This window comes from Mirounga angustirostris, unplaced genomic scaffold (genome assembly GCF_029215605.1).
Source record: "Mirounga angustirostris isolate CCGP_5_RB_7025 unplaced genomic scaffold, mMirAng1.0.hap1 SCAF_2, whole genome shotgun sequence".
Classification (NCBI taxonomy): domain Eukaryota; kingdom Metazoa; phylum Chordata; class Mammalia; order Carnivora; family Phocidae; genus Mirounga; species Mirounga angustirostris.
The window spans coordinates 100,020,709-100,092,797 of NW_026991710.1; the positions used below are offsets into that span (position 1 = coordinate 100,020,709).

At 38.6% G+C, this 72,089-nt stretch overlaps 1 protein-coding gene and 1 non-coding gene across 2 annotated transcripts; both read right to left on the reverse strand.

Annotated features, from left to right (window-relative positions):
* Positions 1-8,317: 8,317 nt before the first annotated feature.
* Positions 8,318-53,166, reverse strand: QRFPR (pyroglutamylated RFamide peptide receptor). Its single transcript, XM_045879393.1, has 6 exons — positions 52,827-53,166; positions 18,209-18,367; positions 15,059-15,120; positions 10,766-11,001; positions 9,479-9,576; positions 8,318-8,728 (listed from the first exon to the last, which is right to left on the reverse strand). Exons 1-6 carry the CDS (start codon positions 53,164-53,166, stop codon positions 8,388-8,390), a joined length of 1,236 nt encoding a protein of 411 aa, XP_045735349.1. The 3' UTR covers positions 8,318-8,387.
* Positions 41,517-41,647, reverse strand: LOC123849166 (small nucleolar RNA SNORA63). Its single transcript, XR_006791992.1, has one exon. It is a non-coding gene; the product is annotated as a small nucleolar RNA SNORA63 (small nucleolar RNA).
* Positions 53,167-72,089: the final 18,923 nt, after the last annotated feature.

The following is a 72,089-nucleotide window of genomic DNA, read 5'->3' on the forward strand; positions in this document are numbered from 1 at the left end:
TACCAAAAGTAAAATGTAAGTATAGTATGACTCTTATTTTCATTTAATTATGTGTTTACTTTTTGTTGTTATTATTTGTTTGTTTGTTTTAGAAAATCATGTTTCTGGAAAAACTTAGTTTTAATTGAGTAGGCATTTAAATTAAATCTACACAGTACAGTACACATTTCTGTTAACAATAAATTATAAATAAATTTAATATTTGCACATGGAGTAACCAGTGACTCAATGTTTAAACTAGCTTCCTGCCAACCTAGGAAATAGAAACTCTGTAGTTAGAGTTAATTTTATTAATTTTAACTTTATTTTATCTAACGCAAATAAATTAATATGGTATTCTTTAGCTGCTTCTCTCTGCCCTCCCCCAGTAAATAATACCTTCTTGGATGTGATTCAACCATATATTCCTATCCTATCCCTCTTGTGACACAGGCATGTACTGACGAAAGACCAGCTAAGGATGAGGATGTCATTTATAACCATGGAAACACACAAATTTAACCAGTTCTCGGGCAATCTTAAAGCTAACATTTCTCCTACAGAATGTTGAAAGCCTCAATGAGATTCCAGTCTCAGAGGACCTTATTCCCAGCAAGATAAGAACCTCAAAAGAGAAAAACACCCTCTTCCTTTTCCACCCAGAGAGGTGATAAGGAAGAGGTGGTGTCCAGAGGCTCAGCCACACCAAATTTTCAACGAAAGCAATGATACCAGATAACCCAAAATCTCATCTACTCACAGAAGTCCACCCTACCAATGTTTTCTGTGCCACACTGCATGCACACTTCCCACCCTCCTCCTGTAGCCACCCCTCTTATCTGTGTCTGATGATAGAGGGAGAGCCTTTCATATCTACTCAAAGAAAATCAGTTCTTTTCCTCCTGTTTTCTTCTGCTTTCTCATTATTTTTTTCCTGTTAAGTTTTGAAAATGGCTGATTAGTAAAGTTATGTGTATCTACTTGTTTTCAAGATGATCAGTTAGTTTTGTTCAAAGCCCATTCTATTTATTTGTTATTTGTAAACTCTATTTACAAATGCAAATTTGGCATATAGAAGTCACTCAACAAGGGACACCTGGGTGGCTCAGTGGGTTAAGCATCTGCCTTCGGCTCAGGTCATGATCCCACGGTCCTGGGTTCGAGTCCCACATCGGGCTCCTTGCTCAGTGGGGAGTCTGCTTCTCCCTCTGCCTGCCTCTGTCTCTCTCTCTCTCTGATAAATAAATAAAATCTTAAAAAAAAAAAGAAGTCACTCAACAAATATATATCAGACGGATAGATAAATGGATAGAATAAAAATGTGATGACTTCATCCTCATTGGAAAAAGGAATTCAGTTGACATTGTGATAAAATGGCCAAGGTTACCTGAGGGGAAAGGAGTAAACAAGGATAGAATGGTCTAAATCGGGGTGCTAGCAACTCTGTGCCTTGAGGGACATCCTCTTTTTCTGTAAACTCACGAAGAGGGCAGCACCTGGATGCAGCCCCTCTTCAGGCCTCCTGCATACTACTAGCCAAGATCTCTAACACTTTAAGAGGCAATAAGGACACACAGAGTAAATTAAGGAGACATCTGAAAAACACAGCTGCTATTAAAGGATGAAGGTAGAATAACCAATCTATGTAGTCATGTAAAACAAATGGAATGAGGAGATCAAGAATTTAAAATAAGCATAACAGGGGTGCCTGGGTGGCTCAGTCAGTTGAGCATCTAACTCTTGATTTCAGCTCAGGTCATGATCTTAGGGTCATGAGATTGAGCCCCGCATCAGGCTCTGTGTTCAGCACTCAGCACTGAGTCTGCCTGAGATTCTCTCTCTCTCTTTCTCCCTCTGCCCCTCCCCCTGCTCACACACTCTCTCTCTCTAAAAAAAAATAAATAAAAATAAAATAAATAAATAAAATCTTTAAAAAAATAAAATAAGCATAATAAATATCCTTCAAGAAATGTTAAAAAAAATTTTAATCTTGAGGATGCTGGTGATATGAAAAAGAAACGGACAGTTACAATGAAAAATCAAGTGGATATGCTCAGTATGAAAAATATAAAATTTGAAATAAAAATATCATAAGCCAGGATCAAAAGGCAGAGTAGATAGAGAAAAAGAACAAATTATTGAGCAAGAATATCAAATTAAGTAACGCTCCCAGAAGACATCAAGGAAGTTTAAAGAGATGAAAAAAATCATTAATGAAAAACTGAGTGAAATGAAGAGTGGAAGTAGAAGTGTCAAATCCATAGAATAGAAATTCTGGAAGAAAAAACAAAAATAAAGGGAGGGAAGGAAATATTTGAAGAAATAATAACTAGAGCTTTCCAAAAAAAAAGATGAGAAACCTCAGACTGAAAGTACTCAAAGAGTACCAAAGGAAAAAAAAAAATACACATCTAAATACATGGTGGTAAAATTTTATACAATCTAAGCCAAAGAGCAAATTTTAAAAGATGCCAAAGAGAAAGACGATATCTCAGACTGACATCAGAATTCTAAACAGCTACATTGAAATAAAACAAAACATCACAGATTTAGATGTAGTGAATGAAATGAACTGAGAACTTAGACTTTTATATCTACCTAACCACTATTTAAGTATGAACACATCACTAAAGATGTTCAGGCATTCATGTTCTGGATATTTTCTGTTTGTCCACCCGGAATCATCCACCCTACATCATTCCACTCCATACCTGGATCAAGGCGGCTCTCTTGCCTCTCAACTGTGTTTGGGGAACGGAGACCACTTGCGGATCAGAGGAAGCATGAGTCACGTTAGGGCGTTTGTGCTCATGGCACTTGCCATGAGGAGTAGCATGGGCTGGCTCACACCTCCACTGACAGTCACAACTTCAATAGGTGGCTCTCTACACACAGATCTTTCACTGTCTCTCAGTTTCTTCTTTTTCTCCTCCTGTTCTTCTTCTTCCTCCTGCTCATCCTCCTCCATCTTTTTGTCTGCCCTTCAGGCCTAGGGATGGGAACACTGCCTTGCTATCATTAGCAGTTGGTACTGCACCAATCCTTCTGTTTTTCTGTATCCTGCCCACTCCTTTGTAAGTTGTCCCTTTATTAATGTCCCTTCAAATTACTCAGTTTGAGTGTGCCATCTGTCTCTAGACAACACTCTGAATAATAAACATAACCTCAAGAGGTTTGCCATACAAACATACTTTAGGAAACACTTGTGAAGGAAATTTTTTGGGCTCCTCTTAAATACATGGGGAATAAAGATAAGTAAATTATCTATTTGTAATTTCAGCAATCTATTTTTAATTTCTTAGAGTTTTATTAACCCAAGTTTTTCCTTTTGTAGCATGCTTTATTGATAGTTTTATAAAAATAATATCTTCTTACACCTCTGTGAGAATAGTACTAATTAAATTCATTTCTAAATTTTCTTTTCCTATCTTGAATTATTTGATTATTCTAGAGTTAGTTTTCTATCTCTATCATAGTCCCATTCCTTCATTTTTCAGGATGTTCTAAAATGTCTAACAATCCTTTAAGGAGGCAGAAATGAGAACTGAGTGAGAGCTCCTTGAACATGGGCGGATGGTGGCAAGTGACTGGCTCTGATTAGGCTAATTGGGTATGGATTCATTACACCAGGTTTACACAGAAACCCTGTCGTTTCTGCCAGTAGTCACACTAACTGCTGTAGCTCTCCAATTTGATTCAAAAGGAAACCTGTGTGTTTGTGGGTGGGGGAGCAATTGTTAAGTACTGAGAAGTAAACACCTTTGTGATGGCCATTTTGTACATGGTGAATAATGGCATGGACTGGGGTGGCTAACTTTTCTGTAGACAAATCATCAAGGAATTCCTTCCGTTTTAACCCATCTTTTTCTCTCCCTCTCCCTCTCAGAACCCTCTAAAAGATCCCAAGTCTCTCTCGGATTCTGCTGAAGAGAGTACTTTCTTCTTCTCACTTTGGTCTTCTCTGGGGATTTTCTAACCTATAACTTCCCTGTTTTTCTTCATGATTGTGATGTTCATAATCAACATCTAAGTTATGTTTTCAAGAAATTTATTGAAAATTCTCATCCACAGTGACTACCCTTTGTTTTTCATCAATGTTGTGGGTTTGTACATTTCATTACTCTTTTGTTATCATTCTGGTAGGATTTCAGCAAGGAAAATAAATATGTTTACACAGTCCGCTATCTTAAATAAGAAATTCTTTAATTATTTTTGAACCCATTCAGGCTGGTGGAGTTTAGAGCAAAACTGTGCCACTTGAATGTCTACTCCCTACAAAGAGGAGCTATAATTACAGGTTTCCCAGATGATCTTTTTTATTCAAATCTCCTTTTTTAAAACTACCTTTGCCAGATCAAAGATTTCTTTTAAAAATGGTTTCGGGGCACCTGGGTGACTCAGTTGGTTAAGCGTCCAACTCTTGATTTCAGCTCAAGTCATGATGTCAGGGTCATGAGATTGAATCCCCCATGCTCAGCATGGAGCCTGCTTGAGATTCTCTCTGCCTCTCGCTCGGCCCCTCCCCATAGTCTGTGTGCATGCACTCTTTCTCTCTCAAAAAATAATAACAATAAAATAAAATAAAAATAAAAATGGTTTCTTCATATGTAGGTTTTCCTGAGTTAACACAGTTTCGTAAACATAGCAACAGCCCAGGCATCGGTCATGGTGACCAGAAACCAGTGGAGTTGGCACAATATTTCACTTACTTCTGTCTTCTCAGGATTCTAAATACACAAATTGGAGTATGTCCTTTTATCTCATATCTTTCTGATTTTTTTCTTTCATAGATGAATCATAATCTCAGTTCTAGAAAACAAAAATCTGAGTGAACAAAAGGACAAAGGGCCTGAGATTATAAGCCAGTAAGGCTGTGCATGTTTTGTTTTGTTTTTTAAGATTTTATTTATTCATTTGACAGAGAGAGACACAGCGAGAGGGAACACAAGCAGGGGGAGAGGGAGAAGCAGGCTTCTTGCCGAGCAGGGAGCCCGATGCGGGGCTCGATCCCAGGACTCCAGGATCATGACCTGAGCCAAAAAGGCAGACGCTTAATGACTGAGCCACTCAGGCACCCAAGGCTGTGCATGTTTTTAAAGTACATAGATGCACCTGATTTTATGACTTTCTTCCCCCTTTTCTCTCATTTGCCAACCAACCCTCTTTAGCCTCATCTGGTTCAGAGTAGAAAGGATTTTCTTGATCTTGAAATGGAAATAGGGTGTCTAGGTCTGACACATAGTAGGAACTCCAAAAATATTGTTGAATAAGTGACTATATAATGTCTAAAAATGTGTAGCCAATCTACACTTTTTCATGGGTGGGTCTCTTTCAAAATTTGAAGGACTCCTGCATTAAATTATATTGCCACCTTGGTCAAAATAAGTCGTCCATATATATGTGCATCCACTTCTGATATCTATTCTTTTGCAATTGTTTATATGTCTATCCGTAGGCCAACGCCACGCTCTTTTGATTACTGTAATTTATAATTGGTCTTCAAACAAGGTGCTATATGCCCTGCAACTCGGTTCTTCTTTTTAAAACATATTTGGACTTAGAAATTAGTCTTAGTCAAACTAGCATGCTTAATGCTAACGTCCTGACCCATAACAAACTATGATAAAAGAGGTGATTTTTTTTTTTTTTTTTGCTTTTGTTTTTGTTTTGGTTTTGGTAGAGTGGAAGAAAAGACACAGCTCTTTTTGACATAATGATCGATAATGAAATAAAAGGCTTAAAGGTCTGAGCAGGGATGCATATCTTTTCACTGATTTCATAGACATTTTACCCAAATGCTAATGAATGGTTTTAATGACTAGCTTTCTGTACCCCTCCACAACCTTACCTCTTGGATCCAAAGAGACCTTTTCAATTCTCACTTCAAGCACAAATTAAGGGGAAATCAGATGGAATAAAATGAGTGACAGCCCCAGGCAAAGGAAAAAAAGGGGGGGAGGAAGCAGATGCCTGGGTGGAGGACAAAGGCCCTAAGAGACTCAGGGGCCTGTGAAGTCAGAGGAAAGCAAAATAAAGACCATAACCACGGCTCCTTTTGCAAATCGAGGGTGAACTCTCTCTGGGCTCCATAAGCTATGTTACAACTTCGTCAGGACTCGGTGCCCAGACTGGACTCAGAGCTGCTTTGGCTAATTGTATCAGTTTCTCAATAATGGATTGGACCAGTTTTCTCTTCCAAACCTTCATAACAGAGTAAAAAGATTGCATGTTTAAAGGACCATTTAAAAGGCACTCTATTGGGACACCTGAGTGGCTCAGTCGTTAAGCGTCTGCCTTCGGCTCAGGTCATGATCCCGGGGTCCTGGGATCGAGCCCCGCATCGGGCTCCCTGCTTGGCGGGGAGCCTGCTTCTCCCTCTCCCACTCCCCCTGCTTGTGTTCCCTCTCTCGCTGTGTCTCTCTCTGTCAAGTAAATAAATAAAATATTTTTTAAAAAGTGCCCTATTTTTGTTTCTGAAATGGCATTAATGCAATGTGAGGGGGAAAAGTCTTTCATAGAATGGACATTTTAGAGTAATTATTTAAATTATAATTTAATATCTAAATGTTTTTAGATCAAGGTGTACAATGCTTAGGAATTTTAAAAATCTCTAATCTTAATAATTAAGTGGTAACAGTGTTGATTTATCCGTTCTTCATTAAGTTATATTTGGAGCATGTGTACACACCAAATTTAGGAAGAGTCAGATGGATATTTACTGATTAAATAAGGATAACCAAAATCAGAGAATCTGATTCATAAGTAATGGCTTAATGACTTGATGACAATTATTGTTTTGCCACAGGGTAGCTTGTCATAACAGGAGGATACACACACATAACCCATAATAAGTCCATTTCAACACAAACCAAATCATCAGGTTTCTTCTCTTGACTTTGTTAATTTTCTTGTGTCATATTGCCATTTTTTCTTAACGCCACACAATGTTTCATTTTTGTTTCTTTATCCATGCTTATCCTGACACACCTATAAAGTTAAATGTCTGTATTTTGAAAGATCCCCATGGCCAGAGTTCTCTGGTTCCCAAGCCTTGCAGCTTCACAAGTGAAATACCGTGAGAATTCGTGAGCTTCTCTTCCTTTCTGTCCTTCCTGGCAGAAAGAGGAAGTGCTGGAAACCGGGAGGCAGAAGAAACACCGGAGCCAAGAGGCTGTGAATGGACTTTGGGAACCTCAGATGTTAAAGGGGAAGTGACAGGGCCCTGGGACGTGGTCACTGGTTCCATGACATTTGAGGGTAAGAAGAGAAGACTGGAAAGAAGAGGGGGTAAGCTCAAGGGAGAGTTAGGTCAGGACTATGGGTGGGGGACCCTGTTGTTCTTCCTGGCCTCGCTCTCTTGGGGGTCAGCCTTGTGCACAGTAAAATCTTCTGGGCTTGGAGCTGATTCTCTCTCTCATCTGCTAACTACATCAGAAAGTCCTTTTATATAACAGTCAGTCTTTCATCCCACCAGTAAAATAAGGGGTTTATAAATAGAAATAGTTGAGATAGTTAGACTGGCCTACGTCTATTATAGTCAACCTATACATGAGGATCCCAGAAATAGCCTCCTTTTGATGAGAGGAACCAGCTACCAACCAGGCACAGGTGGAAAGTGGGACTGGGTTACGGGCCACTCTCGGGAAGGGCCGTAAGGAGCTCAAACCCGGCATCTGCTTCTAAATCTCATCCAGTTGTCATTTTGCGGCTTCTCCCTCTTCTTGGACTTTATGATTATTGGTCAGACCTCATTTGCAAGAGACTGTATCACCAAGCTCCAACAGTGCACTGAAAATTACATTACTGTATTCAACTATTAAATTATTCAAGAAAGAAGGTATAATTTTTAAGTTATTTTCTCACGGAATTTAGCAATACATAGAAAGTCACCTTACAGGGGTGCCTGAGTGACTCAGTTGGTAAAGCACCCGACTTTTGGTTTCGGCTCAGGTCATGACTCATGGGTCCTGAGATGGAGCTCCCATTGGGCTCCTCACTCAATGGGGAGTCTGCTTGAGATTCTCTCCCTCTGCCCCTCTCCCCCACCTCTCTCTCTAAAATAAATAAACAAGTCTAAAAAAAAAAAAGTCATATTACATTGACTGCATTGGGAGGAAGAACATTTATTTCTGTACAGGTTTTTTTCTTAAATCCACTTTTATGATCTAGAAGGATGATTTACTAATTTTTCAAAACTGTGTTTTCATGCATGTTATATTTTTATGAAAAAATGATTTGTTTCCTTCTTTTTATCATTCCAAGAATAAAAAATTATTTGACCTTTGTTCAAAATAATTTCTCTTCTGATTAAGCTATGAATGGTACTAATTATGAAGACCTTGTTATAATTAGTGCCCACTGACTAAAGCAGAATTCTCAGAAAGTTCAGAATTGAACAGGGCAAGATGTCATTTGAGATATTTTTTCTCCTCTGGTTGTTCACACAACTTGACTTCAATGTTGCCATCACTGAACGCTTCTCCTTTGGTCTCTTCCACAGGATTCTCTCTCCGGGAAAACATTGCTTTCTTCTGCATCATTGTAATTCCTGAATTTCCATGCCTTCGAGCTGGAGATAAGGTTTCTTTTACTATGCAATAACAAACTGCAGATAAAAAATTTTTTTTGAAGTTTTCATTCAGAAATGCATAAACAATGGGATTACAGATGGAATTGGAAAATCCAATTATTTGCACTATAGCAAAAATCATCTTGATTGTGACATCATCATATTCCTTTTCAAAATTGCCTGAAATAAAAAGTAATAGTGTAGAATGCATTATGTTCTAATGAGCAGAAAGTAAAATTTCTGTTTATCATCTGTCTTTACCGAACACTTTAACAAGTGGCTAGAGGTGTGAAAAAGTGTCAAGACAATTTTGGGAAGAGCCATGTGATTTCTGAAGAAAAATAAGCTCTGTGATGCGTCCTCATTCTTAGAGAGTCTTGGCTCGCAAGCACAACCTGGCACTCAGCACCTATTAGAGAGCTTACGGCATTGCCACTGGATTCCAAGCTTCATGTAAACTGGAAGCAGCAGTTACCGTTCAAATGTTTGCTTGTGTTATGGAAACACAATCACCTGAGAATTATGTTAAGTCTCGGATTATCAGAGGTGATACACTGACAATCTGCCTGAAACCCTAGGTGTTATTAAATACATGTGGTTCAAGTCAGTATTCTAAAATCTAAACAGAGAACACTCGGAGGATGTTACACTTCTCCCAGTGTTTGAATGGCTTAGGGAGAATGGGAAGCATGGCATGAAAGAAGACTCAAAAACGTTTCTGTATCTTCTGTAATTATTAAAGATTTGGTCAAAGTCATAAATAATTACCTACCATGTAACGATCTGGTGGTCTTGAAAACATGAAAGGATCCCATTCAGTGTTTGATATTTGATTCCCCAAGGGAATAGCAACAACTTTCAATGATTCATTGTCCATTCTAGCAGGAAATGAACTAGAACGTCTATCAAGGGAGAATGAAAAGCACTCACTGTATTCAGTCATCATGTGAACAATGTGGAAAGGTGCCCAGCACACAGCAAAGAGAGCCACCACCGTCACCATCATAATGACAGCTCGCTTCTTCTTCCTGGACCCATAAGGATACATGGTATGAGTTAACTTCTTGGCAAATTTGTCACATTGATATCAGAGTTATTAAATCAAGCTTGAGCCTAAAGCTCTCAACCATAATTTTTCAAATATTAAAAAAGCTCATGACAGGTTAACTGTGGACTGTTTCTCATCTTTTCCCATCGCTTTTACCCTCATCCCTATATTTCTGAGATTATAAACATCCTTATGATGTATGCTCAAGACGGGTCTAGCACTCTGCTAGGTGCTTGGCATGGATAACATCATTCATCTTCTCAGTAAGCCATTTGATGGATGCAGAAACTGAGGCACAGAGAAGGTTACGTCACTTGCAAAGTCAGATGACCAGTAAGCATTTAACTGTAAGAGCTAGTGTGGCAGCTTAACTTCAGTGCTTAAGCTCTTATTCACTTTATATTGAAGAGCACTCTTCTGAAGAAGTGGGAGAGCTAAATCAGCAATTAGTCCCAAGGTGCTCAATAGTCCAGGGCTCTGCACTGACAGGGAGGATTGCTTCATACAAACTGCGTCACTAGAGGTCGCTGCACACTTGAAGAAATAAGAAAATTTCATCAGACTACAAAACTCTTTATAAGGTTTTTGTTTTTGCTTTTGTTTGTAATAGCCATTCCATGTAGATTACAAAATAAACCATATGGACTACAAGTACCATATCAGTAAATTGTGTTTTAAAATTTGTATTAATGAATGTGATCAGAAAAGAAAGCCCTTATTATTATACTACTAATAATAATTTAAAGTAAATAGCATATACTCTGGTCACCAAAGGACTTTCATACATATCTCATGTATTTTAGCATCACTTTTGGGTAGGAGGAAGTGAGAATGGATATTTATTAAGCTCCCTGGTACACAGGAGGAAAGCCGGAGGCTTAGGAGTAAGGATGCTCATCCACACCATGTGGCTGGTGAGTGGCGTGGAAGACCACACCACAGCTCTTCCCACCATGTCATACTGACATGCAGATGAAAATGTACCTATTTTCTAAATTCCTACCATACCTAAAATCTCCAAACTTTAAAGTCAGCCCATGCCCTAACATGAATTAGAAATGGCACTTGGGCTAAATTTCCCAGGAATTCAGAAAGCTCTGGCAACAGCTCCTTCAAGCACGACTAATTAAAAGTATTTTAAACAGAGGTGAATATTTCATTAAACAGACCTGGTTATTTTTGACATTTCTTTTCCATGAATAGTTCGAAGCACTGAGCAATCGCCCACTGTTTTCTTTATCCAAAGTTCATAGCCGATTTTACCGTACAGGATAAGCATCAGCATAAGAGGCAGGAGGAAGAGGATGACAAGGATGAAGGTGGTATAGATTTTCTGGTGTGCAGGGCTGGCCCACTCTTCCAGACAGCAGACATGTTCTTTTTCATATAAGAAGTCATACTTAACCTTTAACATAAGAACAATTCAATTAGAAGAACCAGAGTCAGCATCAAAAGAACAGAAAGCAGCCAAGTACTATTCTAATGCTGCATTTTTCAGATCCTTACATATTTACTGTAGGTACATATTGCAAATGAGATACATTTTTATTGTTCTTTTGTTGTGCAGTGTCATTTTTCTACTTCATTCCTTATGTTCTTAATGGTTTTATACTTTCTTTTCTATTTTAAATGGAATTGAGGTCAATAGCTGGTTTATTTATTTATTTTTAAAAGATTTTATTTATTTATTTGACAGAGAGAGAGATAGCGAGAGAGGGAACACAAGCAGGGGGAGTGGAAGAGGGAGAAGCAGGCTTCCCGCGGAGCAGGGAGCCCGATGCGGGGCTCGATCCCAGGACCCCGGGATCATGACCTGAGCTGAAGGCAGATGCTTAACGACTGAGCCACCCAGGCGCCCGCTGGTTTATTTTTTTAATCTTTTAGCACTTTTTACCTGATACTCATAATTTTTGAATTCTGTGAAAGAAAGCTATACTCTTTGACCAGAGTATGTATGTATACCATCCAGATGAAGAACCTTGCTTTCCAGATGAAGAATACACTACAATAACCAAAGTATGTATGAAAAAAGTATTTTGTATTTGTATGCCAGCTAGTTTAATGTTACATTATTTTGCTTCCTCAATTGTTGAAGAGACAAATTTTGGCAAGGCATCAGATGTCTCTCAATTGATAGTACTGAAAACTTGTCTTTTGTTACTGCTATTTCAGACTGGAATGATCAGGTTGCTTGCAAAGATTTTAGAAAGGTAACTGAGAGCTTTAAGATTCTGAGATGAATAAGAAATTGGGATTCAAACTACTGTCAATCTACAAATATTCAGACTCAGCTATAAGCCTCTGAGGTAGATATTTTACGGAAAGGCAATGTCTCTTTATTAATACTATTTCTGAGAGACTCAAGAGTTCAAAATATTATTAATAACAATATTAATAATAATAGCGAATGCTAATAAGGGACAAACTAAGCAAAGCATATTCAAGAGTCATTTATCTGGATAATAAGAACAAAAGAGAATTTAGCAAAACTACTGCCATTTTATTCTCTTAAGAGCTTTCCAGATGAAGAATACCTAGGTCTTAGACGTATTTCTGCCTTCATTCCTGCAAATTTTATCACCAGTCTTTAGTCAGTTGAATTGGGGAAAAAGCTTCCTCGTATACTCATCAAAGGTAAAAAAATTCAAGCTCTGATTGAGGTGTTATTTACAAATAAATGAGGAATGAAAACACTTATTGGATAATAATTTCAAGATCCAAACTCCCTGGGAACCAGAAATAAAGTGAACCGGATATAAAGTGAAAGTGATTCCATGTAGGCAAAGCCCACAAAGGTCAACAGCCATGGGGTCAACACATTGGTATATCTTAAGACACAAAGCTACCCCAGCAGTCTCCAAATAGGTGCATGTTGCCCTGGGGAGACTTTCTCAGGGCACGGGCAGATGGTTTTAAAGGAGCCAATTTCAGATCTTCGTACAGTTCTCTAAAATTCCAGTGCCTCAGGGTGCCTTGGTGGCCCAGTCAGTTAAGTGGCCGTCTCTTGATTTCAGCTCAGGTCATGATCTCAGGGTCCTGGGATCGAGCCCTGTGTCAGGCTCTGTGCCCAGTGGGGAGCCTGCTTGGGATTCTCTCTCTCCCTCTGCCTCTGCCCCTTCCCCCTGCTTGTGCTCTCTCTCTAGCTCTAACTCTCTCTAAAATAAATAAATAAAATCTTTAAAATTCCACTGCCTAGGAGAAGCCTGAGACTGAGTGTTGTGCTGGCTCTACGTTCCCAGTTCCTCGTTTCTAATCCCTCTTCTTCCCAGCTATGTAAGCCAGATCTCTTAGCCAGCCCCAGTCTTACTAAGAGGCACTGAAAAAGGAGGTGGTTTGAATTACTGATGTCAGTGAAGCCACCATGATCAAGAAACCATAAATACATGACAGGGCTTTGTGCTTCTCCCTATATTAAACATATTTCTATTCAGGGTAAAGCTTGGCACTAGAAAAAAGGTGCTTTGACAGGTGTTGAGATGTCGTAAATTTACATTTTTCATACAGCGAAGGGGCAGAAGTGATGACAATTTTAATTTAACCACCTCATAGCTTCCATCCCCTGAAAATTGTCAAACACATCATTCCTGAGAGAGAGCCCAGTGAGAGCAAAGCAAAGAGAACTTCAGTGGATGGAAATGGTGAAGTTGGTGGTGCTTTGTTTCACCCAGGTGAGAAATTCAGGCTTTGTGCATGCTCACACACATTCTCTCTAATAGAATTTTAAAAGTGAGAAGGAGGCCATGAGGATGCATATTAATACATTTATCTGGTATGAAAAATGAAATCACACTTCTTCCTGACAGAAAGCAAATCCAATTCGGCTGATTTGTCTGACACAGAGGACTGGCTTTGCCAATTACATATGCATTTTCTACAAACTAAATGAGTTACATATTTAAACTATATTTAGAGCATATGATAAAATAATTTTATTTGAAGAAATAGACAAATCCCCTTGTGGCTAGGGACCAGGAATGGACCCCACAAACGAGTGCCGGGTTAGGTCACCTATGAGAGGACTCCCCCTTGGTACAGGATTCCTGCTGGGGTAAGGACGGCCTTGGAGAAAAGAGCTGGCCACAAAAAGTTGTGTGTGGAAGCTAAAGGGTCTCGATGAGCAGCCTGCTGGAGAAGGGAATAGCAGTCGGAAGCCTCAGTGATGTTATCTTTGAAAAACCCACAAGCAAAGAGTGGAGCATGGGCAACAGTCGCGTGCAGAGGGCGTCACTACCAGAGTACAGCTGTCCCCTTCTCTCCTCACCCTTCTAACCAGCTTCCAAGGAGCCAGAGGCAGTCAATTGAATGGGAAGAGAGAAATGCACAGTAAAGAAGGGGAGGAGAGGGGGATCATGCCCCTTTTCCATATTGTAGGGTTCTAGACCTAAAAATAGCTTAAGCTGAGGGAAGGGGTTGTTTTGCATTGATTGAGAGTAGGGATTTATGTGATTGTGACACTGGGCTGGGCATTTAACCACAGACTTAACACTGCTGTTGTGACTGAAAGTGACCAGAGGAATGTTGCTCTCTGAATGGTTGGAAGAGTAACAGGGCCTGCTCAGGGCTTCATCCACGACATTGCATCAGAGTACTGGGAGGTCCTCAGATCACATTTCTGTAGGTAGCAAGGGACAGAATAAGATTACCTCCTGCTCTCACCTATGGAGTCTAGCTCATTCAATGTACTGGTTACATAAAAAATCAAGTCATGTTTTCAATGTACCCTTGCCTGAGGGCTCATTTGTTATCCTTCCAATGGACATTGCAAATCCAATAAAGTTTCACACTTGCTTCCATCAATTTAAAAAGGTATAAAAAGAACACATGGTTTAAAAAATTATCTTAGTGTGTATGTGAACAACTCCCTACTGCCTTTGAAGACTACATCTGGGCTAGATCACCTATGCAGGACATGTTGAAGCATGTATGCCCCACTGGGGAGACTGGGTCACCCACCAAAAACAGCACCGTGCTCCCTCCACTGTGAATCCCCATGCAATGCTGGGCCCATCCAATAGAGGTGTGACGGAAAGAGAGAGGTCAGATAAGATGATCTTGCCACACATTCCAATTCAAATTTCAATTTGTCAATGTATGGGAGATAGATAAGAAAGGACTTGTGAAGGAGAATCAACTAATAAGCAGATAACTGATGATAATTTTTTAATGTGACTTAAAAATAAAAGTCTAGAGCAACCACTGAACTCTTCAAATGTAACAAGACAAAGTAGAAAGTGACCCTGGTAAATTTTCTTTTAAGCATTAAAGGCTTAACAATATAAAATCAAGGGAGAGCTAGATAAACAGAGGGGAGAAAAAATTTTAAACCAATTATTTTATTCCACTTGAAAAATTTTCAGTGAAATAATTGGGATCATACAAATTTGCAGGAAGAAATCAGATTATCATTGAGAGGGCTGGGAAACATTTCAATAATATGACTACCAATCCCAGTCCCGACCTACCTCGAGGCGTTGCACATGCCACATGGGTGATCCAACGATGACTGCCACCAGCCAAACCACACCTGCCAAAACATCAAAATCATCAGAACATGGCTCCATCAGTGAAGCAAAACACATGCATGCTTATGCATAAAGCACATGTGCTGATCATAAAGACTCCTTATATGCAATCATCTCTGCCCTCAAGCAGTGCAGGGGTCTACCTGTTCTCACGGCCACTCTTTCACCATCTTCAAAATTGCTGCTGGAATAGTCTTCCTGAAACATTTTTAAATGTTTAATTAAAACTCCTTAAAACAAGGGACGCCTGGGTGGCTCAGTCGGTTAAGTGTCTGCCTTCAGCTCAGGTCATGATCCCAGGGTCCTGGGATCGAGTCCTGCATTGGGCTCCCTGCTCCGCAGGGAGCCTGCTTCTCCCTCTGCCTCTGCCTCTCTCTCTCTATCTCTCATGAATAAATAAATAAAATCTTTAAAAAAAAAAAAAAAAAAAAAAACCAAAAAAACTCCTTAAGACAATAAACAATAAAACTCCTGAATAGTGTTTTGGTGACTATAAGATAAAACCCAAACCCTTAACATGGTTCCTGAGGTTCTCTCACTTGCCCCTCTCTCCTCTTAAATTTCTGTCCTTGTTCTTTAAACCAGAGTCCTCTACTGAGGAACTTAAATAGTTGCTTTCAGTCCCTATATCCCAGAATGCATTGAGCTGTTCTGTGCCCCGACACTGTCACCCTGGACTGGCACTTTATTCCCACTATCTGTGAACTCATTTTCCAGGACTTGACTCAAATGTCACTTCCTCTAGGAAATCTTTGAAGGCCGCCATCATTTCCAGGTAGAACTGACTGCTAGTTCCCTGTTGTCTCCATGTGCCCTCTAGTCATTTGCTGCCCTTAGTCATTTCCTTTCAACATCCTCTAAGCTCACTGAGGGCAAAGACAATGCAATTTACTTTTGTGTTTGTTTCCCCAAACAAGAGTCCAAGGAAAATTCCTGGCCCTCAGTAGATGTTGATCAAGCACCTGCTGTTTGGTTCTCAAATGGATGAATAACTTAAACATGATATAGATCACCATCTACGGTTTCTTCTTACAACTCAGTACCATTTATATTGAGCCTTCTAACATGAGGCTTTACAAAAACCAACACTTAAAACATCAGAAACCAGAGTGCTCTTTCCAAATTCCCTGTCCTCCATGTTTGGTGAGGGAATTGCTTTAATGATGTGTCCTTAGCCAGAAACAGAGAATCTGAACAGACTAGGATGAGGCCAGAACCAAGAGACCCAACATCAATTCTGAGAGCAATTTCTTGGCTCAAATTCTTCCTGTTCTTTCTATATTGAGTAGCACCATTGAGAAAACAGTATATTGCCTTGGGTTTCAAGAAACTGAGACTCACTTAAACTGTCACTGGGGTTTATTATAAAGAAACACATGAACTGGCACTGCCTATAGAGAGTCATTATTATTCAAAGATTTAAGACAGTTCTGACTCACAAATCAATCTCTCTCCACATTGCCATACACATATATTCTATTCTAGTCCGATCAGTATCTCATATTATCTTATGTCCAATCACTTTTCCAATCTTTAGTAGAAATTCTGGAGGAATTGAGTCTAATTGGATTGACTTCATTGCCAGTCCTTCTGGGTTTACTGCTTGTTCAGGGATTGAAGGGCCAGGGTTAGATTTATATTACTGGTATAATCTGTGAACACTTGTGGGCAAGTGAGTCTGGCAGGTCGCTGCTGGTGGTGGGCCTGGGGGCAAAGCAGTCTCAGCTAGGAGGTACTGGGCATGAGGACAAGGCTGGTTCCCAGTGTAACAGAGCTAGAGAGAAGATATCAGGCAACACTGCACGAAAGTCCCATGGGGAGATGAAACTTCTTGGTTTAAAATCCTTGTCTCCCATGACTTTTTTGAGTAGAATTTGCCTTGACTTCCTGTTATTGACTTTGCCTTCAGATCTTGAGACTCTCTACTTCTCTTTCCTTTTTTAATAACTTCCCTCCTCCATGTATTCCTTTTTTCACCGGCTTTCCACACCCACACATGCTTTTCAGATGTTTTGAAGGTGGAAAGATGTCAATTATTAAAAGCAATGAGGCCTTTGAATTCTTTGTAGGGAGGATATGCCATACATTTGAAACTAACTAACTAAAACTGATGAATATTTTCCCTGTTGATTTATCTATTCATTTCAAACTATGTAAAATGAGTTTGGCATTGCAAAGACTTCAGGAGTTCTTTCTATAATTCTACTCTCCCATGCTGGCTAAATTCTTATAGCAGAAATAAATGTTTACTCATTTCCTCTCAAGTGAGATAGTAGTAAAAATTGCTCTTTGGTTATTGCATTAGTTGTTCCCTCAATCTCTCATTGATGAACTATCATACATTCAAACCACTGGGAAGCACATTAAAATTTTAAATGCCTCAATGATAATGATCGAATAGAGAAATTCTTCTCTCTTACTATGCTAGGTTTTAGGACATTGCTTCAAGTTTGCCACTTATCAAAAGGTAGCTGCTCATCATGACTTGCTGACTAAGGAAGAGTTACAGCAAATTGAGGATTCAGGAACGCCTGAAGCAAAATTATGAAGTAGATGGAATTTGTGTTCGTCAGGCACCTCTAGCACTCAGCACCCAGGGATCTCATGAGCCCTGTGGACTTCTGCTATTGCGGCCTCACCACTGGGGCCACCTCTGAGCAGCACCCCTATTCTTTACCTTTCTAAAAAGCACCTTTCCTTCCCCTATCAAAATCCACCTGTTCTAAGAAGGGCATTTTAGCTTAGATGCCTCTTACCTGAGGATGACCGTTTACTAATCTAATAAATGTTAATGTAGTAATGCCACTGAAAGGTTATCTTAAATTAGCTGGAACTAGAGCTTAAGAGTTAAGACTTAAACTGAAGGAGTAACTCTAAAATGGGAGATTTTAAGTGTGGGGGTAGGCCTAAAGGAGAAAAGGAGTGAGGGTCAGGGTAAATGGGGAGAGGTCTAAAATCCTGAAGTTACACCCCGATGCCTACAAGCTAGACAAGAGGCTACTTGTCTGGTTCATCGATATGGTTCACTGTGAAGAAATTCTGTGTGTTCTGTAATAAAGAATGGCAATGCTGCCCCTGGTACATCCTCACCTAGCATGGTGAAGGCCCTTCTGTTGGTGTATTGCCACTTCATTTTAAAAGGATGCACAAGTCCCTGGTGCCTTTCCACAGCAATGCAGGTCATGGTGAGAATTTCTGTCATGATAGCAGTAGACTGGACAAATGGCAGCATCTTGCAAATGAAGGCACCTGCAACAAGGAAACAGGACAAGTTAAACATCAAGAGTAAAAGTTTTATCTGTGTCTCTGTAATTGTTGCAGTTAATTAATTCTGAGCCTCTGTTCAAAAGTTTTATGACTATAATTACATTATAGATTCAAAATATTTTCTGATATTTTCTCTAAGTACCTAAATTATAGGTGATTACTTGTAAGAGGACAATGAAAAGGCAAGTAAGTATCTGTTATTGATAATAGGCAGGAAAAAGAAAATCAATGTGAGTCTTGCTTAAGAAAGAGCAAAGGCAGTGTGAACTGGTCTCCTGGAGTCTCAACCACACAGTAATCTTTGATTATTTCTTCTTTTTTTGTTCTCTGTCAAATCATAACAAAGGAAGAATTCTCACCAAAGACTTGGCTCTCTTCTTTTATTTTTTTATTCTCCTTTGACTTTCTGTCCACGACCTTACGTGTGGCTTACATCATTACACTCTTAACTGATTTCACTTTCTCTAATGCAAAGTCTCAAACTGGTGGCCCCTGGGCAAGATTTGGTCTGCACACATGCTTTGCATGATTTACACAATATTATTACAATATGTGAATACATTGTCAGCATTATGAAATGTTTACACTATCTGTCTTGCCTTTCAACCATTTATTTGTAACCCTGGTCTGGTGTTTCCACTCTTGAATCTATCCTGTTCATTGCTACCAAATTAACTATTCTGAATTATCAGTGAATCAGAAGCTCAAGGAATATGAGAAGTTGGAAGAGACCTCAGAAGTCATGGAGTCCAAGCTCTCACCAAAACCAGAAATCATCTTTTCAGCTTCTCTCTCAGATGCTCTGCCAAGCTCTGCTTAAACACTTGCAGAGGAGTCTTGCTTGCCAGCATACTCCCATCTCAAGCTGATGCTTGGCTTTTTTTTTTTTCTTTTGCTTAGAATGCTCTTCCCCCAGAGAACTCCCTCCCACCCTTCACCAAAGACTGCTCAAATTCCTCCTCAATGAGGCTGACCTGCTCTGACAGCGTATCTGTAACTAAGGTCTGCCCCATTCCCCTTCCGCCTCCTCTCATAGCTCTGGTCTTATTCTACTCTTTTCCCATAACTCTTTCACCTTCCAACAGACTACATAATTTACTGATTGGCTTCATTGCTCATTAAAAGTTTCCCCATACCTTCCAGAATGTAAATACCCAAGAGTGAGGATTCTTGTCTGTTTTCCTCACTGACACATTTCAAGCATTTAGAATGGCACAAGAAGGATCTCAACTGACATTCACTGAATTGAAGATAATGAGTAACCCAGGAGGCTTTTGACCTTTAGAAGTGCCCGCATTCAACTTTGGAAAGGCTCTTACTGGAGAAAGTGCTTTTTAATTGTTCCACCCACTTCTTCCAGTTTCGCTTTCTGCTTTCTGAGAGTTTCAGAACTAACCAACTATCTTTTCCAAACATCAGCTCTTCTTATATTTGAAAGAAGCTTTCATGTCACTCCTAAGTCTTTTCCTTTTTGGTTGTCCCAGCTGTTCCTCATTTGACATGCTTTTCAGACCTTTCAATTCTTTGGACACCTTCCAAGGACTTCCTCTGGTTAGTAACTACACGATTCAGAAGGAAGAAAACCTACCATCCTCAAGATGTGGCCTGGCTAAAGCAGAAACTGCAAGACTATATTGCCTCCTAGGGTCTGAACACCCTCTTCTGTGACTATAACTAAAATTTACATCAGCCTTTGGTGCTAGAATTTTCACATGGTTGGTTTCTGTTGCACTTGAAATCAACTTGAAATAAACTGGATCTGTCCAATAGAAAATTATTGTTTTTATAGAAAATTTTTGTTAATCCAAGGTCTTGTGACTAAGGAAAAAAATGTATTTAGATATCACTCTAGATACCCCCTTTCCAGTCCTTTTTGGAAGCTCCAAATTTCAACCCAAAAGCCAGTCACATTCATTCTCATCCTCTGTTCCAGTTCCCCAAATCCCAACCCTGTTCAATGTTAAGGTCTTTCCTTATCTAGCAAGATAGTTTATATGCCAAGTGCAGAAATTTGCTTTCAATACTAATGTATTTCACTCTTTGAATACTGATCACACTGTGAAAGAATTAAATTACCTTAAATCCTGTTTTGGATGTGAGACTTGAATAAAGGAATATATGAATAAATTATTTATCTGAATATTTCTCCTTTTTATGTTTTTGTTTTTAAATCTGATGAGAATTTCTTCTATTCTTTTAACCAAGTTGTTTATTAAAAAAAGGAAAGAAATAGCTGGACAGGCTGAGGTTAAAGAAACACCAGAAGAAATTTTCCATGAAATGAAAACATGGACTCATTATCAACACAGTTTAGGTATAACTATCCAAACAACTAAGAATTATTATGGTAATGTTCACTGTAGTCTTATCTCATGGTAGTGTTATCCATCCTAAATATACTCATCTTTCTCATAATAGCATGAGAAATTGGTCAACTGATCCCCTGCTATCAGGATGGACACACTGTGATCCTGATTCACCTGATCTATTAGTTAGGCACTCAGCCTTGATTTTATCATTTGTAAAAAGGGATTAATAACACCCATCTGTCATAGGACCAAAGTGTGTGCTTTATAAAATCACATAAATACCCAGCACAGATGTGTTTCTTAATAAATGGAAGCTCTTTTATCATCAGACAACCTGGTTAAAAGAACTGAGGTAAATTTGGTACATTTAGAGCTAACAGATTTTTTGTGAATAGATTCTAAACTACTCATTAAAGAACATAGTTTTATAACATTTCCCAGATAAAGATACTGCAGCTCAAAAAATTCAAGCAATTTCCCCATGTCCACACAGCTGTTTATTGACAGATTAAGGCATGTGCCTAGGTCATCTGAATCCAATTCTTTTCACTATGTCACCCTCACTTAACTTAATACACCCATGCTATGTGGCAGTTTTCTTGTCTCATAAATGTTTATCTTATTTAATAATCCACTTGAGAATTTTGTACTGTTGTAGTAGTTCTATAATCTGTCATCTTATCCTTTTAATGCATCCAGACAGCATTAGCTCAACTCATCCCTCTGATATTTCTTCAACCAATATTCTACGAAATTACTGACAGTGTTTTCTTCTTTTTTTAAAAAGAGTTTATTTATTTATTTATTTATTTATTTATTTATTTATTTATTTATTTGAGTGCGCAAGTGTGGGGAGGGGCAGAGGGAGAAGGAAAGAGAGAATCTCAAGCAGACTCCATGTGCTGAGCATGGAGCCCGATGCGGGGCTAGGGATCCCATGACCCTGAGATCATGATCTGAGCCTAAATCAAGAATTGGACACTTAACCGACTGAGCCACCCAGGTGCCCCCTGACAGTGTTATCTTGATTACATTGCCAAGTTTCTTCAATGTTATGGCATGGTATTTATCTAGGCTGAAGCTTTGAGTTCTTTAAAAAAATAAATAGATGCTCTTTTCCCATCTACTCACTTATCTTAGATCTTTATTTTCATTCTAACCATTTTGGTATGCTCTTTTTAAGTTTGGACATTATTTTCCAAGGTCTAGAAGACAAGCAAAATAGGCACTGAAGAGGTGTTGTTGTTGTTGTTGTTGTTGTTTTCTCTGTGCTTCATTAAATTTCCAACCCTCCCTTCCTTTTTCAGCTTCTTCTTCTGGTAATCTCTCTGATGAGAGAAATCTGGCCCTTCCTAGGACCGGACACACACATATTCCCTGTGGGTGCTGCCTGTTGCTTGGGGAGATTCTCAACTCAGAGGCACAGAACTCTTGGGGTTGGCTGGGTTTGCATGATTGAAATAATGCTGCCTGAAATAAAAGAGGGTTGCTTGGTATGTAACAATCACTGTGACAGACATTCTTTGATTTATTTTTCATTTTTCATTTTTTCTTTCTTTTTATTAATTGAAATTTTTATGAGACAATTATAGATTCACATGCAGTTGTAAGAAATAATACAGAGAGATCCCTTGTGTAGTTTTTCCAGTTTCCTTCAATGGTAACATTTTGCAAAATTATAGTAAAATATTATGACCAAGATATGGACATTAATACAATCTGCTGATTATATTCAGATTTTCCAGTTTTACTTAAGTCCTTCCTGTGTGTGTGTGTGTGTGTTCTATATGATTTTATTACTTGTGTAGGTTTAGGTATCTGCCACCACATCAAGATACTAAACAGTTCCAACACCCAAGGGTCCCTCCTGCTGCCCTTTTATAACCACACCCAAGCCCCTCCTGCCTCTGCCCATCCCTGTCCCTAACCACTGGCAATCTTCCATTTGTCTTCTTCCACTTTTAATCTGTCTTCCATTTGTAAAATTTTCTAATTTCACAAATGTTACATAAATTAATACAATACATAACCTTTTGGGATTGTCCTTTTTTTCTTTCAGCACAATCCCCTGGACACTCATCCAAGTTTTTGCATGTATCAGTAGTTTATTCTTTTGTATGGCTTACCAATATTCCCCAGTTTGTTTAATCATTCATCCATGAAAAACATCTGGGCTACTTCAGTTTTTTACTACTACAAATAAAGCAGTTATTAATATTTGTGTACAGATTTTGGTACACACAAGTCTTCATTTTTCTGGGATAAATGCCCAAGAATGTAATTTACAGGTTGTATGGCAATTGCATGTTTACATTTATAAGAAACTGTCTAACAATTTTCCAGAGTGGCTGTATCATTTTGCATTCCTATTGGCAAAGTATGAGTGACGCAGTTTCTTCATATTCTTTTTTTGTAAAGATTTATTTATTTATTTGAAAGAGCAAGAGAAAGAGAGAGAAAGGAGTGCACAGGTGGGATGTGCAGAGGAAGAGTCTAAAGCAGACTCTGTGTTGAGTGTGGAAGCTGACATAGGACTCAATCCCACAACCCTGAGACCACGACCTGAGCAGAAACCAAGAGTCAGACACTTAACCAAATGTGCACCCAGGCACCCCAGTTTATTCATATTCTTGTCAAAATTTAGATTTTTCATTTTTTAAATTTTAGTCATTCTGATAGCTGTAGAGTGATATCTTGTTTTTTTTTCATTTCCCTGATTTCTAATAATGCTGAACATGTTTTCATGTGTTTCTTTGCTGTCTGTATATTCTTTTTAGATAAAATGTCCCTTCATATCTTTTGCTGTCTGTTTTCTAATTAAACTGTCTTTTCACAACTAAGGTTTAAGAGTGCTTTATATGATCTAGACACTAGTCCTTTGTCAGACAAAAGATATATGCTTTATAAGAATTTTCTCCCAGTCTAGCTTGTCTTTTCATCTCTTCACATGGGCTTTCACAGAGTAAGTGTTTAATTTTGATGAGGTGAGTTTATCAATTTTTCCTTTTATGCATTGTGCTTTTGGTGTCAGTTAAGAACTCTAAGAACTTTGTGTCCAATCATGAAGATTTTCTCATTTTTTTCCTATAAGTTTTATAGTTTTGCATTTACTTTTAAGTCTATGATCCATTTTGAGAGAATTTTTATATAAAGTGTGAGATTTAAGGAGTTTTTGTGTGTTCTGTTTCTTTTGGCCTATGAATGTCAATTACTTCATCAATAATTGTTGAACAGGAAAGTCCTTCCTCCATTATTGACATGCACCTTTACTGAAAGCAGTTGAGCATATTTGTGTAGATATATTTTTGAATTTTCTATTCTATGCTATTCATCTGTCTATCTCTGCCAATACCATAATGTCTTGATTACTTTATCTACATAGGAAGCTTTAATATCAGGTAAAGGATTCCTCCCACTGCATTCTTTTTTGTCAAGATTGCTTTAACTTTCAGACCAGCAAAGCACACCTGGTTAAAGGTCCAAACACTCCCCACTATAAGGAATGAGGAACTCTGTAGAGGATGGACCAGTAAGAAAGAGCAGACAAAACGCAATAGCAGAGTTCACACAGCATACACCAGCAACACTTCCTGAAGTCTCCTTTGTGGTTGTTGTTTTCTTTTTCTTTCTTCTTTTCTTTTTTGGACAAAATGACGAGACAGAGAAATTCACCCCAAAAGGAAGAACTGGACGTGGTACTCATAGCAAGGGATTTAATCAATACAGATATAAGTAAGATGTCTGAACTAGAATTTAAAACAACGATTATAGAGATACTAGCTGGGCTTAAAAAAAGCAGAGAAGACACTAGAGAATCCCTTACTGTAGAGATATAAGAACTAAAATCTAGTCAGGCTGAAATTAAAAATGCTATAACCAAGATATAGTCCCAAGTGGAGGTCATAAAATGAGGATGAACTAAGCAGAAGAACAAATCAGTGATAAAGCAGATAAAATGATGGAAAATAATAAAGCTGAGAAGAATATGGAAAGAAAACTATTAGATCACAAAGGCATACTTAGGGAACTCAGCAATTCCATAAAGTAAAATAATATCCAAATTACAGGAATCCCAGAAGAAGAAGAGTGGGGAAAAGGGTCAGAAGATTTATTTGAAAAAATTATAGCTGAGAACTTCCCTAATCTGGGGGAGAAAACAGGCATTCAAGTCCAAGGGGCACAGAGAACTCTCCTCAAAAATCAACGAAAAAAGGCAACTCTATTGGGACCCCTCTCACTCTTGGGAGCTTTTTCTGTATCTTCACTTAATAAACTTCTATCCCTTTACTCGCACACAAAAAAATTAACAAAAATAGATCAACATAAGGACATATTATAGTGAAACTTGCAAATTACAAAGATAAAGAGAAAATCCTAAAAACAGCTAGAGATGAAAAGGTCCTTAACCTACAAGGGTAGACACATAAGGCTGGCAGCAGAGCTGTCCACAGAGACCTGGCAGGCCAGAAAGGATTGGCATGATATATTCAATGTGCTAAATGGGAAAAATAAGCAGCCAAGAATACTTATTCTAGCGAAGCTGTCATTCAGAATAAGAGAGATAAAGCATTTCCAAGACAAACAAAAACTAAAGGAATTCATGAACACTAAACCAGCTCTGCAAGAAATATTACAGGGGACACTTTGAGCATAAAGAGAGACCAAGAGTAATGAAGACCAGAGAGGAATGGAGACAATCTACAGGAACAGGGACTTTACAGGTAACACAATGGCACTAAATTCATATCTTTCAATAATTACTCTGCATGTAAATGGGCTCAATGTTCCAATCAAAAGACAAAGAGTACCAGAATGGATTAAAACAAAACAAAACAAAACAAGACCCATCAATATGCTGCTTACAAGAGACTCACTTTAGATCCAAAGACACCTCCAGATTGAAAATGAGGGGGTGGAGAACTATTTATCATGCCAATGGAAATCAAAAGAAAGCTGGAGTAGGCATCCTTATTTAGATAAACTAAATTTTAAACCAAAGACTGTAATAAGAGATGAAGGACACTATATCATAATAAAGGGGTCTATCCAACAAGAAGATCTAAGAGTTGTAAATATTTGTGCCCCTAACTGGGAGCAGCCAAATATATAAATCAATTAATAACAAACTTAAAGAAATTCATTGATAATAATACAGTAATAATAGGGGACTTTAACACCCCACTCACAGCCATGGACAGATCATCTAAGCAGAAGATCAACAAGGAAACAAGGGCTTTGGATGACACACTGGACCTTCACTTAACAGATGTAGACTTAACAGATATATTCAGAGCATTTCATCCTAAAGCAACAGAATACACATTTTTCCCAAGTGCACATGGAACATTCTCCAGAATAGTTCACATACTGGATCACAAAACAGACTCAACTGGTACAAAAAGATTGAGATCATACCATGCATATTTTCAGACCACAATGCTATGAAACTTGAAATCAACCACAAGAAAAAACTTGGAAGAACCACAAATACATGGAGGTTAAAGAACATCCTACTAAAGAATGAATGGATCAGCCAGGAAATTAAAGAATAATTTAAAAAAATACACAGAAGCAAATGAAAATGAAATCATGACAGTTCAAAACCTTTGGGATACAACAAAGGTGGTCCCAAGAGAGAAGTAGATAGTAATACAGGCCTTCCTCAAGAAACAAGAAAAGTCTCAAATACACAACTTAACCTTACACCTAAAGGAGCTGGAAAAAGAACAGCAAATAAAGCCTAAATCCAGCAGGAGAAGGGAAATAATAATCAGAGCTTAAATCAATGATATAGAAATAATTAAAAACAAACAAACAAACAGTAGAACCAATCAATGAAACTAGGAGCTGGATCTTTGAAAGAATTAACAAGAATTGAAACTCCCTAGCCAGACTTATTAAATAGGAAAGAGAAAGGACCCAAATAAATAAAATAATGAATGAAAGAGGAGAGATCACAACCAACACCACAGAAATACAAACAATTATAAGAGAATATTATGAGCAATTATATGCCAACAAATTAGGCAATCTGGAAGAAATGGATGAATTCCTAGAAACATATAAACTATCAAAACTGAAACAAGAATCTGAACAGCCCCATAACCAGGAAATAAATTGAATCAGTAATCAAAAAATCTCCCAACAAACAAGAGTCCAGGGCTGGGTGGCCTCCCGGGGGGGCCTACCAAACATTTAAAGAAGAATTAATACCTATTCTTCTGACACTGTTCCAAAATATAGTAATGGAAGGAAAACTTCCAAACTCATTCAAGCCAGAATTACCTTGATCCCAAAACCAGACAAGCATCTTTAATACGTCGAGTCTTCCAATCCACGAACATAGTATGTCTCTCCATTTACTTATGTATTCTCTGACTTCCTTTATTAGCATTTTGCAATTTTCAGCATATAGGGCCTGTATGTTTTGTTTCATGGTATACCTAAGTATTTCATTTTCTTTGGATTAATTATAAGTAGTATTGTATTTTTCATTTGTTTCTGAATGTTACTTGTTAATATGTAGAAATACCATTGAGTTTTGTGCACTGATCTTGTATACTGTGACCTTGCTGAATTCACTTATTATAGGAGTTTTTGGTAGAGTCCTTGGAATTTTCTATGCAGAAAATAATGTCACCTGAAAATAAAGATAGTATTATTTCTTCCTTTCCAAACTGTATGTCTTTTATTTCCTTTCTTTGCCTTTGTGCAGTGGCTTGAATTCTGAGAGCTATGTTACATAAGAGTAGTGAGAACAAACATCCTTGCTCTTAGAACAAAAGTATTCAGTCTTTTACCACTGAATATGGTGCTAGTTGTAGGTTTTTACATTTTACATTTTCTTTATCAAGTCGAGAAGTTTCTATTTCTAACTTGCTGTGAATTTTATCATGAATGGTCCTGGATTTTGTAAAATGTTTTTCCTCTGCCAATTGCTATGATTATATGATTTTTCTTCTTTAGCTAATTACATTGATTAGCTATGGTAGATTACATTGATTATTTTAATAAATTTTGAGTCAATATTGAGTCAGTCTAATATACCTAGGATAAATCCCACTTGATCATCCTTTTTATATGTTGTTGGATTCTGCTTGCTAAAAACTAAGGTTTTTGTATCTGAGTTCATGAAAGATAGTAGCCTACAGTTTTCCCTTTATTGTATTGTCTCTCTCTGATTGATTTATCAGAGTAATAAAGGCCTCATAAAATGAATTAATAATTGTTCCCTCCACTTAAATTTTCTGGAAAAGTTTGTGTAAAGGTAGCATTAATCCTTTAAATGTTTCATAGAATTCTCCAGTGTAATTATCTGGACCTGGAGATTTCTTTTTGGGAGATTTTCAGGTGCAAAGTATGTTTTTGTCACTTTCGTTTTAAAAATGTCTTTTATTTTTTTTAATTTTATTTATTTATTTATTTGAGAATGAGCGAGCAAGAGAGAGAGCACCAGTGGGGGAAGGGAGGAGGAGGGGCAGAGGGAGAGGGACAGCAGACTCCCCACTGAGCAGGGAGCCCAATGTGGGGCTTGATCCTAGGACTCCAGTATCATGACCTGAGCTGAAGGCAGATGCTTCACTGACTGAGCCACCTGGGCACCCCCAAAAATGTCTTTTAAATCACAGAATTATGAACATACGGTTTAAAATCAGAAGGGCTACAATGAAAAAGAATAGGTCTCTGCCCACCCTTGTTCACCTGCTGTCCTAGTCCCCAACACCTACTTGTTTTTAATTCTTCTACCAGGTAACTTCACATCTTGAAACAAAGTGCTTTAGATGCCTTTTCTTCATTTACTGATTTTACATGATATATATTGACTTTCTTCTAGGATAGATGGGCTTTTGGTTCACTTTTATCACCTCTTATTCCTTCTCCCTACAGCTTTTAATTTTCTTGTAGTAATAACACTCTTCAATAACTCCTTTGGAAAGGTTTTGGGAGATTATTTCCTAAATTCTTGCATGTAGATTCCTCTATCTTAGACTCATACAGTAATATACTTAAAATCCTATTCACTGGCCTATCAACTTCCAACAGTTTATCTTGTTCCCCACTTTGCAAGATAATGATATTCCACCTCCTTCCTCCTTTTCTTTCTCTCTTCTTCCTTCAAACTTCTGTCAGCTTGCCTTTACATTTACTTTATTAACCAGGATAGCTTTCCATTCTGTTTCATAGCCATATTAAGTCTTCTCCACTTGACCTACATTTTAATTATAAAAGATTAAAACTATAAACAGCATTTTCGTTATTATGACTAAACATTATAATGACAAAGCCAACATGTATGTTCCAAATACATTTCTTTTTCTCTGATTTTATAATTATGATCCTTGTTAACTTACTTATTGCTCTAAAGTATGCCATATTTTAATCTGGGCCATAACTTTCTTGCAGAGCATTTTTGTTTATTCAATTTTTCCTGGAGTTTTTTATTGCATTTTTTTCTATTTGGAAGAAGAAACATGTACATTCTTTCAACACATTCTAGTGGTTTATAGTGTGACCTCTGGAATTACTGCCTATGTTTAGATCCTGGATCTACCACTAGTTAACTGTGAGACCTAAAGGAAATTATCTTACTTCTCTGTGTCTTGGGTTTTCTTATCTTTAAAGTAGGTGATGATAATAGTACTTGTCCCATATAGCTGTTAGAAGATTAAATGAAATAATAAGTATAATGTGCTTACAACAGTGCTTAGCACTATGTAAAAGTGCATTCATGAATGTTAGCTACATTTATTGCTGTCATCATCACCATCATCATCATCCTCATTACTCTTACTATTATATCTCAACTTTTCACATAGCATATTTACTGCAAATCAATTACAAATGGTGTTGGGAAAACTAGACAGCAACATGCAAAAGAATGAAACTGGACCACTTTCTTACACCATACACAAAAATAAATTCAAAATGGATGAGACAGGAATGTGAGACAGGAAACCTTCAAAATCCTAGAGGAGAACACAGGCAGTAACCTTTCTGACATCAGCCATAGCAATTTCTTACTAGATATGTTTCCTAAGCCTAGGGAAACAAAAGCAAAAATGAACTATTGGGACTTCATCAATATTTGTTCTTTTAAGATTCTTCTAGAAGACTACTGACTAACAAATTTTTTTAAGATTTATTCATTTATTTTCGAGAGAAAGAGAGCATGAGTGGGAGGGGCAGAGGGAGAGGGAGAGAGAATCTCAAGCAGACTCCATGGAGCTTGATGTAGGGCTCAAGCTCACGAACCTGAGACCACAAGCTGAGCCAAAACCAAGAGTCAGATGGTTAACTGACTGCGTCACCCAGGTGCCCCTACTGACTTCCAATTTTGATGACTGAAGTTTTTTAATTTTTTTTTTTTAAGACTGCTGTATAGCTATTATCTTAAAATTCATTCTCATTGGATTCCTCTCCACTGTTTCTTTAATTTCATGGCTTCTTATTTCTTGTGTTTCATGTGAATATTTTTCAAGTAATTTCTTCAAAATAATGATTTTAAAGTAAGCTCTTTAAGCTCTTGCATATCCGAAAATGGCTATAATATGACTTTAAATTCAATATCATCTTCTTTTGGAATATTAAAGACCTTGCTTTATTGACTTTTAGCGTGAATGCATTTTTATTGTCCATCTGATTTTTTCTCCCTTACAAGTATCCTGCTTTACTATTGGGAAGCTTTTATTGATCTCTTTGTAATTGGAATTTTGTGTTCCAAATTCCAAAAATTGGAATTTCTGAAGCATGTGTCATTTTTTACTCTTTCTCTTTGGCCTTGTCTGCACCTTTAGAATTTCAAGACTTCTTACTCTTTTATTTCTGTGCTTTTATTGTGTGGAATGCCTATTAATCAGATGTTGGAATTCCTGGATTGATATTCTTATGTTTACCACTTTTGTTTATATATATTTTTTGCCTTATAAATTCTCTTTGTCTATTTGCTCCACATTATGGAGATTCACTTGTCTTTGTCTTCTAACTCTTATAATTTACATATTAATTCAACAGTCATATTTTCACTTTTAAGAGTTTTTTCTGATTCTCAAAAGTGTTTCTTTTCAGAGAAACTTCCTCATGATTTATGAAGTCAGTATCTCCTTAAATCCAGACATCTCCTACTCAACATTGGTAACTCCTTCGTGAAAAGGAGATATTCTGTGTGAAATGTGCACTGGTAGCCTATTTCCCATTATTTAAAGAGCCAAGTTAAATTTCCAACACATTTCAAGTGTAACTTGTAACTAAAACACAGTAAAACCATCATTCACTATATAAAATGTTTAAAATAATGCTCTTGACACAAAAACAGAATGGTTGTAATCAAATGGTATGTATGTATGCTGCTCTGTATCAGCATTTTCATGGTGCATCATAAATATTTCTTTTTCAAGAAGGCATAGCAAATAGCAAACATTAATAAATAGTAAATAATAAATAATAAATAATAAATTAGAAAAATGAAGGTAAAATTTGCAACAACAGTGGGACAAATACCTTGGATGTTCTGTTATTCATGAAGAAAGGAACAGCCCAGAAACTTGAAAGCAGAGGGGGTTTGAGTATAATCATTGTCATTGGTGAAAAGTGATGTCATGGGTAAACTGGGTTGCAAAGGTACAATTTCAGGCAAACTATGAGACTCAAAAGCTTACAGATTCTTTATCGCTCTTATACTGAGGTAGGGAGTCCTAAATGGATCTTCAGGGAGGCAGAACAGAGTTTATTTACTCTCCTCGAGTTCATGTTTATAGAATTCTTTGCATGTCATTATAAGAAATATCAAGCAATAATATCTCCACCACCTTCAAAGATAATTATTATCATTAATAATTACCAAATTATTTTCAGCAAGCAATATCTAGTGGTTTAATTATATGCTTTCCAGGTTATCACTGTGATTAACTTTTCCAACTCATATTCTTTTTTAAAAAAATATTTTATTTATTTATTTGACAGAGAGATGGGGGGAGAACAAGCTGCGGGAGTAGCAGAGGGAGAGGGAGAAGCAGGCTCTCTGCTGTGCAGGGAGCCTGATGAGGGGCTTGATCCCAGACCCCTGGGATCACGAACGACCTGAGCCAAAGGCAGTTGCCCAACCGACTGAGCCACCCAGGCGCCCCCCCAACTGATATTCTAAACAAGTTCAGTACTTGTTAATTTGTCAGCATGATATTTAAAGGATTCTTCAACATCTTCTTCATCCACCTCTTCTCAAAGCCAGTCTTCTTTGCAAGAGTTAACAAAGAGTTGCAAAGAATGGCTCAATTGCAAAGAATGTATAAAATGATGTGATGCTTCCTCCGATGTCAGCAACATTTGGCACACACATCCCTTTGTGGACACTAGGCATGCTTTTCAAAACATCTATTTGTAATTTTGATGTTCTACCAACTATATTTGGAAGATAGCTCAAGAATTTTTCGACGTATCTTTTTTGTTTAAAATGTTTTATTAATTTGGGGGACATAAGTTTTTCTTATGTAAACATCAGCTTAAAAATTGTGGTGCTGAATGACACATTTATTGTAGAAGTTCAAGACTTAAAAACAAATTGGGGGCACCTGGGTGACTCAGTTGGTTAAGCATCTGACTCCTGATCTCAGCTCAAGTCTCCATCTCAGGGTCGTGAGCTCAAGCCCTGCATTAGGTTCCACATCCTACTTAAAAACAAAACAAAACAAATACTAATTCCACTGGGAAAATATTAAATGAGAAGACATTTTTCAGGATATGTCTGTAAATATAAAAATACTACTTAGAGTTTTATTTCTAAATATATTTATAAATAATCCATTTCTTCTAATTTCATTTATCTGTCTTGTTCCCTTTTATTCTGCAAACTTTCTTCAAACTGTCTACAAATCCTTAGTTGCCTTTACATATTTAAGAACGTGGCAGCATGAAAGACAACTGGCATTCTGTGCGTACATGGGCTGGAGTGATCCCCAGAAAGACTTTGATTTAGGATGAGTAGGGACTTAACAGATTGCAAAACCTTCAGGTTTTTCTTTGTGGAGCCAAATCTCATACTAATTCTGTAGTTCTGCTCAGAGTGCTTCCTTCAATTACTTTATAAGAAGAATTTTCTGGGTGTACATTTGTGCCAGAAAACAAGTTCAGTACAGTAAAATTGTGTCTTATGGTATTTTTCTTCTAATTTTCATTATTCTAATAGCACAAATACTATTTTAGAAAAAGAACTGAATTGGTTTTTTTCCTCTCCACTAATGGCAATAATAAGACTTTCAAATAATAGAATTAAATGAGCCCAGATTAAACATTAGGGTAATAAAGCAAAAAGCTATAGACAACATTCTAGATATTACTTGCCAATATTGTTTTAATGCATATTTTTCTTTTGTCGTTTCTCAATCAACCTTAGTTCAACATTTTGCTTTTGGTTTTTAAATATTTTGACTCCTTTATCCTTGACTGTATTCAAACTGAATTGTTTGGAATACTACTTTGTAATGAAGTGTTTATTTGTGGAATATTAATGTCTGCTCTCTTTCCGTGAAGAACAGCTGAGAGTGTTTATGTTTTGTCTTGCTCTGTATTCAAAAAGCCTTAAGTAGTATATGACCCATAGGTGAATGAATGAACAAATGCATGAATGAATGAGAAGACAGAATATAGATGAATTCTTGTTATAGAGTTAATTTGATGTCAGCTTGACTGGATCATGGGATGCCCACATATCTGGTTAAGCAATATCTCTGGTTGTGTCTGTGAGGACGTTTCCAAAAGAGATTAGCATTTGAATTGGTGAGCTGAGTAAAGCAGATGGCCCTCCCCATGTGAGTGGGCATCTAATCTGTTAAGAGCCTAAACAGAACTAAAAGAGGAAGGTTGAATTTACTCTCCGCCTGACTGCCTGAGCTGAGAAACTGATCTTCTTCTACCCTGGAGGTCCCTGATTCTCAGCGGTTCAGACTCAGACTGGAATCTACACATTGGGTCTCTGGCTCTCAGGCCTTTGAACTATCACCCCCAGTGGTTTTCCTGGGTCTCTCCAGCTTGCAGACAACAGATTGTGGGACTCTTCAGGCTCCATAACTATATAAGCCAATTCTAATAATAATAATAATAATAATAAAATTGGTTGTTTCCCTAGAGAAGCCTGACTAATATGTTATCTTTCATCTCTTTCTCTGCACTGCTCTCATTAACTTCTGGAGTTTTGCAACAGCCTGAAATTCCATCTCTGCTCTCCTCTGCTCTCTCTTCTTTTGTCCCTGTTTAGTACCCTATACCAGCCAGAAGTGTCCTTGGCTGAGCCACTGATGATGATGTTCAAAACTAAAGGACTAACTTCCACTCTAGTAACGTTTATTGAGCATTTACCGTGTGTTAGGTACCGTTCTAGCAAGCATTAACTCAAGCCATGAATGCCATAAAGTCCTCACAGCAACACTGTAAGGTAGAAATTGTTACTATCTCCAGCTGTAGAAAGAAATGAGGACTAAAGCAAATTCCCTAAGGTCATTCCTATATTCCATAGTGATACAGTGAGCAGTCTGGCTCCAGAGTCTATGCTCTTTGCCACCCTGAAAAACAGCCCCCAAATCACAGGTTTTGAAGAACTAGTGCAGGCCTTACAAAGAAGTGAGTATTCAGTGTATCTCAAAGGTTTGGAAGCATCAATGCTATTCTTTTAAATTACTTCACTACTTGCCAAATTAATACAACTTTATTCTCTGCCTGTGTGTATATTTAGACTTAAAGATGTTGATTATCTCCATTCCTTCTTCTCTACATCTCATCTCTATATTCTTCACATTTCCTATTGCTTTCCCACCCTGTTTTTCCAAACATTAATTTTTCAAATCTTATTGGGGTAATGTTTTTCTTTTCTTTTCTAAGATTTTATTTATTTATTTGAGAGAGAGAGAGCACGAGTAGGCGAGGGGCAGGGAGCCAACACAGGTCTCCATCCCAGGACCCCTGATCCCAAGATCATGACCTGAACTGAAGGCAGCTGCTTAATCTACTGAGCCATCAGGTGCCCCTGGGGTAATGTTTTTCTAAAATTTATTTGAATGGTGGGGCTCCTATGCTATAATTTACTGATCTCTAACTTCACACAGTCTAAAAATTAAAATATAGTATCCAGAAAGAGTACAAACTTTTTTTTTTTCCCGTAAAAGCTGTTTTTATTGCAGTAATAAAAAACAGAGAGCTAGGAGGCCCTAGGCAAAAATCCTATGTAAGACAGCCATTCTTCCACTTAGCCACCACTTGTGTCTTCTGCCATAATCTAATCTAAACAGTTCTCCTTTGTCACAGTCTCATTTATACCCACACATTCCAAGAGGAATAAAATACTACTTTATTAGCAACTAACCAGAGGTAAATCAGTGTTTCAATTATCTGTGTTCCTTATAAATTGCATCATCAATTTCTCCAGTTTAGTAACCCAGTTGTGAGAGTTGGCTGAACTGAAGTATAGTCACTGTGTAGCAATAAGCCCGAATCATGGTGTTGCTGAATCCTGCTGGGTTATAACCTGTTCATGGTCAACTGTACTTGCTCTAACCAGACTCCCTTTCCAGCAATGGATTTGACCAAACCCTACAATAATGAGAAATACCTTTCCATTACACATATACATACACACATGTAAAAGTATTTCTTTCTGTGTGTGTGTGTATATATATATGTATATATATACATATGTATATGTATATATATAGATATACACACACACACACACACACACACACCCAAAAGTTTTACCATGTAAATGTTCTTTGATATTCTATATTCTAATATATTTTTTTTTCTCAATTGCTAATCCTGACTAACCAAATAATTTCCTGACTCATTAAGACATTGCAACTCCTAGTTCGAAATTCACTGCCCTAGAACAGAGATGCCTCTGCTCCAAAATGACATTCAAACTCCTTAACATAGCACTAGAAGGCTCTTCATGATCTGTCTTCCTTTCTCTCCAGTTTCATCTCTCACCACTCCCCCTTTGAATGCTAAAGTCCAGGCCTACAGAACAACTTATATTTTCCGGGAAGCCTGATGTCTCTCAAAACCTTTACAATATCTACATGGTGTACTGTTCACCCTTGTCTCTAGAGTTCAACGTAGTGGCTGGCTTATTACTATATTCAATAAATAATAGTTGGATGAGTAAATGCGTGAATAAATGAACAAATGGAAAAGGTCTTTCAGCATCTAAAGAATATACTTTGACAATAAAATCCCATTGATTTCATTGTGAAAACCCGGACATTGGTTACAGAAAGGAGAAAAAGCATTCAATAACCTAGAGGTTTATTAAGGAAAATTGTAATTTCTGAAAACCAGAGTAATCCGTTTCATAAAAGCTTATTTACTCAGGAATTTTTCACCCATTTAGGGTCAGCTTGATTTTTGTCATCAATAAATCAAGCCCACAAGTACAGCTGATTGTGTATTAAATTCTGTGCCCTTCTCGGTATAATGATGACTTGGAAAAATAAGCTGTAATGACATAAGTCCTGGTTATTGTAGTAACTGCCTCTATGGTATAATAGATAATTAAAGAGAAGTTTTAGCCAATCTATTTGCTAACTGGTAGCCTTTCACCATTGGTCAAAATAATCTATCCTGAGTTCCTCAGAGGCAAAAGTGGAACACAGCAATGGTATATTATAAACCAGCCTTGAACTTCCTTGTGCATAGGGATCACACTGATAATTTCATTAAAATACAGATTCTGATTCAGTAGGTTCTGGGATGGAGTCTGAGACTGTTTCTAACAAGGTTCCAGGTGATGCTGATGCTGCTGGTCCATGGAGCAGATTCTAAGTGGCCAGAAAAGTACACAGTATATTGAAGACTGTTTTGCTCCTAGGGAACACTATTTCCTGACACAAACATTTTTGTTACCGAGGTAACTGGGCCACAAGTGGGTCCTACCACTACTTGACCTAAAGACCTACTGTGCCGGCAGAACTGTTTTAGTAAAGGAGCAGCCTCTCCTTCCCTTAGGCTGCTTCTCTGACAAGGAGCTTCTTTTCCCTTTTCAAATTATAAGAACCAGTACAGTTTTTCCCCAAATAAAGTATCTTCTAGTTACCAGTGAAGCAGTCATTTTTTATTTACCTCTTTATGTCAGTACCTTAAAAGAAATTAATAACTTCAATTGTCTGTAATACTTGACGTTGCTATTACCAAGAGCTGAAAACATGGGGAAAAGATGTATAGAAGCCATGCAGAACCCAAATAGCTCCGTATAGAATTTTGACTTGCATGCCTCTCACTTAATAATTTTTTTCTGTTAGAGATTTCCTGAAGGTTTTTAATGGAAGATAATCAAATTCCATTCTCATATAGTCAGTTTCCCATCTGTTAGTAACATCTATAAGTCAAGATTTTCTGACAACATTAGAAAAGTGTGGATGTTTTTTCCCCAGTTCTCTCCCTTCTTAAAAGTTTTCTTTTCTTTCTTTCTTTCTTTCTTTCTTTCTTTCTTTCTTTCTTTCTTTCTTTCTTTCTTTCTTTTTTTTTTTACTTTTTGCTATATACCTTTCCCCAGGAAAAGAAAAAAAGTGCAGGTATACAGAGTTACTTTAAATACAGAAAAACTTTCTTTGACATGTTTATTACAAGAAAGACCATTGAAAATGAAGTCTGACAAGGATAAAGCAAAGCCAATTTAGATAATAACCAAGGTTCCTACTTAGCGGACTTAAAAATCTCATCATTGTTATTGAAATAACATTGCAAATATATTACAGAGAACTGTTCTTAAAAAATTTGAGAATGCCACAGATAATTTAAAAGAAATGAATTAGTCAATTAACGTCTCTGCAATCCATGCAAGCCTAGTACATTTTGCAGCCTCTAGGGATTTCCTAAAGAAGGAGCCCAAACTACATCTTACCTCCCGCCAATCCTGCCAGGCTAAAGTAGTGACCTTTCTCTCCAGCTCTGTGGAAGGAGAAGCCCTATATGGGTCACATGAAGCCATCTGTTCCTCCTAGCCCATTACTGATTGAACCATATTGGACCCAAAGTCTAAGCCAGTCAAATTCCTTCTCTTTGGGCTAGGATGTAGCAAATAGAATAAGGATGCATTGTGAGATGAAGCCAATGGCTATACAGAAAAGCCTGTATTGTAGGGATGAGGATTTCTGTGATTTGTCCTGCATAACCGACCACTGCGACTTGCATAAACACAAGCAGGCTAAACAATGTTGTTTGTGAGACTTGTGTTGCATGAGTGTCCTTGGGAGCCTGGTTAGTTGACATTAGCTGGCTTCCGGGTCAAAATTGGCCCTCTTGGTCTGGATGCCAAGAGTTGTAAATCTTGCCTAACCTCCCCTCCGGCTCCAAGCTGGGCTGTCCCCCGAGAATGGGATCTGCACACCTAGCCCAGGCTCCTTGAAGATGTAAAGACGTGATGACACAGAAATGCAGCCGCTCCAAACTGCACGTAGGCTAACGAACAAATGTTCAACTTCAGGCCCTGTCATTTGTCCCATAAATATGGCCCTTATGGGAATGGTCAGTTGGAAGTCTCACCTGAGGAGAGGACGCTCCACCCAGGCCTCTCAAACCAGACTCCAGCCTGGCTATCTCCATGGGGCTTCCCCAGCTGATGAGGTTGTAAGTACTCCATTTGATGTAACTCTGTCTTATTCTGCTTTACTGCTTACTATTGCTCTCATCTATGCGTAGATTTCCCTTTTCTTCTTTCTGTTTCTATTAGATTTTTACAATAGCAGTAAAGTGTTTTTGTTTTTTTTTTTTCCTTTTCGAAACTGAGAGTATGGCTGTGTGAATCTTTTCTTCAGAACAAAGCCATGAGTAAGAGTGGGGGCCACAAGGGTTATGAGAAAGTAGAAAATCTAAAGACAAACAAATAAAACAGGGATAAATTAGGGTATGAGTTTTCCTAGCTTCTTTCTCTCCTCCACCCTTCTCTCCTTAACTAAAAGACACGCCTATTGGATAGTTCCCTCTATGGGCCATTTTATTCACCAGATTGTGCAGAATAATTTGGGTCAGATATCAGGATGGGATATTTGCATAAGTAAGACTGAGATTTAAAGAGAGAGAGAGAAAAAGGGTGGGAGGCGGAGGGAGAAAGACAGAAAGAAAGAGAGAGAAGGAGCGAGAAGGATTAGAAATAGGGAGAACAATGAAGAAGGAGATAGGCTGATGAGGATGGAGGGAAGGAAGTAGGCAGCAAGAATGTCCACAGGAACTGGAGCATATGTTCATAGTCAAGGGAGGTTTCCTTGGGGTGGGATGGGGAAGATGAGAGACCTTGAGGTCCTGCATTACAAGATGGGGGCATGAGTCAGTGACGGATTTGTATTAATATTAGTGTGGCAACATTGTGTCTACAGTCTGGGGTGACCTGAAAAGACACGTGATCTTTGCAAGGTGAAAAGTGTTCTGTGGAACACTACCAAGTGTAATAGTAAAGACCTGAATGAAATGGAAGAAAGGGGTTTTAAGGAACAGTCTTGTGAGTAATGAATTAAAATCTCTTAAAATTTCTTTGAGACATGTTAAGTAAAGATCAAAATTATTTTACACTAGTGTTAGTCACTGGACTAAGGCTCTTTGAATTTGACACTTGGAGCACTAGGATTTATTCAGCTTTCCAAGAATATAAAGCAGAAGGTGGCAGATAATATGGTAGGAAAAGATTGAATAAACTGAAAGACTGCACACGATGGTAGTAGAAAGCAATCAGACTTAATAAGCAAGCCTTCGTCCACTGGTGCAGTGGACCAAAGTCACATTTATGGCTGAGCCCTGGAGATTGATGAATTCTTCATGCTGAGCTCCACACAGCTTCTGCTTTAGATCCCCCTTCAATTTCCAGGAGACCTACCTGTTACTGTCCTTAAATTCAAGAGATCCCCCTCTTCTTTACTGCTACAAAATAGGCTTGCCAGAACTCCAATTATTTGAGGTAAATTGAATCTTTGTTCCTTGCAACCAAAAGGGACTATATACAAAAGATAAATACAATCTTATTCTTTTGTATATCCCCAAAATAAATACAACTGATTTCTTAAAAGCCTCAAATATTAGTACAATGACAAATAAGGTGATATACTTCAATACATTCAAAAAATATTTATTGAGAACCTACTCTATGGTATTGAGAGCTTTCTGTTCCTGCGCAATTAAGTGCTGGATAAACAAGAGAGATCAAGTCTTTGACCTTATGGAGCTCATATTCTAGTGGAGGAAACAAAAATAAACAAATAGATTGTATCTTCAAAGTCATAAAATTCACATGCATTATTTCCTCACCACTGAAAATCTAATTTGAAAAGTGTGCTCACTGAATTAGTCAGCTGTTTGTGCATCTTGCAAACACAGTGTGAAGATCTGTATTTTATACCTAATGATTTATTGATAGGTAATATAAAAATTTAACAGGATCTACATCTTGCCCAGAGTGAAGTTTTCTTTCATTAAGTCTTCCTTTAATTTGTTTTAAGCATTAGATCAGTGCCAATTTCCAAGGTTTCATCACCCTGCCTTTTTATAAAAAAGTAAAACTGTCCTCTTAAAATACATTTCCACTGTCTCTTCCTCAGACCCACTGAGGAAATCACTGCTTGGATCAGGTTTATATTGATACTTAGATTAGATTTTGACCTGATAAAATTCCTCCTTATAAAAATAAATTCTTTATTGTTTATAGATAATGCAGTAAAGGAAAAGTTTTAAAAAGCCAAGCTCAATCTGTAGACTGGCTTGACAGGACTCCTAAACCTGAGTCAATATGGACTTCTATGACTATGTGTGTGTTAAGGTGCAGGCGTCAGCAGGCAGGTGCACAGAGCCACCGAGAGTCCATGGGCAGGAGTCCATTCTCAGGGAGATTTCTGGGGAAAAGACCAGGACAACTCTTCATTTCAGAAATTTGTCCTCCAGGTCCCAGAAATAGAGTATCTGAGGTCTAACTGGGTAAGCAGCATTGTGCACAAACAGGGTAGAAGCAGGGGATGGAACAACGCATTGCAGAAACAGAAATCATGCCCCATTCCGGTAGAGCTGCTGTGGTGAAAAGCCCGACACAGAAGCACAGTTCTTGCTTGCAAATCCCGGCAGCAGCACTTCCTATTTATATGAGCATGAGCAATGTCCTAAATGTGATAGATTAATGGGTGATAGACACTGGGGAGGGTATGTGCTATGGTGAGCGCTGTGAATTGTGTAAGACTACTGAATCACAGACCTGTACCTCTGAAACAAATAATGCAATATATGTTAAAAAAAAGAAGAAGATAGCAGGAAGGGAAAAATGAAGGGGGGAAATCAGAGGGGGAGATGAACCATGAGAGACTATGGACTCTGAGAAACAAACTGAGGGTTCTAGAGGGGAGGGGGGTGGGGGGATGGGTTAGCCTGGTGATGGGTATTAAAGGGGGCACGTTCTGCATGGAGCACTGGGTGTTATACGCAAACAATGAATCATGGAACACTCCATCAAAAACTAATGATGTAATGTATGGTGACTAACATAACATAATAAAAGAAAAGAAAAAGAAAATGCAGTAAAAATAATGAAACAACTGATGATTCTATGAAGTAAATGCAGATACAGTGGAAAGCATGACTATTCTTTTTTTTTTTTAAGATTTTATTTATTTATTTGACAGAGAGAGACACAGCGAGAGAGGGAACATAAGCAGGGGGAGTGGGAGAGGCAGAAGCAGGCTTCCCGCTGAGCAGGGAGCCCGATGCGGGGCTCGATCCCAGGACCTGGGGATCATGACCTGAGCCGAAGGCAGACGCTTAATGACTGAGCCACCCAGGCGTCCCTCAAGTCAGTGTTTTACTTGGTAAACATGTCTGAGACCATGCATCCCTGGCTGCTAAGCACCAGGGCGGACAGGGCTAGAAAGGTAACAGCTTTATTTTGAGCAGGGGGCAAAGACAAGGCCGCACTTTACAGCTACATTGTAACTAGATCCTGCATAAGCATGACTACTCTTAACTACTCTTATATCTACATGAGGTTCCAGATATCCCAACTGCATGTTTAGAGTTTTGCTGTTTACAATCTAAATATAGCACTGGTGTAGGGACGTTTCTAACACTGACAAGTTGACTGTAAAAAAAATCCTTTAAAAAAGTGATGAAAATACAAAAAAAAAAAAAAAGGCTCCAATTTCCCCTGTCACTGTCTGCAAGCTCCCCCACACCCTGTCCCCCTCACCCCGGGCAATGTGACTTTGCCAGGTCTCTCATCAAGTGGAGGGACCTCCTTCCCCACTCTTTAAATCTGGGCCGTGCCATGATTTGCTTTATCACGGAAGTGACATCGGAGCAACTTCCAGTCTTGGGCCTCGAACGGTTTTGAAGCTTCTGCTCTCACTCTCTTGGAACACGGTACTTCCACATAAAGAATTGGGGACTACCCTGCTGAAGAAGGAAACCACATGGGACAAAGATAGCCTGTCCCTGCTGAGATCATCGAAAATGGTGAGCCTCTATCAGGCCGCCAGATGAACCTCGCCTTATGAGGGCCCTCAGGTGAGACTAGCAAAAGAACTGCCCAGCGGAGACAAGCCAAATGGCTGAGCCACTAAATCACGAGCAAAAAAAATCAAAAACAAAAACAAAAAACAGTGGTTTCTTTTATTTTTTTTTAACAAATTTTATTTATTTTCATTTTTTTTAAAGATTTTATCTGTTCATTTGACAGAGAGAGAGAGAGAGAGAGAGAGAGAGGGAGGGAACACAAGCAGGGGGACGGGGAGACGGAGAAGCAGGCTTCCCGCTGAGCAGGGAGCCCACCACGGGGCTCGATCCCAGGACCGTGGGATCACGACCCGAGCCGAAGGCAGACGCCTAACCATCTGAGCCCCCCAGGTGCCCCCAAACAGTGGTTTCTTTAATCCACTAAGGTTTGAGAAGTTTGCAGTGCAAAAGAGATAACTAATATACTAACCCCATTTTTGTGCCCCCGTTTTCTCCTCTGTAAAATGGGCATGATAATATACTTTTCACACAGTAAGCTCTAGGAGTTTGGCATTCATTTCGATATCATTATTCCCACTTCTCTACCGTGCGGAGTGAGGCTCTGGCAGTCAGAATTGCCCAGATCCCAGCATCTGTGCCAGCACGCTAGGGTAGCAAAGGACAGCAGTCATGGAGCTGTTGTCACTGTTTCACCCTGACTCCGGTGGCCAAGTTGACGGACCATCATGAGCCCTTTTCAGGCCATGAGCTAGACAGCAAGAATGTTCACAAGGTTACTGGCCGCCTAGGTTCACAATCAGGGAGGTTCCCTGGGGGTGGGATGGGGAAGTCCTGCATTACAAGACCGGGGCATGAGTCTTGGGGATGGCTCTGTATTAATACCAGTGTGGCAACCGTGTGCCTACCAGTCTGCAGTGTCCTGGGCAGATACACCAGTCTGGCAAGGAACTACGGAATCTGTATCAGCCCCAACCAATCTTTTAGCACTTCAGCCTCTTTTCAGGATGTATAATTGCTTCTAAGATAAATGAAAGCAAACACTCTTTTCTGTTTTCTGAGTACAAGGGATTAGTTTGAATTTTCATTGTTTGAGGATAGGAGTATTTTCATGGTAATTATTCAAGACTTTATTAACAAAAATAAGTTATACATGGACAGGGTTATTTATAGTGGTTTTATATAAATGCATACCAGATGTCTTTGAGAAATTAATATTGCAATTACAGTTTTTTAACTCTGTCATCCTTATTAGCTATAAATCTATTGTACGCACAAACATGCCTAACATTTTAAATAGTAATACTTTGCAACTGTAAACAACAATCAGCTTCCTTCCATTGACTACCCACTAAGTGCCAGGTGCTTTACACACAGGGTCATTCATTCTCACAGCAGCCCTATAAGGTAGGCATAGCTTTTCCCAAATGTACAGATGAGGAAACCATAGCAAAGAGAAATAAAATAATTGTCCTAACGCGAAACACGGTGTTTGACAACATGCAAAGAACACTGCAGATATTAAATGCATCTCAATTTTACGGAGTTTTTTTTTTTTTCAAATAATATTTTTTAAGCATGCATTGAAAGGGACCTTCAAGTTTGTTTCAAGTTTTATAGGTGGAAATGTGTAAATATTGCACACTTCATACTGAAATACAATGGGAAATCATAAAAACTGGATATGCATTAATATTTTTGATAAAATACAGCATAAAAAAATATAAATCTTGCATCCTTGTTGTAATTCCTGCTGCTGCATTGACCACTGGGGGGCAACATCAGATATAATTTTATAACTTCTCTCCTTGGTCTCCTAATAGGGGCAGACAGAATGCAAGGAAATGTAGTTACTAGCCTTATGAGTCATAAATTGTGCAACAGGATTAGAGCCCAATTTTGTCCACTCTAGAGTACATATTCATTTTCATTGCACCAAACTGTCTATCTCTTTTATTTCTCCCAGGTTATGAGAACACATTATATTTTAAGGAGAATTCCACTAGTCCTTAATAATCTGCAGTGTTCCTGGTACTATAGATGACGTATTTCTCAGAAACACAGCCACAGGAAGAACAAATTTAGTCTTGTCCAGATAGATAAAAACACTAAACACTTGAGTACTTCAGAATTAATCATTAGAAATCGGTCCTTAATTTTATTTTTTAAAAAATTTTAAAGATTTTATTTATTTATTTGACACAGAGAGAAAGAGAGAGCACAAGCAGGGGGCGTGGCAGGCAGAGGGAGAGGGAGAAGCAGGCTCCCCGCTGAGCAGGGAGACTGACGCAGGGCTTGATCCCAGGACCTGAGATCATGACCTGAGCCGAAGGCAGACACTTAACCAACTGAGCCACCCAGGTGCCCCAGTCCTTAATTTTAAAATAGGAAATGAAACTACAAAATTATCTGTGGATACACATTTGAGTTGAAATAGGGAGTTGTTTTTTTTTTTTTAAGATTTATTTTTTCATTTTAGAGAGAGAGAGAGAAGGGGAAAGGGCAGAGGGAGAAGGAGAGAAAGTCTCAAGCAAACCCCATGCTGAGTGTGGAGCTGGACATGGGGCTCGATCCCAGAACCCCGAGTTCATGACCTGAGCAGAAACCAAGAGTTGGATGCTTAACCGACTGAGCCACCCAGGCACCCCTGAAATAGGGAGTTTCAAAGAAAACATGAGCCAATAGCTCCAGGACCATCTTTCAAACGAACTGACCAAGCTAATCCAAGAATGAAACTGCACTACAGAAGACAGTGAGGCTGGGCACAGGCAGGGAGAATGGCAGAGCCCTGGAGTCACTGTTGGGAGGACCGAGATCCAGCTGTGCCTAAAGCTAGACCTAGTCCTGAGCTTTTCAGTTCCATGAGACAGAATATCCCCCGCCCCCTTTTCTTAAGTTAGTTTAAGATGGGCTTCTCTACTTGCAAACAAAAATCCTAATAAACCAACCACTGGTCAAAGAACATGCTAAGCTATGTTCTAGAAAAGCAAATGAAAGAGGGAATTTTCTTTATGCCTCCTAAGTAACAATGAAATTTTTCAAATTTTCTCATTGCCAAATCCTTTTGTGTCCTTATTTTAACTGTAAAATGTTGTTGCCCTATGTAGAGACTCATACAAATCCTACTGCTGTTACTACCACCTTCCAGCCTCCTGAGAAAACTTCGTAAATTTCTTGACTGTGGAATCTTTTCTCAAAGTGTGCATATAATTGATTCAAGAGAAGATCTCCCAGAGGCTAGCCCTATGGCACAATTTTTGATTTGACTTCCAAACTACTGTTGTTGGGCCTTCTCTTGATTTACTTCTTTTATTTTTTTAAACTTCTCTACTTCAGTGAGTCTATTCTTTGACAACAGCTTTCATCATTCCTGTTAAAAGTTTTTTAAAAGCCCCATAATACTGTTGATTTTATATCAGTCTCACCATATTTAATCTCCCGCAGGAACTCTGAAGTTTCTAAAATGTTATAGAAAAGGGAAAATTATTCTTTTTTTTAAAGATTTTTATTTATTTGAGAGAGAGAGAATGAGAGAGAGCGAGTACATGAGAAGGGGGAGGGTCAGAGGGAGAAGCAGACTCCCTGCCGAGCAGGGAGCCCAATGCGGGACTTGATCCTGGGACTCCAGGATCATGACCTGAGCTGAAGGCAGTCACTTAACCAACTGAGCCACCCAGGCGCCCGGAAAATTATTCTTGTAAGTGATGTTTTCTAACCACTAATCAAATAATTAAATAGACCCGAAGAAGTTCCAGTCTAATCCCTCTGCTCTGAGCTGGCCCCCCAAATTAAGATCTTTTCACCACATAATAATTCAACAACTTCTTTTTAAAATTTTGTTTTAAATTTATGTATTTGAGGGAGAGAGACAGAGAGACAGAGAGTGCACATGCAGGAGGCGGGTCAGAGGGAGAGGGAGAAGCAGGCTCCCTGCTGAGCAGGGAGCCAGATGAGGATGACGGGGGTCTTAATCCCAGGATCATGAGATCATGACCTGAGCTGAAGGCAGACACTTAACCGACTGAGCCACCCAGGCATCCCAACAACTTCCTTTAATAACCCATTTCACAATTTATCAGGTTGAAATCTGTAAAAACTCACCTAATTTTTTTTTAAGATTTTATTTATTTAGTGAGAGAGAGCATGAGAGTGGAGGGAGGGGCACAGGGAGAGGGAGAGAGAATCTCAAGCAGACTCCATGCTCTGCTGGACTTGATCTCACGACCCTGAGATCATGACCTGAGCCAAAATCAAGAGATGGACACTCAACCAACTAAGCCACTTTGGTGCCCCCCACCTAAAATTTTTGTATGATGTACAGTGAGTGTTTTTTTCTCTCCTACCCTCCTTCCCTCCAGTTTCTTCCTTCCAGTAAAATCCTTTTTTACAAACATGAAATCTTATGCAAAACCGAATTTATTAAAAAGAGAGAAGGGAGCTGTTTTGATGAAGCCTGGGAACCTGCCTGCTCCACACCCACCAAGGCTCTGGGTAACGCGGACTGAAAACCTTGCTGTGGGGGTGCGCTAACTTAAAACTAGAGTTTTATTCTCCAGATGAGAGAATAATTCTTTCAGTCTTTCATCATATCTCAGGTCTCCCAACATTTTAATCATTTTCGACGTCTTTCTAAACCCACCTTGAAAGCCTCCAAAAAACTTCAAGGCTTTATTTAGTAAAGACGTGATTGGCTTGAGTATCATGGGAGAATTGCCTCAGAGTTCCATGTCTAGCTTTATTTTATACAACTGACTTGTGCATCCTCCAACCACTGTAACTCCGATAGCTATTTTTTCCTTACAATATAGAGCAACTTTGCGTGGGCATATGGGGCAGGCGCTGTGCTACAGAAGCACCTTATATCCACTATTTCTTTTCATCTTCACAATAGCCCATGTCTCGGCGATGTCAGCATTTGCATTACATCAGTGGTTCTCAACCTTGGCTACAAATTATATAATTGGGGAACTTTTGAAAATCCAATACCTGGGTACTCAGACCAATTAAATCAGAATCTCCAAGGGTAGGAACCAGGCATCATTTTAAAAACTCCCTGAGTGATTCTATGTGTTGGCAAGACTGAGGACCACCGCTCTGAGAGGAATTTTCCTATCAGCTGCTGAGAAAATAAGTTTTTATATTTTCTTGCCCAAGCAAGCAGTCTTCAGATGTAGCAAGTATACACGAAAGTGCACTTCTCCCAGTGAGGCTGCCACTACTTAGGCTATTTTTGGAATTCCTTTTCTGTAATTGCTTTTAGTCAATTTACCAGTCATCTTTAGAAAATTCTTTTCAGTGCTCACAGCAGGATTGCAGGGAGATGCAGAGAGCTCTGGGTGCACCTGGGGAGATCATTCCCCCCCCCCCCCCCCCCCCCCCCGCTGTCACTCTACCCACAACAGGATAAAAGCCAGCAGAGAGTGCTGTGGTTCCTGACAAGAGCTTCAAGGCCTCCCCATCTCAATTCATGAACACTGAGAGCCATAAAGGAGGCTAGAATGAGAACTGATTTTCTACCTCCTTCTGGGAATTCTTCAGAATTAATCCCCCCATGTTTTAAATTCACATTTACCTCAGTCACCATGAGTCCCATTCTCTTAGACCATCCCTTGCCCCTGGACCGAATCCAAGCTCTAAACATCCCCATTCTGATTCAAGTCCCCCGTTCCCCAACACCTCCCCTGTGCTTTCTCCACAGTGCACTCTGGAACTCTGACAACAAAATCCCCTGCCTTCTCCATTTTTTCTTTGAGTGCCATCTTCCCCGTCCTCCTTTAACCAAAACCTGGCAATTCCGTAAGGACACAGCTTTCTCTATACCTTTAATATCCCAGTGCACACAGCAGATACCCAGAAAATGGTGAATACAAAGATGACTCAGAGTATTAATGGTAATAGTTTAGACCCTGGGCAGAGAGATAAGGTAGAGCGAGAGAATGTTGGATGCTAATAAGATATCTATATGTAAATGCCTATTCTCAGATCAGGGGGATTATGGCTTCAGATAATTAGATACTGATTTCAGAATTATCAGCAAAGAAAGGAGAGTCCTGATTGGAGCCTCTATGCAGAAATGGATGATGAAAGAAGAGATTGCATGCTAGGCTTAAGTGGACACACATTCAAAAACTAAGAGGAATTATGAGAACCATCAAAGGGCAGAATATAAAGAAAGAGACAGACAAAAAGATAACAAAGTAAGAAGGAAAAGAGAAGCTTATGGAAACCTAGAGAAGAGGGAAAAGTGTTCTGGATCATTGTTGAGAAGCAAAATCTATTGTGTGGAATTTAGTTGAATAAAACAACATATTCAGACAGTGAATTTGGAGGAACATGTAGATATTTCAAAGAAAGAGATTAAAGGAGTAGGAAAAAGAGACAAAATGAGGAAAAACAGACTGCAGATAAGAAGAGGTAAATTCCATGGCCCCAAGAGTACAATGGGCAAGTTCGCTGGTAGAGTTGGACCAAATAGATTGGTGAGCAGAATGCACACAGAACTTCCAAAGCCTAACTCATAATTGCTATAACAACACAACCCCATCCTTATGTTAGTGATTTAAAAAAAAACCATAAGCAAATACTATTCACTATTCTTGTGGGAAGAGAATCCCCACTCTTGCAAGCTCTGTGTTGGATGTTCTGGGGAGTAGTGTGGGAGTAAAGCAACTGGTGGATCAAAGAGTGTTGGCATTGGGATGCTAATGCCAGACATGTACAAGAATTGCACGTACACCTGCCTCAATGCTGACCAACACTTAGATGCTGAATTTAGATCTCCTTCTTAATTGAGTGTAACTCACATAAACCAAAGGTTTACGGATACACTTAGTTGCAACTGTCATTTACGGCGCCATCATTGTACCAAAGGAAACTCAACTGCTCAGTGGTGTGCTGGAAAACAACTGTATGGTTTGGTTTGGTTTGGTTTTTTTTTTAAAGACAGTTTTTGCTACTGACATCCACAGTGTAAATACCCCCGCCATGACATGACGTCTCTGAACGGGGAAAAGGGTAGAGATGTGCACAATAGTCTCTGTAAGTCAGTGCAAGCTGGTTCCAGAGAGTCAGATGTAACTAGTTTGGACTGGGGCTGGCACAAAACATTTTTAAAGCCCCTCAGGAGGTTCTCTGTGCAGCCAGGTCTGAGAATCATTACTTATAGTGGTACTTCTCAAATTTGCATGTGCTTATGAATCACCTGGGAATCTTGTCCAAATGCAGGCTTTGACTCAGTAGGTAAAGTTGGTCCCTAGCAAGGGAGATAAGTGGACTAAAAAAAGAAGACGAAAACAGTCATTTATAGCCCTACCTTTGTCAGAAATATTTGAGGGGCAGGTTTTGAAGAAAAGTCACAAACTGGAGGTCCATGAATTACTTGTGGCCAAACCCACAGAGAGCTTTTCTTTTACCCAATTGCATCTTATTTCTTTAAATTTGAACTAAATGCCAAGATCATAAAATTCCAAAATTCCATTTCTCCAGCTTCTCTGGAGAAAAAAAAGGGGGGGGGCAGTAACAGCAATAACAAAAGATCTGTCAGTTCAGGGCACACAGCCCTGCCTGCAGGGATCCTGCCCCCTCTAGGGGTGGTACTGAGACTTTGTCCTGCCTCTGTTGCCTCCTAGTGGTCTCCATCTCTTTGTTTATATTTCCTCCTTTACCTCTGGAGGAATTTGAGGGGTATTCATATTTTAGGTTTAGCATAACTGATACTTTTTGCTCCCCAATTGCACTATCCTACCTTTCTGTCTCATTTCCCACCATTCCTCATGTATAAACTATATTCTTGAAATGGCTTACACAGCGTTCTTGGAATTCATCACCTTCTCTCTTTCCTCCAAACTTTGGATTGACCCCTGTTCCTAGAACACACTCCATCCTTCTTTCTCTGCTGGAAACAATCTGAATCATTCTTCAATATGTAGCTCGAAAGTCCCCTCTTTGGAGAAGCCTTCCTGACTTCTGTGCTCCCACAGCAGAGGGGATCCTCTTCTATTAAATCCTATATTTACTCATTTAGGGATATTTCCTATTTTCAGAGGCCCAAAAAGGGATTAGATAAGCTTTATTCCTTTTTTTTTTGGATTACCAAGGTAGAATGTTTTGCCTTAAAGAAGATCCTCAATAGCTTTATGAAATAATAAATTGTGAATTACCTTTGAACTATTAGATTACACTACATTGAAAGCTCTTTTGTCAATTTATCAAAGGAGTCTTGTAATTATTATCCTATCCTATAAAGGACAAGTTAATTCTGTTTGCATCACTAGCTCCAAAAACTCGACCAACTCGATCCTCTCCCCTGATCTTCAATTTTGGTGTGACTTAGTTGATTTATAAGAATATTTATTCTATAAATCTGGTCCTGGATAAACATAAGCCACCTAAAATGAAACACTCCTTCATAGAATTAATACCTTACACTTTCATGGAATGATTAATTTTTTCAAAGCACTTTTACTAATACACTTTATCCTCGCTCTAACATGTAAAATACATACACAATGCATTACCCTTTTTCAGCATTTAGAAGCTAAAGTGAAATGTCCTCCATGAACTAGGAAGCAAGGAAAACAGAAAGTTTAAGAAAAACTTTTGCACCAACCACCAAATTCCTTGGGAAGGAAGATCTACTCTGTAGTCTTCCCAGGCGTGATTTCCTATTTTGCCTCGGGGCTAAACATCTGCCTCATTCCACTTCCAAGCTTCTAGAGTTCCTAATATTTTAACAAAAAACTGAGGCCCAGATGTGTTAAATTAACATGTATTAGAGCCAAAGGAGGAACCCAGGTCTTTGGATTTCCAGTATAACATCCCACTTTTCTTAATTATGTTCACCTTAACATACAGAGCTATCATCATCCAGCAATACGTATATGGTTCATAAATCTGCCTTCACCAACATGTAGAAATGAAAACTCCTGTGCCCTTTTCTCAAAAAACTAAGTCTATATGATGATCAAAATTTACCCATTAATTTTACGGGGTTAGTTGAACGGGACAACTTTAAAATGCCCAAGCACAATGATTTCATCAGAGTGCATAGAAAGGCTATAACCCGTAAGTTGGTTTGCAACTTCTTGCATTACATGTCACTCCCACAGCAATGCTATGTTCTCTAATGGTTAGGGCATTTTTGGAAATATTTAATTTTAGATGAGATGGGAATCAAAGATTTTAGCCTCTTGATCCACTAAAGATAAACCCAATGTAAATTAATGGGAAAAAAAGCAATGCCAGGGAAAGAAACTGAAGATCTCAAATTGTTAATGGTAGGATAAAAGAAACTTCCCATGCGATGAAAAGGAAGTAGCAAAGGAGTGGGAATGGCAAGGCTTGAAGGCACAATGATGCATTTCCCTCACGTTCTCTCTGTATTGGCAATCACTTTCTAGGAATTGTGATGTGGTTTCAAGAATGCACCCATCCATGACAATGGGAGTACAGCCAGCGCTTCATCCCCGAGGCCCACCATGAAACACCAGTGACACTAGAAGGCACTGCTGCTTAGGGACTAGAAGATGCTCTGCAGCTGTGTGTCTGCAGCCTGGATCACCTGGGTAAGTGCAGTGTCAGGCTTTTCTCAACCTCCACATACTGCTGCCAGCTCAATGACTCTGAACTCTGAAAGGCTTCTCTACCATTTCCACTCCCCTTTTAAGGAAGGAGAAGGAATCAAGGTCTCTTTCTTTCTCAGTCAGGAAGGGGATATGTTTTCTGTGTTCCTTCTCCCTGCTTGATTCTGTTAATCCAGTCTGAAAAAAATGACTAACCCAAGATTTTTTTCCCCCGCAAATATATGTGTGGGTGTATACACACACACACACACACACACACACATATATATAATACATTTGCAGGGGAGATATATATGTGTTTGTGTGTGTGTATGTGTGTGTATATATATATATACATACATATATAAAACATATAGTTTTAGTCCCTATATAAATTGGGTCCTACAAATACCTGTTTAGAAGCCACAAGAGGCAACTGTGGAGTGAGCTAGAGGTTGGGAGGATGAGTGGATATCAGTATTTTTATTATTTGAAATATTTTTATCTTACTTTTATAAAAAAAAATAGAAAAAATCCTGGCTTTATGGGAAAAGGAGCTAAAATAACTGGTGAGCGGTGCCACTCCTCATTTCACTGCCTTGTACCTTTTCTAGCATTTTCCTGTGTCTTTTTTTTTTTTAATTATGTTCAGTTAGCCAACATACAGTACATCATTAGTTTTTGATGAAGTGTGCAATGATTCATTAGTTGCGTATAACACCCAGTGCTCGTCTCCACACATGCCCTCCTTAGTACCCATCACCCGGTTACCCCATCCCCCCACCCCCCCTCCCTTCTGTAACCCTCAGTATGGTTCCCGGAGTCCAGAGTCTCTCATGGTTTGTCTCCCTCTCCGATTTCTTCCCATTCTGTTTTCCCTCCCTTCCCCTGTGGTCCTCCGGGCAATGCACAGAAACCTAACTGTGTCTTTAAGCGACAAGGAGAAGAAACGTTGGACCGAATCAAGTAGCAAAAAACTTCTCTCCAAGTGAGCGCAGGTGACTAAGAAAGAGCTCTGATTCATTTGGTAGAAAGAGAAATGTAAGGAACAGAGGTACGCGGAGAGTCCCGCGGAAGGCTGGGGGATTAGGGAAGAAGGTGCGGACGCGGACTCACCCCCCAGCCAGGTGTCAGAGATGTTCTGGAGCATGGTGACCGGGATGCAGAAGAAGGCGATGAGCAGGTCGCTGAGCGCCAAGGAGCAGATAAAGATGTTGGTGACCGTGCGCATGGCTTTGCTGCGGATCACCACGTAGACCACCAGCGCGTTGCCAAAGAGTGCTAGAGCAAAGATGAGCACGCCGGTGAGCACTAAGGCCAGCTTGGCGCGCCCCGGCAGCTCCGGGGTGTAGACCAGGGGCCGCAGCCCGTACCGCGCGATGAACTGCTCGCGGGTCAGGTTGTGGTCCCGTAGCAGCCGGGAGAACTGCTCCCTGGTGATGTTGAGAGACTGCATGCCGCGCGTGCTCCCCGAGCACCCGGCACCGTCCGCTACAGCCGGGCCATCCACCGCCCCCCCCGCCCCCCGCGCACACCGGCGCGGCGGGGCGGGGACTGCGAGGAGACGGGGCGGGCGGCCGCTTCCCACCCTCGGAGACCAGCACAGCCTCCGCTGGGGACTCTGGCGCGCTGGAGGGCTCCCGGCTGCACCCCACGAGGTTCGGGAGAAGGAAAGCAGCGCGGGATCAAACTCACAATCAAGAGGCGGAAAGCCAAAGCCTGGGAGATTCTCCTGTTACCAAAAATGTTCGCAGTTCAAAGAAAGTTCTCTTGCTCTTCTCCAAGGTGAGGGGCTGGGGCGGTCGGGCACGCTGGAGCGTCACTCAAGAGTTCTGGCTGCCCAGCCTTCTGGTGCGCTCACCCAACCCGCTCCAGGAGCCACGGAGGGTGGGACTGGAACTCTGCGGCGCGCACTCCCCTCCCAGCTTCAGGGGCGCGGACGCCGCCTCCCACATCCCCAGGGCCAGGGAAACACCACATTGGCTCCCCACATTCTGCCGCCCAATGCATTTCTTCTGCCCCAGGTCATGCTTATATGTAAAACCCAGTATGGGGGTTTCCACCGTCTCACGGCTTCTCCTCTGAGGAAGTAATGTGCTATCCAAGGCAAAATGGGATTATTTTAATTTTTTCTGAATTTTCAAAAATAATAACACAGGAATTGCAAGGATAGTACAGAGAGGTCCCACATATCCTTCATCTAGTTTCTCCCATTGATTACATCTTACTTAATTATGGTTCAATACAAAATTCGGAATTTGACATAGGTACTGTGTTGTGTCTAAAGTCTGTGTCATTTTATCCCATTCCTGTAACCATCACCAAAACCAAGATAGAAAACTATTCTATCACCACAGTGATCTCCCTCCTGCTACCTTTTTGTAGTCATACCAAGTCCCACCTCCCACCCCAGCCCTGAAGCCCTGACAATTACTAATCTGTTCTCCATCTCTATACATTTGACAAAAGGTTATATAAACAGAATCACACATTATAATACCTTTTGATATTTTTTTTTCCCACTCAAGCATAATGCTATTCAGATCCACCCAAGTTGTTAGGTAGTATATCAATACTTGTTCCTTTTTATTGCTGAGGATGTATCATGCTTGTTTAACCATTCATGTTTAGTAGACATTTGGGTTGTTTCCAGTTTGGGGCTATTACAAATAAAGCTGCTATGAAGAATCATGTACTGGTTTTTGTGTGAACAAACGTTATTTCTTTCTCTGGGAAATGCCAGGAAGTTTGATTGTTGAGTCTGTGGTTTATATATTTTGATTTTGAAGGAATTGCCGAATTACTTTCCAGTGTGGCTGTACCATTTTACATTTTCCACAGCAACATATGAGAGATTCAGTTTCTCCACATCCATACCAGCATTTGTCATTATTATTTTTTTTAGCTGTTCTAATAAGTGTGTAGTGGTATTTCCTTCAGGCTTAATTTTCATTTCCCTTAATAGTTAGTGATAAACATCTTCTCGTGTGCTTATTTGCTATCCTAGTATTTTCTTCAGTGAAATGTCTATTCATGTAATTTGCCCATTTTCTAATTGAACTGTTGGTTTATTTGCTGTTAGTTTTGAAGGTTCTTTTTATACTCTAGATACCAATCTTGTGTCAAATAAGTGGTTTGCAAATATTTTCTTCTAGTCTGTTTCTTGTTATTTATTCTTTTAACAGGGGCTCTCACAAATCAAAGTTTTTAATTTTTAATCAGTCCTATTTATCAATTTTTCCTTTATTGATTATACTTTTGATGTCCAGTCTAATAACTCTTCATCAAATCCGAATTTTCTTCTATGTCTTTTTCTAAAAATTTTATAATTTTACATTTTCATGTTGGGCTTTCTGTTCTGTTCCATGTGTTGATCTATGTGTCTAACTGCTACAGTACCACACAGTCTTGAATTCTTTAGTTATGTAAGTCTTGAAATCAGGTAGAGTGATTTCTCCCATTATATTCCTCTTTTTCAAAATTATTTTAGATATCCTAAGGCCTGTGGCTTTTCGTATAAATCTTACAATAAATTTATGTACAAAAAAAAAAAACCTTGCTAGGATTTTGATAAAAATCCATATCTTTACTCTGTTGAGTCTTCCAATCTGTGAATAAAGTATGTCTCACCATATAACTAGGCCTTCTTTGATTTCTCTCATCAGCATTTCTCAGTTTTCAGCATATAAGTCCTGTATATGTTTGTTAGATTTGCACTTAAGTATATCTTTTTTAAGCATTTGTACACAGTATCGTATTTCTAATTTTCAGTTCCATGTATTCATTACTATAGAAATGTGATTTATTTGTATGTAGATCTCAAAACCTATCACGTTGCTGAATTCACTTATGAGTTTTAGGAGATTTTGTTGTTGTTGTTATTATAAACTTCTTGAGATTGTCTACATAGATAATCATAGTATTTGAGTGGAAGGGCAGTTTTATTTCTTCCTTTCTGATTTGTATGACTTATATTTCCTTTTCTTGCCTTATTGCAGTGGCTGGAGCTTCCAGTACTATGTTAAATGGCAGTGATGAGAATGGGCATCTTTTCCTTATCCTCAGTCTCAGAGGGGGAAACATTCAGTCTCTCACTACTAAGAGTGATGTTAGCTATAGATGTTCTTTATCAATTTGAGGATATTCCCCTCTATTCTTAATTTGTTGAGTGACTTTATCATAAGTGACGTTGAATTTTGTCAAATAATTTTTCTGCACCAATTAATACGATCATGTGTTGTTGTTGTTTTATTTCATCTTGTTAATGTGGATCTCATTGATTGACTTTTGAATATTGAACCAGCCTTGAATATCTGAAATAAACCCTATTTAGTCATGGTATATAGTTGATTTTACATATTGTTGAATTCTACCATTTTTTAAAGAATTTTCATGTCTCTCCTCATGAGTGATACTAGTCTATGAGTTTCTCTTTTTGTACTATCTTTGTCAGGTTTTGATATTATAAAATAACAGAAAATACATATCTCTCTCTGCCTCCAGTTCCTGGCACAGAGCTCCTGAAATTCTTGTAATTTCCTAAGTGATAAGAGCACTGGGAGCATCTTTTGTTCTAATATTTGGTCTTCGAGTCTAGTTCCTGACACAGAGCTTTTATTTTATTTTTTTTAATTTAAATTCATTTAGCCAACATATAGAACATCATTAGTTTCAGATGTAGAGTTCAGTAATTCATCAGTTGCATGTAACACCCAGTGCTCATCACATCATGTGCCCTCCTTAATGCCTGTCACCCAGTTATCCCATCCCCCCACCCACCTCCCCTTCAGCAACCCTCAATTTCTTTCTTATAGTTAAGAGTCTCTCATGATTTGTCTCCCTCCCTGATTTCTTCCATTCTTTTTTTCCCTCCCTTCCCCTATGATCCTCTGGGCTGTTTCTTATATTCCTCATATGAGTGAAACCATATGATAATTGTCTTTCTCTGATTACTTATTTCACTCAGCATGATATCATCCAGTTCCATCCATGTCGATGTAAATGGTAAGATTTCATCTTTTCGGATGGCTGAGTAATATTCCATTGTATATATATATACACCACAACTTCTTTATCCATTCATCCGTCAATGGACATCTAGGCTCTTTGCATACTTTGGCTGTCGTGGACATTGCTGCTATAAACATTGGGGTGCAGGTTCCCCTTTGGATCACTACATTTGTATCTCTAGGGTAAATACCTAGTAGTGCAATTGCTGAGTCATAGGGTAGTTCTCTTGAGGAACCTCCATACTGTTCTCCAGAGTGGTTGTACCAGCTTGCATTCCCACCAACAGTGTAAGAGGGTTCGCCTTTATCCACATCCTGGCCAACATTTGTTGTTTCCTGACTTATTAATTTCAGCCATTCTGACTGGTGTGAGGTGGTATCTCATTGTAGTTTAAATTTGTATTTCCCTGATGCTGAATGATGTGCATTTTTTCATGTATCTATTGGCCATTTGTATGTCTTCCTGGAGAAATGTCTTTTCTGTCTTCCGACCATTTCTTGACTGGATTTTTTGGTTTTTGGGTGTTGAGTTTGAGAAGTTCTTTAAAGATCTTGGATATTAGCCCTTTATCTGATATGTCATTTGCGAATATCTTCTCCCATTCTGTAGGTTGCCTTTTAGTTTTGTTGACTGTTTCCTTTGCTGTGCAAAAGCTTTTTATCTTGATGAAATCCCAATAGTTCATTTTTGCTTTTGTTTCCCTTGCCTCTGGAGACGTGTCTAGTAAGAAGTTGCTGTGGCCAGTGTCGAAGAGGTTACTGCCTATGTTCTCCTCTAGGATTCTGATGGATTCCTCTCTCACATTTAGGTTCTTTCATCCATTTTGAGTTTATCTTTGTGTATGGTGTGAGAACGTTCCAGTTTCAGTCTTCTACATGTGGCTGTCCAATTTTCCCAACACCATTTGTTAAAGATACGGTCTTTTTTTCCATTGGATATTCTTTCCTGCTTTGTCAAAGATGCATTGACCATGGAGTTGAGGGTCCATTTCTGGGTTCTCTATTCTGTTCCATTGATCTATGTGTCTGTTTTTGTGACACAGAGTTTTTAGATCCTTTGAAATTTCCTGGTTGATAGGAATATCTTTTGTCACTTGAGGTGACTCTTGGTGAGCTCCTGGTTGGGGGCTTGTCACCAGAAACACCAAGCCATAACCAGAAAGTTGGAGTTTTCAGCCTCATCCCCATTTTCTGGAGAGAAGAGGGAGGTTAGAAATGGACTTAAAAATCAATCATGCTTATATGATGAAGTCTCCATAAAAATTCTAATAGCACAGGGTTTAAGAGCTTCCAGGTTACTAATCATATGAAGGTACAGGGAGGATAACACTCCTGGCAAAGGATAGAAGCTCTGTGCTCCTTCCCTCATAAGTTGCCCTATGCATCTCTTCCATCTAGATGTTCATACGCATTCTTTATAATATTTTTTATAATAAACCAGTAAGTGTAAGTGGTGCCCTGAGTTCTGTGAGCCATTCTAGCAAATATCAAGCCCAAGGAGGGGGTGATGGGAATCCTGATGTATAGCTGGTAGGTAAGACAGACAGATGACAACTTGAGACTTGCAATTTGCATCTGAAATGGTGTGTGTGGGGGGAGGGGGGTGTATTGTGTAATTGAACTCTTAAGCTATATGATCTGACAGTATCTCTAGGAAGATAGTGTCAGAATTGAGTTAAATTGAAGGACCCCCAGCTGGTGTCAGAAAATTGCATGATGTGTGGAAAACCCACACAGCTGGTATCAGAAGTTTGCAGGTGGTAGTAGTGTGAGTGTAAAGGAGAGATATATAGAAGTGCATTTTTCCTTTACAGCTCTCCAGGTAATATTGGATTCAGAGAATGAATTGGGAAGTGTTCATTTCTTTTCTATTTTCTGGAAGAGATTGTGTAGCATTGGTATTAATTATTCTTTAAAGTTTGATAGAATTTTTTAAAAGATTTTATTCATTTATTTGAGAGAAAGAGAGAGTACAAGCAGGGGGAGAGGCAGAGGGAAAGGGAGAAGCAGACTCCCTGCTGAGCTGGGAGTCTGACATGGGGCTCGGCCCCAGGACCTGGAGATCATGACCTGAGCTGAAGGCAGATGCTTAACCATCTGAGCCACCGAGGTGCCCCAGTTTGATAGATTTCTTAAATGAAGTCATCAGGGTCTAAAGATTTCTATTTTAGGATTTTTCAAATATGAATTTAATTACCTTAATATTATAGGGATGTTCAAATTATTTCCTATTAAGTTGTAGTAGTTTGTGTGTTTTGAGGAATTGATAAATTTCTTTTTTAAAGATTTTATTTATTTATTTGAGAGAGAGAGAGAGAGCACATGAGAGGGGGGAGGGTCAGAGGGAGAAGCACACTCCCCGCTGAGCAGGGAACCCGATGCGGGACTCGATCCCAGGACTCCAGGATCATGACCCGAGCTGAAGGCAGCTGCCCAACCAACTGAGCCACCCAGGCACCCGAGGAATTGATAAATTTTATTAAATTTATGTGTATAGGGTTAATAGTATTTTCTTGTTATCCTTTTGATGTTTTCAGGATGAGTAATGATAACCTCTGTTTTATTTCTGATATTGATAATTTTTGTCTTCTCTTTTTTTTCTTTGTCAGTCTTGTTAGAGGTTTGGTAATCATTGATATTTACAAAGGACCAGCTCATTGTTTCATTGATTTTCTTTATTATATTTCTATTTTCAATCTCATTGATATCTGCTTTTACCCTTATTATTTTCTTTCCTCTACTTGCTTTCAGTTTATTTTGCTGATCTTTTTCCAGTTTCTTGAGATGGAAGCTTAATTTACTTCCCTGCAACTTTTCTTCTTTTCTAATGTAAGCATTTAGTACCATAAATTTCCCTCTCAGCACTACTTTGTCTCCCATATGTTTTTATATGTTATATTTTCATTTTCACTCAACATATTTTTTAATGTTCTTTAAGATTTCTTTTATGACCCACGAATTATTTAGAAGTCTGTTTGACTTCAAGTGTTTGAGGATTTTCCTGTTATCTTTTTTTTTCTAATTTTATTTCATTGTGGTCAGAGAAGATATTTTGTGTGATTACAATTCTTTTTTTTAAGATTTTATTTACTTTAGAGAGAGAGAGAGAGAGAACGTGAATGGGGGAGGGGCATAGGGACAGAATCTCAAACAGACTCTGTGCTGAGCATGGAGCCCAAAATGGGGCTCAATCTCATGATCCCAAGATCATGACTTGAGCCCACACCAAGAGTCAGAAGTATGGGGTGCCTGGGTGGCTCAGTCAGTTGGGTGTTCAGCTCAGGTCATGATTCTGGAGTCCTGGGATCGAGCCCCATGTCTAGCTCCCTGCTAAGCAGAGGGACTACTTCTCCCTCTCCCTCTGTTCCTTCCCCCTGCTCATGCTCTCTCTCTCAAATAAATAAATTAAAAATTAAAAAAAAAAAAAGAGAGAAGCTCAACCAACTGAGCCACCCAGACACCCCATGTGATTACAATTCTTTTATATTTATTGAGGTCTTTTTCTGCTCCAGGGTATGATCTACCTTGGTGTACATTCCAAGGGCATTTGAAAAGAATATGTATTCTGGTGTGTTGGATGGTGTGTTGTACAAACATTGATTAGATCTTTTTGACTCATGGTGAGGTTGAGTTCTATTTCCTTGCTGATTTTCTCTCTTTTTATTCTACCAATTATTGAGAGAGGATTTCCAACCATAATTGTGGATATGTTTATTTTTCATTTCTGTTCTATTAGTGTTTATTTTACACATATTGTAGTTCTGTGGCTTGCTGAATATACATTTAAGACTAATATGTCTTTTTGATGCCCTGACTCTTATCATTATATTATAACCCTGTCCGTACCAGATCGTTATCTTTGCTGTGAAGTTTATTTTATGTCATAGTAATATAACCATTCCTGCTTTTTTTTAATTAATGTTTTCATGCCATGACTTTGTCCATCCTTGTATGTTCAACCTACTTATGTCATTACATTTAAATTGAGGTTCTTTAGACAATCTGCCTTTGGGTCATTTTTTAATCCACTCTGTCAATCTCTTTCAATTGGTGTACTTAGACCATTTATATTTAATGCAATTATTGATATATTAGGTTTCAAGTTAGCCATTTTATTTTTGTTGTTGTTTTCTGTTTGTTTTTTTTATATTATTAATTTTTATAATTTCTATTTCCTCCCTGTGAGTTACATGAACATTTTTAAGATTCCATTTAGAGTTCTCTATAGTGTTTTTTAGTATATCTCTTTACATACCTTTTTCTGACTACTGTAGATGACACATTATATATACATAACTCATCATAGTCTAATGTGTCAGCATTTACTCATTTGAGTCAAGTATAGAAACCTTACTTCCTTTCATGTGCCTTTATCCTTCCCCAAATATAATTGTCACAAGTATTGCCTCTACATAAATTTAGAACCACATTAGTCAATATTCTAATTTTAGCTTCAACTATCAAAAATAATTTAGGAAACTCTAGAGAAGAAAAATCTATTGTATTTACTAATATTTTTCCTCCTTCTACTGATCTCTTTTTCTTGTTGATATTCCCAGATCTCTTTTCTTATCCTTTCATTTCTGTATAGAGAAACATTCTTAACCATTCTTTTCAGGTAGGTCTGCTGGTAGTTAATTCTCTTAGTTTTTCCTTTGTCTGAGAATGTATTGATTTCTCATTCATTCCTGAAGGATATTTTTACTGGTTATAGAATTTTAAATTGATAGTGTTTTGTTGTTGTTGTGGTGGTGGTGGTGGTGGTGGTGGTGGTGGTGGTGGTGGTGGTGGTTTTTGTTTTGCTTTCTTTTGTTTTATTCAGCATTGACAAAGCCTTTGCCACTTTTTTCTGTCATCTATGGTTTCTAGCAAAATTCACTATCATTCAAATTGTTTTTCCCTATTGGTAAGGTGTCATTTCTCTCTCACTATCCTCAAGACTATTTTACTATCTTTAGTTTTCAGAAGGTTTGTTATGATGTCTTGATGTTGATTTCTTTGGACCTTTTTATTGGATTTGCAGAGCTTCTTGAATCTGTAAGTTTATGCCTTTTGCCATATTGGGGGAATTTTTGGTCATTATTTCCTCACATTTTTTTCAACCCTGCCCTCTTTCTCCTCTCCTTCTGGGGCTTAGATGACATGAAGGCTAAATCTTTTTTTATAATCCCACAGGTTCCTGAGGTTCTGTTTTTTTTCTTTATGTTTTTTATTGGTCTCTTTTCTCTGTTATTCAGATTAGATAATTTCTACATTTCTATCTTAAAGTTCATTGATTCTTTCCTCTTCACCCTCTATTCTGCTGTTGAGCGTATTTACTCAGTTTTGCCTTTTGGTTATGGTATTATTTTTGGTTCCAAAATTTCCATTTGGTTTTTCTTTGTGTCTTCTATTTCATTACTGACACTTTTTCTTTTTCTTTTTTTTTCCTTTTGCTTGCATAAAATGTGTTTATAATTGCTTGTTGAAGCATTTTTATGATGGATGCTTTAAAATTCTTTTTTTTTTTTAAGGTTTTGTTTTTAAGGAATCTCTACACCCAGCATGGGGCTTGAACTCACAAACCTCAGATCAAGAGTTGCATGCTCTACCAACTGATCGAGCTAGGTGCCCCTAAAATTCTTGTCAGATAATTCTAGCATCCCTGATATCTCAGTGTTCATGTCAATCTTTTTGTTGGTTACTGATATAATGAGTATTTTTTCCTTAAAACTAGAAATTGGAGGTATTATGTTATGAGACTCTGAATCTAATTTAATTCTCCTTTTGTTGACATCTGCTAACACCTCTCCATCAGGGGAATAGAAGATACCTCTGCATTACTGCCAGGCAGGGGTGGAAATCCAGAAATATAAGAATTTATAAATTTGCTCTGGAGCATTCACCTGTCTATTTTGCAATAGAAGTTTTGGCAATTCAAGGTGATTACTCCAGACACTGAGAAAGCTGTAATGAAATTTTGTGGAAAACTATTTTCATTATATCCATCCCTCCTCCCCCCTCACCACCACTGCCTTCCAGTCTTTTACATTCAAATAATAATATAAGTATTATAATGTACACTTATTGCTATGGACTGAATTGTGTCCTCCCCACCATATGTGACCATATTTGGAGATAGGATATTTAGAGGTAATTCAGTTAAATGAGGTCATAGAGATGAGGCCTTAATGCAATAGAACTAGTGGTCTTACAAGAGGGAAAAAAGAGAGATATCTTTCTTTCCATGTGCATGTACCAAGACCATGTGAACACACAGTGAGCAGGTGGTCATAAAAGTCAGGAAGAGAGTTTTCATCAGAAACTGAATAAGCTAAAACCTTGATCTTGAACTTTCTAGCCTCTAGAACTCTGAGAAAATAAATTTTTGTTGTTTAAATCACATTATCTAGGTATTTTGTTATGACAGCCTAAACAGACTAAGACACCTCCATTTTTTCTAATTTTGCTTTGCCTCAGTTCTTTCCTTAATTTGATAGAAATCTTGTAGCTATTGTTCTCTCTCATTGTCTTTCAAGATAACATAAAAACTGAGAAATATAAAAACTCAGAATATGAATATTCAGAAATCCACATGCTGACCCACACCTGGTATTATCTAAACCCAACCCTGGGTCTACCACATATTAATGCAAATGTCTGGGAATGTTGTTATGGCAATTTTAAAAAACAAGCAATAGTGTCATGCTATTATATACAAAATGTCTGCAATTCCAAAAAAGCAATGATAAATGAAGGGTAACATTGTAACTATTGAGGGAAGCCTAAGAAAAGATGTCTTGATGATTGTAATCCACGTAAACCTCTTTATAGGAGTGATAGCCCACATCTGTGAGCCTGGTTCTCTGGGCTGTGGGTTGAAGGTTTGGGTCACAGAGGGCAGCCCTCAGATGGTGCAGAAACCACAGAGATGGAGGACACGCCCTCCCTCTCCCAGGCCTTTGGTGTTGGGATCAAGGAAGGCTAGCAGCACAGCTGCACACCAATTCTAACTCTAGGTGATTCACAGAAGAAGTCTCAGGATCTCTTAGAGGCTGAAGTGAGTCTGATGTCACTATATTCAATTCCTTACACTCTGTAGACATATGTTACTCTGGATAGCAGTGGTGCTGACCTGGCTGCCTCAGCCCTAGTCTATGCAGCACTCTTCAAAACAGGTGAAGGGGTATTAGAGAATCGGAGGGTTGTGAAAAGGAAAGATTAACTCTCTCAGTGGCTCCCTGGGTTGTACTGAAAAACCCCATAGAGAATTTTAATCAAAATAATATATGATTGATGTTAGAGTTGAATTGGAGCTAAATATGGAAAAAGATAAAGTTCACCTTTCAAGTTTCAAACTCTCTCTCTGTTTTCTTCTCTTTATTAATATTGCACAAGTTGTCATTTCTATCACTTATCCTCACCTCTTCAACCCTCACTCCCTATCCTCTCAACCCACTCCATCTCAGCCATCCACTTCCAGTCCCTATCCAAGTGAAATTATCCATACTAAGGCAACCCAAGTCTGATCTCATAGGGCATTCCCAGTATTCCTGAACTTCTCCTCCATCCGAACCCCACGAACTCTTTGTGGTCCAGTTTATCAGATCTCTGCTTACTGGTAGAAAACTGAAAAGGTAAATTACTATTTATTCCTCTACTCAGTAATTTTTTGGATGTCTGTAGTGTACTAGGCACGGCACTCATCCATTGGGAGTAGTGTGGTGAAGAAAAAGACCCAACCCCTGTTCTTAAGAGGCAACTCCTGATGGGCAGAGCACTGTAGCCTGCACACAGAGGCATAAAATATAGCCACCCTTTGGGTGGCTCATAATCTAGTTCAGAGGTCAGCAAACTACAGCCCAGACTGAACATGGCTTATTACTTACTTTTGTACAACCCATTAACACAGAATGGCTTTTACATTTTCTGATTGAAAAATAATCATAAGAAGAACATATTTCATGACAGCAAACTGTATGAAATTTAAATTTCAATGTCTATAAAAATAACAAAGTTTAACTGGAACACAACCATGCTCATTGTTTGCATATTGCCTAGGCTGCTTTCATGTTTTAATGGAAGAACTGCATATTGGCAACAGAGATTGTATGGCCCTCAAAGCAGAACATATTTACAAACTGACCCTTGGCAGAAAAAGTTTGCCAACCTCTGATCTTGTTAAAGAGGCAGGATGGACACAAATATGCATAGCCCAAAGCAAGGGGTAAAAGCCACACCCATATACAGAAAAGACATGTTCTAGACATTCAAGCAAGACAGATCCACCAATGCTGCATAGAGAAAGGAGAGTGTGACTTGGGCCTAGAAGAAAAGGTAGAGATGAAAGAAAGACCACTCATTTCACACTGAGGGAACAGCCTCCCCAAAGGCACTGAGGTAGAAATGATTATGCTAAAGATAGGGAATGTTGACAAATATAAAGCACGGAATGTAGGGTTGGCTTCTGATACCCATGATGAGAAGATAGCAGTGAAAGAGGGTCCCTTTAAAAAACAAACAAAAAAACAAATAAAAAACACCAGCTGACCAAGTGAAGGGGAAGCATGGAAGAGCTCTCTCCCCTTTAGGGTAGGAACAACAAAAGAAAGTAACTGGATAAAGTGCAAAGGAAGAGGCAAGCCATACTTTTATGGGAATGTTCTAAAGTTTATCATACCAGACAGAGGGTATAATAATCAAGTCTTTCTTAGAAAAGATTACAAAATTGTCAGAGATGAGGGATTAACTATACAATGGCTAAAGATATAAGTAGTCTAAAAGCATAATATATAGTAAATGTTTTCTTCACCTGGCTGGGAATTTTGTCACTCAGAAGGAAGAGGTATCTGGAAGAATGGGTATTCTGTTCTTAATTCTGGCCGATGTGGAAAGAGTTGATGGTGATGTGAGAGTGACAGAAAGCTTGCTGACAAGATTGCTGTTGTCAACTTCAAGTATGAAGTGAGGTAGGACATGCTACATACAGTCAGATGGGAATTCTAAGCTTCCAGAACACAGTTAATGATGTTTAGAAAGGTCCCTATGATCTCTCAGTCTGAATTTTTAAAATAGAAACTGGCGAAGGAGGGCTGAGCAGCTCCACAATTTAAATTTTTCACAACATAGTAGCAGAGTATCAAAATGAGAAAAACAAACAAAAAGCAGGCACATAGTGTAAGGATTCATAATAGTGTAAGGTGTAAGGATTCATAATATCAATATTCTGAACTCTACTACAGAGCAGAAATTCATTTGATTATGAGCAGGAATTTCATTTGATTACACCCAACAAAAGTGGTCTTGGGAAGGCCTACAATAAACTAATTTTTGTAAAAAGTGCTTACAGCAAAAAAGAAAAAGAGAAACAGAGAGGGATTTTTCTAAGTTGAAAGCAAGAAGTTGAACAAGTAAAAGCTAGGTCCACTAATTTGAAAATAAGATCATTTAATTATATATATTGGATATTTTTATATCCATGTTAATTATCATAAAAGAAAATTAGAGATACCTTATGTCTTAAAAAAAATTGCCCTTAACAATTCTACACACAAAAAAATGTAAGAATAAATAATGCAGCAAAGTTGCAGGACACAAAACCAACACACTAAAACCAGTTGTGTTATGTTCCTATACACTAGTAATGAACAATCTAAAAGGAAATTAAGAAAATCAAAAAATTGATTTACAAGATCATCAAGAAGAATAAAATACTTAAGGATATACTCAACCAGGGAAACTGAAAACTACAAAATGTTGCTGAGAGCAATGAAAGAAGACACACACACACACACACACACAAAAATCCTGTGTTCATGGACTGACTTAATACTGTTAAGATGTCAATACTACCCAAAGTGATTGACAGACTTAATTAAAACCCTACCAAGATTCCTATTTTGTTTTGAGAAACAGAAAAAGCCATCCTAAAACTTATATGGAATCTCAAGAGACCCTATATAGCTGAAACAATCCTGACAAAGAAGAACAAAGTGGGAGGTCTCAGACTTCCTGATTTTAAAATTTAGTACAAAGCTACATTAATCAAAACAGTGTGGTACTGGGCGCCTGGGTGGCTCAGTTGGTTAAGCGACTGCCTTCAGCTCAGGTCATGATCCCAGGGTCCTGGGATCGAGCCCCGCATCGGGCTCCCTGCTCAGCGGGAAGCCTGCTTCTCCCTCTCCCACTCCCCCTGCTTGTGTTCCCTCTCTCGCTGTGTCTCTCTGTCAAATAAATAAATAAAATCTTTAAAAAAAAAAAACAAAAAAAAACCAGTGTGGTACTTGCATAAAGGCAGGCGTATAGACCAATGGGATAGAATAGAGAGCCCAAGAGTAACTCTCACATATGTGTCAAACAATTTCAACAAGGACGCCAAGACCATTCAGTGGGGAAAGGGAAATCTTTTAAAAAAAAATTATTGGTAAAACTGAATATCACATGACAAAGACTGGACTCTTATGCCATATGTAAAAATTAATTAAAATGAATCAAAAATGTAAAAACTAAAACTATAGAACTCTTAGAAGAAGACATAGGGGGAAATCTAAAGAACACTGGATTTGGCAACAATTTCTTGGATATGACACAAAAAGCACAGGTAACAAAAGTAAAAATAAATAAGACTACAACAAAATTAAAAACCATGCATCAGAGGACACAATCAACAGAGTGAAAATGCAGTTTATGGAATGAGAGGAAGTACTTTTAAATCATATATCTGATAAGTGTATAAAGAACTCTTACAACTCAACAATAACAAAAAACCAACTGGATTAATAAATGGGCAAAAGATTTGAGTGGACATTTCTTCAAAGAAGATATGCAAATGTCCAACAAGCACATGAAAAGATGCACAACATCACTAATCATTAGAGAAATCAAATCAAAATCACAATGAGATACCACCTCACACTCATTAGGATGGTTACTATTTTTTTTTAAATGAAACAAAAACAGGAGATGACAGGTGTTGGCAAGAACGTAAAGAAATCGGAACCTGTGCACTGTTGGTGTGAATGTAAAATGGTGTGGACACTATAGAAAACTGAATGATAATTTCTCAAAAAATTTAAAGTAGAATTACCATATGATCCAGAAATCCCACTTCTGTGGTCTATCCCCCAAATAATTAAAAGCAGGGACTCAAAGAGATGTTTATACACCCGTGTTTATAGCAGCATTTTTCACAATAGCCAAAAGTTGGGGTGCCTGGGTGGCTCAGTCAGTTAAGCATCTGCCTTTGGCTCAGGTCACGATCCCAAGGTCCTGGGATCAAGCCCTGCACGGGGCTCCTTGCTCAGCGGGGAGCCTGCTTCTCCTTCTCCCTCTGCTGCTCTCCCTGCTTGTGCTCTCTCTCTGTCAAATAAATAAATAAAATCTTTAAACAACAACAACAAAAACAAACAAAACTATAGCCAAAAGGTGGAAGCAACTCAAGTGTCTATCCATGGAAGAATAAACAAAATGTGGTCTGTACGTGCCATGGAATATTATTCAGCCTTGAAAAAGAAGGAAATTCATTCATGCTACAACATGAATGAACCTGGAAGACATCATGCTTAGTGAAATAAGCCAGTTACAAAAAGATGAATACTGTATGGTTCCACTTATCTGAGGTACTTAGAGTAGTCAAATTCATAAAGATGGAAGGTAGAATGGTGGTTGCCAGCGATTAGTGGTAGGAGGGAATAGATTACTGTTGTTTAATGGGTATTGAGTTTCAGTTTTACAAGAAGTAAGGCGTTCTGGAGATTGGTTGCACAACAATGTGAATGTATTTAACACTACTGAACTGTACACTTCAAATTGGTTAAGGTATTACATTTTATGTTATTTACAGTTGATCATAATTTTTCATTTCATTTATTTGTTTTAAAGATTTTATTTATTTATTTGACAGAGAGAGAGACAGCGAGAGAGGGAACACAAGCAGAAGGAGTGGGAGAGGGAGAAGCAGGCTTCTCGCTGAGCGGGGAGCCCGATGTGGGACTCGATCCCAGGACCCTGGGACCATGACCTGAGCTGAAGGCAGACGCTTAACGACTGAGCCACCCAGGTGCCCCATTTCATTTATTTTTTAAAGATTTATTATAGAAAGAGAGAGTGAGAGCAGTGGGGAGGGGCAGAGGGATAGGGAGAGAGAATCTTAAGCAGACTCCATGCTGAGGGTGGATCTCACGACTCTGAGATCACAACCTGAGTTGAAACCAAGAATCAGACACTTAACCAACTGAGCTACCCAGGCACCCCCATAATTATTTTGAAAAAGGAAAAAAATCACATTAATAACATCATTTGAATCATACTTTATCATTTAAAAAAATTCACAACCATGAGGCAAGTGCTTTTATTATCCTCATTTTATAAGTGAAAATGGGAGGCATAGAGAATATTATGAAACTTGCTCAAGCTCACACAGTTAAAAACTATTAGTTTGTTTCTCAGAATTCCAGAAAGTCACATTCTTAAGCCCATACTGCTTTTACTACCAAGCAAAAAGCTGCAAACTTACTAGGACAAAGGAAAAAGGAGAGGGAGGGTATGGGGGCATGAGGCTGGCGACGAGAAAAGCCAAGCAGGTAATTATACCAGCAAATCTAGACTATAGGAAGCTACAGTAACTGAGGAGAATATTTCGATTCCTGACCACTAGAGAGTCAGGGCCAAAAGAAAAATCTAAAGGAATACTGCAGTCCTCATTATCTAAAAAAAGAAAAGAAGCATTTTGGTATATCACAAGAGGCCAACATTTTTCTGGCTCGGAACTCTGGGAAGAATTTACCATATTATATAAGAGACATTGACATACATAATGCGCAGTGTCTTCAATAGCAGTGGTCGTTCTGCACATAGCAGTAATGTAAACTTGAGGCAAGCTAATGGCATAATTCAAGTCGCAGTCCTTAAAGTGGTTTGTATGGAGAGCCAGAATGTAGGTGTGCTACTTTCTGGTGATTTGATTCAGGAAGAGAAAGCTTAGGGAATGTGTAACCACTCGTGACTCATAGACTACCAGCCCTGACTATCAATCGATTTGTGAGGCTTTAGCTAGGAGCTATATAAGAAATGGCTCTAAATTGAGATAAATGAGGTGATCTCTGCTGTTGATTGAAAAGAGATCCATGTGCTCTGGATACAACGCATTCACCAATTAGTGAATTCGTTATGAAAAGTTAAAGGGCTCAGCTGTGTTGTCCTACTGTTCAAGTGGGTCCCTCCAATTCTGCATGGAGTCAGCAACAGATTGGTACGCGTGCAGCACGAGGACTAACAACCAGTGGAAGAACAACTGCTGAAAATCTTTAGGAAACAGAAGACAAAGAAACACAGTGTAGACTAGACATGGGTAAATTCTCAGCTTCCCCCACAAGGAAAATGGGGATTTTAAACCATAAATTTGATGCCAATTAAATTCTAGAGTGACATAATAAAGGTGGGGAGATAATCAGCACAGGTTTTTAGTAAAATCAATTTTGTCCAAGTACTACATATTTTTTTGTGTTGTTAGTAACAGCAGAGCACGGGGCAGGGAATAACGTATTTATTCATGAATCTCAGCTCTGTTGCTTACTAACTGCAGAAGCCCCATGATTTTCTTAACCCATCTAAGCCACAGTTTTCTTGACTATGATCTGGGGATTTTAATACCTACTGAACACTTCTACGGAGAGACAGAAAACAAAATAACTCATGTAAATTGTTTAGTACAGTCCCTTAAAAAAGTGGTTGATAAACATTAGTTATTGTGATTTGTTTTCTGTCAAAATTGAAAAAGTAAGCACAAGTTGAATCACAGATCTGTACCTCTGAAACAAATAATGCAATATATGTTAAGAAAAAAAAAAGAAGAAGAAGATAGCAGGAGGGGAAGAATGAAGGGGAGGAAATCGGAGGGGGAGACGAACCATGAGAGACGATGGACTCTGAAAAACAAACTGAGGGTTCTAGAGGGGAGGAGGGTGGGAGGTTGGGTTAGCCTGGTGATGGGTATTAAAGAGAGCATGTTCTGCATGGAGCACTGGGTGTTATATGCAAACAATGAATCAGGGACACTACATCAAAAACTAATGATGTAATGTATAGTGATTAATATAACAATAAAAATTTTTTTTAAAAAGTAAGCACAAGTTTGAAGGAATGCTATGAGTTTAAGACTCAAAACCCTCAGGAAATGTTTTCATTTTCATGAAAATCCTTTTTTTTGTTCCCATACATAGTCACTGGAGAGTAACTTTTTATATTTTGCAAATAACAGATGTTATTTAAGAATTTGACTACTAGTGGAACACAAGAGTAGCTGAATGTTAGAAAGGTCTTAGGGGCCTTCTAGAGAACTTTGACATTTATGTTTTAACCTCCCTAATGTTTAGCTCACTTGCCTATAAATTATGTTTTAATAAAAGTAAGATTAAACACAATATATTAGGTATTGATCAAGGTATGTTTCAGATTCGGTCTAATACATGCAGGAATGTACGTACATAATAAATGGAGAGAGGATAAGGATTAACAGTGGTTCTTTCTGGGTGGTACAAGTACAAGTGTTTTTTAGTCACTTTGTTTGGGTTATAAGTATTTTTAAATTTTTCCTACAATGAATATATATATAGAAGCCTTATATACATATATTGTATAATATTTATATATATTAAATTTTTAAAAATAGAGCAATCAGGAATGTCAATATCTAAAATTTTTTTAAAGATTTTATTTATTTATTTGACAGAGAGAGAGAGGGAGAGAGAGCACAAGCAGAGGGAGAGGCAGGCAGAGGGAGAAGCAGGCTTCCCACCGAGCAAGGAGCCGAATGCAGGACTCGATCCCAGGACCCTGGGATCATGACCTGAGCCGAAGGCAGACGCTTAACCGACTGAGCCACCCAGGCACCCCAGGAATGTCAATATCTAAAATTTTTTAAAAGATTTTATTTATTTATTTATTTGACAGAGAGAGGCACAGCGAGAGAGGGAACACAAGCAGGGGGAGTGGGAGAGGGAGAAGCAGGCCTCCTGCGGAGCAGGGAGCCCGATGTGGGGCTCCATCCCAGGCAGAAGCTTAATGACTAAGCCACCCAGGCGCCCCAGGAATGTCAATATCTAAAATTTTTATAATTAGATGTAAACACACTTGGAATGTGTTTGTTTAAATTTTCTAGCCACTTTGGGTTTAGTGAACAGGAATCATAGGCTTCAGCCATAGGAAAAAGTCAAACACATTTCAGAATATTTATTTATTTATTCATCAAATATACACTGTTTCCAAGATATGCTACATGCCATATTATATATTAGGAATAAAATGATAAATTGGATACAATGCAATTCTGGGTGAGAGAGACTTTTGGTCTTCATATAAAAGAACAGAAGCCTAAATTTTGCTAAGTCAGGCT

What these genes read in the sequence shown, in the direction of transcription:
- QRFPR (XM_045879393.1), bottom strand. Translation starts at nt 53,166, where the DNA reads ATGCAGTCTCTCAACATCACCAGGGAGCAGTTCTCCCGGCTGCTACGG. An exon ending in CTCTGACACCTGGCTGGGGG is followed by an intron (nt 18,368 to 52,826) that starts GTGAGTCCGCGT and finishes TCCTTGTTGCAG; the next exon opens with GTGCCTTCATTTGCAAGATG. An exon ending in GAAATGTCAAAAATAACCAG is followed by an intron (nt 9,577 to 10,765) that starts GTCTGTTTAATG and finishes TTATGGGTCCAG; the next exon opens with GAAGAAGAAGCGAGCTGTCA.